General features: G+C 37.4%; 1 protein-coding gene across 1 annotated transcript; it reads left to right on the plus strand.

Moving 5' to 3' along the window:
* Positions 1 to 15,879: 15,879 nt before the first annotated feature.
* LOC149276599 (uncharacterized) lies at positions 15,880 to 51,787 on the plus strand. The gene is made up of 51 exons (XM_089503455.1): positions 15,880 to 15,964; positions 26,157 to 26,356; positions 26,628 to 26,696; positions 27,024 to 27,140; positions 27,685 to 27,762; positions 31,676 to 31,729; positions 31,849 to 31,902; positions 32,459 to 32,512; positions 32,897 to 32,950; positions 33,684 to 33,737; positions 34,269 to 34,322; positions 34,788 to 34,832; positions 35,762 to 35,815; positions 36,626 to 36,670; positions 37,061 to 37,114; positions 37,259 to 37,357; positions 37,449 to 37,493; positions 37,861 to 37,959; positions 38,749 to 38,802; positions 38,899 to 39,006; positions 39,759 to 39,812; positions 39,912 to 40,010; positions 40,196 to 40,249; positions 40,374 to 40,472; positions 40,587 to 40,640; positions 40,732 to 40,785; positions 40,994 to 41,047; positions 41,440 to 41,493; positions 41,968 to 42,012; positions 42,533 to 42,631; positions 42,792 to 42,899; positions 42,996 to 43,049; positions 43,643 to 43,696; positions 44,238 to 44,291; positions 44,687 to 44,740; positions 45,561 to 45,668; positions 45,758 to 45,811; positions 45,914 to 45,967; positions 46,242 to 46,403; positions 46,498 to 46,605; positions 47,004 to 47,111; positions 47,947 to 48,000; positions 48,081 to 48,188; positions 48,336 to 48,389; positions 48,503 to 48,610; positions 49,073 to 49,126; positions 49,402 to 49,509; positions 49,826 to 50,117; positions 50,411 to 50,598; positions 50,725 to 50,967; positions 51,641 to 51,787. The coding sequence occupies exons 1-51, from the start codon at positions 15,880 to 15,882 to the stop codon at positions 51,785 to 51,787; spliced, it is 4,416 nt and encodes a 1,471-aa protein (XP_089359581.1).
* Positions 51,788 to 67,539: the final 15,752 nt, after the last annotated feature.

A 67,539-nucleotide genomic window follows, 5' to 3' on the forward strand; every position in this document is an offset into this window, starting at 1 on the left:
CTTTTTCATGTAGCCGAGACATCTGGTACAGATCATTTTTAGATCGCTTATTTAGTCGTGACCAGGTTACACACCCTAAATAATACCTCCTGACTAAATTAGGTGGGTGATTTTCTAAGTAAAGAATTTAATATTTAATGTCCACTGCATTTTTCACTAAACTTGAATAATGCAGCAAAAAAAGATGTCTGAAATGAATTATAATTTTCATCGTAAACTTCCAGAACTGAGAACCAAAGCTAAAAGAAGATAAAGAAGCCTGGATTACAGCCGCAACTTAAATTTACTGTAATGGAATATTTCTCCTATTACTCCTCCGGTTTCTGTTGATAAGAAACATTCCTTTATATGTGATTGCTTTATACTGAATACTTTCATACCTTCAGCTGAAAGATTATACTGCGTACCTATACTACAAATACACCATTTCTTAGCCGACAGGCAGCACGTTTTTGAAACTACATTTTAACATGTTCCCCTGAAACAAATTGGTTGACATTTCATAGGGCAAGAAGTTTCAAGCACTTCTATCTATGTGACCGGAATTATAATAACTATACTTTTGGTTATTGACCCCATGAATGTGGGTTGCTCAAACTCATTTGTTTAAGAGTTACATGAAAACAGAAGCGTAAGTCTGCATCTGCTTGTGATGTTAAGCGTGTATGGATAATGTGAAAACACTCCCATCTCATAGTTTCCTAAATCAAATCTATATGACGTAAACGTTGAATTCATTACAGATTCCTGCACCATAAGGTGACACAGTAGTTTATGCACTATACCAAAACATCTAAACAAATTAGTGGGGTTCATTGATAGATTTGGAGGACCAATCATTTCTACATACAAACAAAACATGTTAGAACTGTATGCTCTGAGCCAATCTACATTAAAGCAGTGGGGTATTTACTATGGGTGCTGTCCTAGGCCTAACTCAGGGCTTCGCATGTCACCTACGCCGCTGTTCTTTCTTGATGTCATATCCCAGGTGCTCTACTTTTAAAGAAAGCGCAGCACAAAAGGAAACTATGGAGGACTGAGCCAACTCGGCACAGCCCTCCATAGCGCTAATGGGCTGGTTGGGGAGACCAGTGACTTTACTTTAGCAGGCCCATTCACTACTGGCATTCAAGAGAGCCTGACCGTCTTTCTACAATATCTGCTCATAATGCCCTTTTTTTCGATTACGAGAGCTGAATTTCGATCTGGGAGTTATAATATCAGCACAATCTGTACTGTTTGCCAATATCAACACAGTCTGTATTGTTTGCCAATGATGCTTGAGTTTCTTAATACAGGACATTAGTCTCATATTTTATTTAAACATAAAGATTTGTGTTCTTGCAAAGAAATAATAAAAAAAAAACAAGATAAAACCAATAATAAAAATACCAAAGACCGGTGTTCATATGAGGAGTCGAATGTGTGATGATTCATAATACATCCTCAAAGTTACAACCTGTGTAAACTACATTCTTTTAGAGAGCTCTACTTATTAATTACATTAATTTATGAGTCAAGGGATGACTGAAGAGGATGGGTTAAAGTCCCAGTGCCCCAGGCGACCATGCAGATCAAGTGTTGTGTTATTCACTTTTAATCCAGACAGAGCATTTTTTTTGTCTATGAAGCTCTAACCAAGTGTAGGATATTTACCCCAATCGCTTGGTTTCTTTTAAGATTGGGATGAAGTGGATATTAGCCCATTTTAATTTGCCCTATTATATTTGGCACTGGAAGAAACAGGGTTCAGAGCCAAACTTAGTTTCAGCCTCATGTAGTTAATATCCTTTCAGCGATAGCCCTAGGTCTCCAGCACACTCGCCTATACCCACTTATACTTGCTTGCTATCTTAGCAGAGACCCTGGAGGTGGCGTTGCCCACAGGCTAAGCACAAGGGGCTGCAGTTTTCCATACTGTAGGGCTGGCATTCTGTGTCTAATCCATTCAACAACAATCAACAATAACATAATCTGCATGATTACATAGGTTTATTTAATGTATAAAACCGTAAAATGTGGAATTGGGGAAAGTCCCAAGTGCTTTTGTTCAAAAGTCAAAGGTGAAAACCTAGTCCTTAAAATGTCAAAGGTCAATATGCAGTCCCTGTCTAATCTTATCTTCTGATGTGAGATCACATTTCCTACTGCACTCTATGCATACCTATACATTCCCATTAACTTCAAAGCACATTCTCTAGTTCCCCACTGTTTGCCTCCAGACCTTTTTTCTTTTTTTTCCATGGCGACCAATGACTTATCAAAAAATATGATAATAAGCTTTATAAAATGTGTAATGCCTCCTTCTACCATCCTCGTCACAGTTTCATGACATCTATCAATATATAATGAAAAGTAACAGTGTTGAGAGAACCAATGTTTTATGGAGTGCAGCCAGGGTGTCAAAATGTTCTTCTAATGTTCATGTCACTTAGCGAGCCATTTGTTTTTATTGTTCAATGTGGTAATGTTTCCAGTCCTTTGTCTGTGAGTCACATTACTTCACGGCATTACCTATCCGTATTCTTCAGTAATGCATTTCATTGTCAGACGTTATTGTAGATTTAAAGGGGCGCACCACTCAGCGTTCTTCTGCAAAGAAAGTACCGGTAGTTTATGCATTCATTAAAGCTGACAACAAAATAAAAATGAAAGTACTTACCTTTAGGAGAATCTGCAGCTGGAAAAAGCCAATTAGGGTCTGGAAAGCGCTCCCACTAAAATTAATGAGAGCAGTTTATACGAACAGAGTGTCTGATTAATGGTGGCAATCGAAAATGTATAAACTCATGCTGATTCAGCTTTTTTAAGATTTCACAAGAATTGCAATGCCAACCCAAGATCTACAGTATATCTATATCAGGGAATTTACCAGGTGTGCTGATGTAGAATATGAGAACCAAAGGGGAGATATGGGTCAGGCATTGTCAAGCACAGTCCTCCCACCTGGAGAAAAGTATTGCCCCCGGTAATCAGCTGTGACCTCCACAGCCTCAGGACAAATTTACACAGACTAGTCTGTAATCGTATCAAAGTACTCAAAGAATATGTTAACATGCATTATTCCTTGAAATAGCTCCCTACGACATAAATCAGTCCCTTTAAATTGACTTGACAGATTAAGCTTATAATATCATACTTCAAGCATATAAAATGAAGTAACTTTGTAATTAGGCTTTTTGCAAGCACATCATATTCTTACTGGTATTGTGAAGAACAAAAGTACCTGATTGTTAAGGTCCCCTTGCTATAATACCCAGAACAGCCACACAAACATTTTTTCCCAATAATATTAAACCACTTACTATTGACAATGGATTTATTTTCAACCATTTATAGCTATGTTACCTTGTGCTGACAGTAGTATAAGCAGTATAATAAGAATATTCAAAATATGCCAAATGATTTGAGATTTGTGCAAACCCCTGTTTTCATTCTGCAAGAACCTTCACAGCTGTAATGCAAATTTTGTTCATTTCTATGGAAAATTCTTGTGAAATCCCAGAAAATTCCCACCTGGTTAACAATTGTGGGTGCAGGAAGTCCTGCATGAAGGTGGAAGCTGCCTTTGTTGAACTATTAACTTATAACCATATACAAAATGTCATTTTCATATATATTTCATAAAAACCTGCAAAATGTAGATGTCATTTGGGGAAGCATGTGTGTGTGTGTGTGGGGGGGGGGGCATTCTCTTCAACACTTCCCTTACACACCCCTGCCTTTACACACACATATGCACATACACACACACACACCAGCTTACAAAGACACAAAAACCTACACTGCTCTTACACACACCTGCCCATACACACACAAGCTTACAAACACACACATATATGCACATACACTGCATATCTCCCCATCTTTCACTTTTCTCATTCTCCATCACTATGTGCCGGCTATTGATGCAGAGCGCGGGGGTACGGTGTTATATCCCAGCGCTCAGCATCATTTGCCAGCGCATACTGATTAGGGAGCACCAAAGCTGAGGTCTGAAGTGACAGACCTCCAGCTCCCTAATGTTGGCCCGGCTAGAGGGAGTTTGTGATCTCCCCAACCAGTCCTGCAGGCTGCAGCTGCTGACCGGGCGACTATGCTCATCGCACAGACGTTCATCGGCTGCCCCCACTAGACACCAGGGAGTCTGGAGCACGGGGGCAAGTCTGGGAATGCATAGGGAAGTCTAGGGGGGGGAGCAAAGTGGCATATCAGGGGGACAGAGTGGAATATAGAGGGATTTAAGGCATATCTGGGGGGGGCAGAGTGGAACATAGAGGGATTTAAGACATATCTGAGGGGGCAGAGTGGCAAGTCTGGGGGCAGGTTAGCAAATAAAAGTAAGTAAAAACAAGAAATGCATTTTTCTCAATCATTGTTTTTATTAAATATTAAATTTTTTTACATGTAAATGAATATTTAATAGTAAAACGTTTTATATTCAGTCTGATATTCAGGCTTTTTCTTTCTTACCTAAATTAATATTCACATTTTGGGTGATCGTCTTATAATCAAGAAACTACAGTAACAGAATTAGCCCTTTTTCAAAAACAATGTTACTGAGCTTTAAAAAAGTTTCTTCCAGGGATTTATCATCAGATGAAACAAGTTTTGCTATCTTTTATATTTTTTTCCCCATATGAGGAAATTAAATTAAATTACCTGTATGTTCATCTCATGTGTGCACAATTCCCAGGCTAGTTTTGTAATGAATAAATTGCTGAATCTACCAAGCATTTGGCCAGACTGGTGATCACGAGGCGTCCCTGGCACTTTAAGGCCAGCAGCCGCCGGATGATGTAGGTGTGGCCAACAGATGGGCATGCATGTCTGCCCACTTCTGTTGGAGCAGCAGCTCGGGTGAGTATGGGGCTGTCATGGCAACCAGGTGTGCCAGATGGCCAGTCCAGGCCTGGTCATATACTGCTGCCCCCTGGAAATAATTCCAGGGTTGTTAGATTCAAAATGTTGCTATTATCAGTCCAAATTTTCCCTTCTAACAGTAACAAGTATCTCATATACTTTTGGCTGGACAATTGGGATCTTATCTGTTTTAAATTTAAATGTTTTAAGAAGGAAAACTTTGTGCATGGTTTCTAGAAACTTTTATCATCAAAGAAATAAACCGACATGAAGCAAGTGGCTGGGATAAGAAGCACACTTGAAAAACTGTGGATTGGAGGCTTGACTTTGACAAGGGTTTTGAGCACCAAACCAAGGTCAGACATACCTGTAAGATAAGTAGCTGAACTTAGAGGTGTCCATTGCGAAGTATAATATCTACAGCCACGGAGGACAAACAGGAAACAGTAGGGTTGATGTGAAAAGTAATTGTGAACTTTTATATGGAGGTCAAATAGACCAAAGAGCTAACTAGGGAATGGAATTGACCAAACTTGTCATACGATTTACAAGCTGGAGTCTGTTCCCCCAGCTATGTTGGTACTCCTGTTCTTAGACCTCAACAGGTCTTCTGGTACAATAACATGCATTCTACTTTGGGGAACTCAGGAGCCAATCGCCAATGAACAAGCACATGTAGTTAGATGTACTCTTCTAGTATCACGAGTTTATTTTTCTCTGGTGCCTCATGTAGCATTGCACTGTAAAAACACATATTCTGGTAAACTGTATGAACTGTGATTTAACTGTTATCACTTATTATGTGATAAGACATGTCATATATACAGTTTCTCTACACATTAAAGTGGAACTCCCACCATCCTGCCCATTTTTGAAAATAAAGTATTAAATACGTAAGTGATACATACTTAATGCTGTATCTTAAACCCAGATAATTATTTAATATTACATACCTTAATGTTTCACATGAGTACACACCAGCCCATGATCCTCTGCCCCTCTGCAACCTCTGACGTCAGTGGAGGATAGTGCTGCCTCGTTTGGTCTGAAGTCTATGAAAGGAGACGCCGGAAAGATGTGAAGGAAGAAGATCCACTAGGCAATACACATGGAGGCAGCCAGGAACTAAAGACACCTATGCAAAAAATACATTGTTCAGCATTGTGCTTGACCTACCTCAAAGGAATGCATTACTATGAATCTCAATGACCATATAACTATACCATAATGAAAGAACGTGAGAATTCCTCTTGAGGTGTTTTAGATCCAGTGCAAAAAAAGACACTGTTTGTCTTTCATATACCAAGACCTGATTTGTGAAACTTAAAAAGGTAAAGCTACCTGGCATATGTTTCTTCATGTTCCCTCTGAGCTTGTTATATCTTATTCTTATTCTGCCCAGATCTTATTCAATGCTGTATCATTTATAAACATGACGATATTCTGCTTAAAGGGAAGTAGAAAACAAATTACATTTCTAGACTGTTTGCCAAAGGCATTTGTGTCTGAAAACTACACTCGGAATTGTAGAATATATTAGTAATCAGATATCCAGAAAACATCTAAATGTGCAGTCATATGATTCTACAGTATAATTCCACATATAGTAAATAATACAACATATATGCAACTTCTAATACATATGATATTTTATACAATGTACCATTGTCATGGCAAATTAAAGTATGACATGATTTCTAGTTTGGATATCTCACAATATAAATTGTATGGCATGCTGTCAACTGAACAGTTTAGCTGGTCAGCATGCAAGAAAAATGTCTGATCCCTGCTGAGCACATCAGTGTAAATATACTCATTCTGACTCATGGTAAAAGCATGTTTATTAATATTATTAGTTCATTTTTAAATTGCCAATACAATAAAACAATTGTAAGTATTCTTGAGAAGAATGACAAATATCATGCTGATAATAAAAAGACTCAAACGGTGAGTTCAAAATAAATACATGCATAAATACATACACAGCATCAGAGGCAAGTTTAATGTAGTCAACAAACTTTTCATGCAACTTTGAACCGCTTGCTGCAATATGTAAGAAAAGAGTAAAGCACACATATAGTGGGCGAAAGAGTCAGCAGTAGGCCGTCTGAGTGGAGGGAGGAATGAGATTTGTCTGAGCTTTGATAGATAGGAGGTTTAGATGAGACAGCGTGGGATTTGAGAGAGGTAGACTCAAGATTAAAAGGATGAATAAGCTTGTTACAATGGAACTACTATCTTAACTGAAGATATTTTGCATAATTGTACCCAAACCTGGACGTTTTTTGATATGGTAGTTGAACCATATTTTTTATTCGATAAAATTAGATAAGGCATCCTCATTATATATAAATCCATCGTTTAGTATTAATGATTTAAACATTTAAATATTCTACACTGTTTTATACCCAATTAGAGTAAGTGGTGAAAAATAGCTCTAAGTATATATTTACAGACATTCTTTGATTTGGACAACACCAAATTTGTATAGGATTTGAATCTTCTTTAGCTATTACAGCGCAAATTCAAAAAATGAGCATAACGTTTTGCAGATGTTAACTACCTAACAAACTAAACCACATGCCAAATAAGATAACGCCAAAACCTGCTAAAGAAAGATTACAAAAATATAAAACACAAAGGTGCTGACCATTCTTTGTCTTTATGTCAATATGTTGTGAGTGTTTATGTTTTTTATATACAAAACAAAATAAAGATTATTTAAAATAAAATGTATATATATATATATATATATATATATAAATAAAACACTATAGCAACCAAATGTAAATATTAATTGGAGCATTGCTTTTGTTTCAACAACTAGCTACTTCTCAAGCTTTGTACCATCACCTTTTCTAAGTTAACTCTGTTGTTTTTATTCTGATTGTGCTCCACAGGGGTTACTACTTGTTTAGTCTTTTGTTTCATGCTATTATAGTAAAAAAAAAATAATGAATGAAGATCATTCAATCAAAAAGATATTTTAAAAAATTATTTTAAAAATAAAGTTAATTCATCATATTAACAATGTGTAACATACAGTTGTTAATGTCTGCTAGAAAACTTTCAAGTGATTGTACAGACTGGACCTTTTTAAGGGATCGTCCCAATATGTTATGCATTCTTCCTATATTTTCATGAATCACGCAAACATTATCTGTACATTCGTTGACGTACAGTACACAGAGCAAACTGGGACTTTCTCCATATGATCTGAGGACTCATAAAACTCACATTACTCTAGTTATCTCTTTACCACAAGTTCCTAATCCAGCCAGATGCTATACACTTTGGCAGCTCTATATTCACACACAATTTATGGCCACAGTTCCTTCCCTTCACCTGCAATATTTCTTCCACAGCCTCTCCCTCCATTCCCCAAGGCTATTCTGGCACAGAAGTCTTTCTTTGGCTTTAAGCCAGTTTACAGATATCACTTTATTGAGTTTGGATTCCTCCAGCTGTGTCCTATTGCTGAATATAGCCAAGTAATCCTATCCTACAGTACTTTGATGCAATCAAAGTAGTTAAAATTAATTCACAATATATGTAACCGATGTATATCAGCAATGAAAGGGAGCAACAGAACATGTTAATTAGGATGTTGGGTTTTAAAACGAATGCATGTGATTAGTTAAACTAACCATAACTATTCTAATGATTGAACAAGACTGAAAAAATAAACTGCATATTTAATTTAAAACAGAATTTAAGTTTGAACGTTAAAGACATTGGGTATTTCACTTGGGATTTTTTAAAGCAATGTTTTATTTCTGTGACTGTGGGAAAAACCATTAAAAAGCCTCAGTATTTACCCCAACACTTAGTATTAAGGGCGTATGTAAATAGACTTTCCCTATCTTTTTATCATCTTCTATCCAGGACCAGCAAGACCATAAAGAAGAACTTCATGTTCCTCTAGGCCACCAAGCCACAGGAAGAAATGTTTTAAAGCACAACCATGGAAAATCCAAGGGATTTTACTGTAGGAAATTAGAATGAGGAAAAGAATGGGGACGGTGCCTTAGGGTACCAAAGGTCCTTGAGATGATTCTGCTTTTATGTGTGTTGATAGGACTTACAGGGGTAATTCGCACTGGCCCTGTTTAAAAAGTTGCCAGTTGCCCCCAGGCCAGCCTGCCCCCAGACCACAGATTTCTTTCCCTGGTTCAATCAAAACCCTCAAAATTTTATGGAAAATGACATGAGCAGACTAGGGATTAAAATCGGCCCTGGCTGCTTACATGTTTACAATATATTCGTTATATTGTTATAGGTGTGGATATATCAGCTATTGGTATACCAGCTAAGGTGCCTCTTTAGTCCAAGTATTACGTTTGCAAGGCATAGACTAGACAGACAGAGGAAATTGTCCATTAGAAAGCTTTATGTCTAGTCCTAGTACAGGCTTATAAAGTATATACATCTCAGATTGGGACTTCTGTGTATACTTCTGTATGTTTCACCAATATATAATGGAACACTAACTGATACATCAATGTATTATTTGTACTGTATGCTGCATGAACATCCATATGAATTACAAGGCCAAACTCCCCAAACCCCTTACAGTCAAGACTACTTAAGCCTATATGGTATGACAAAAATAATGGCTTAGTAGAGCAGATATAAAATCTAGCAATAGGTAGATTATGTAGAACGTGGCTTTTGATAGGCTCAACAGTGAACAGATAACAAACGTTAGACAGCAGAACTACAGGCTTTTTACCAAGACCTCTACAAGGTGACTAGTGTCCCTTACAGTGACATTTTGTTAAATTACTAATACTACCGTAGGGTTTCACCTAGACACCTCCGGAATGAAGTGATCAGTACCAGGTCACAGATTTACATCTTTATGTTTTGGGAAATGCTGGGCCAGTGGCTAAATGCTGCCAAACCTCTCCTGCGTACAAGTCTGCACCCCACAGAGACAGGGCTTGGCAGCCTTTGGATAAGAGAAAGAGGCTGATTGCTACAATTATCAGGACCCTGGGACATGGTGGAATCTTTTTTCTCCCTTGTCCTTTCTCCATTTTCATTTTCTCTTCTCTCTTTTGGTTCCTCTCTCTCTCCTTCACACACACTCTCCCTCTCTTTATTCTCTCATCTTCAATTTCCTTTTTTTCTTGTCTCTCTTCTTACTCACTCTTCCCTGTTCTCCCTTTTAACAGCATGCATGGCCATAGCCCCGACCATGCCACATCCATACACTCACATGTAACCTCTTAAAGGGTGTCCAAGAAATAGCTCTTTGAAGGATGTCAAACCTATGCTAAAGTCCCATGATCAGTATATTGACCTACTGTCCCATATGTCCTTTTTAATAAAATAATATCCTCGGTTTACATTAATTTAACATGCATGTTTCAGAAAGTATTTGCTAAAGTTGCCTTAGGTTAGTTAGTTAAATACTAGAAACACATCTCCTATCAATCATTCACGGCACACAGATATGCTTACATTATAATACACTTCTATTGTAAACAAAAGTGACTAAATGCAGTGTTATTAACAGATGTTCGCTTTGTTTAATTTCTTAATTGGATCACTGATTTCCAGATGCTTACAAGAAAAGGCACTCCCCAAAATATGTCATAATGGAAAAACTCATCTAATGTTATTTTATTTACGATTGTACATTTGCGAGCAGGGCCCTCTTTACCTAATGTATTAGTTTTTCATAGTATGTTCATTGGTTAGTCTTAGTTTTGTCAATCCCTTTGAATGCATGTACTGTAAGAAGTCATGTGTAAATTGTTGGTGCTATAGAAATAAAATAGTAATAATAGTTATTTCCAGAATCATATATGTGTTAGGAATGCTCTGTACCTTACATAGGATAGCATCCCACCTTATTTCATAGAGCAACATGATATTGGCATAGTGATTGGCTACCCAGAGCCCTGCCAGCAGGAGGGATGCATTTGTGCTGCGTAATCAATATTTACAAACTTTTTGCTTAGGTGATGCACGCAGGTTGGGACAAGTTAGCAAATTAAAACAGATATTTAAAGCCCCTACTAGTTGATCCTGTATATTACATTGCAATAATTTATGTTATGTATTTTGTACCGCCACATGGAAAAAATATATTACGTTAATATGTCTGAAATATGTTGTGTCGTTTTTAAGGCTAAAATTAAGACATGGCAAAAGTAGATACTTGCCTCCATAATGACTTTTTGAGAGCTGCCATCAGCATGCCCTCCAACATTTCTGGAGTCCAAATTGGGCATGTGGCATGAGGTGGGGTGAAGCCAGACGTGAGCATGGCCGAGGGTATAGCCACCAGTCTACCACATGGCACTCAGCTTCCTAGCTTTGCGAGGTGGCCACATGAGAGTTGCATTATGTTACATTTCTAGAATCACATAAAGCAGTAAAAGAGAAGGCACTTTGTCCAAAATCACTAAATTGTATGACCACATTTATGGCTATGTATCTGTGTAGAGAATCCAGTTTAGCTTGTCAAGGTTGGGTTTTCTCCTAGCATGTGGCAAGTCACACCACCAATGAGGTATTTACATTGGGGCTGCCCTAGGCCCGACCCAGGGCAGTGTCCAGCCTTCCTTTCTGCTCAGCGCGTGGATATGATGGCATACCCAAGAGCTCTATGACTTACAGGAGCAAAGTGTCTTGCAAACCATCTTATGGATGCTCTGCCGGTTCAGCAGACGCTCCAGCTCAAATATGACTTCTACTACTTCTACGCTGGATAATTCAGTGACCCAAAACCTATTTCCAGTTTTTTCAGGATTTCACTCAAATATTCCAGACCCAATTAGCATCCAAGGGTACAGGTATGAGTCTAGGAGGGTAATGCAGGTTATTATTCCTCATAAGCTTGAAGACTTTTTCAAAGTACAATCATGGTCTCCCATATCCCAGGCTACAGAGGGGTTCCCTTATTTGGACCATATCATGTAGGGATCATATGAACTTTAACATAATACAAAGTAACAAAAAAAAGGGTAGATCTTCTGCAAACTACAGAGTTCTTAAAATTGCTAATGAAAGTATTTGAGATTTAGTAGTGCTCTGCCACCTGGTCCGCTAAATGAAACACTGAAAATAAATGGAGCATTCTAAACATCACTCATCGTACTACTGAATGTCAAAACCCTTTTGAGAAATACATATTCAATTAAGTACAATTTTGTCTACAAAATCCTTTCCAGGAATACCTGTCACATGACACAAAAGCAGGCCGTGATGTGTCTTTGCCATAGCAACGGAAAAACTTACATTTTTTTTATGTGATTAAACCTTTAGGGGAAAGAACGAAATGACAGCTCTACTACAGTTTATATGTTCAACATACTAGACAGCACAACTAATCCTTTGTTTAATCTGCAACAACACCTAATTAAGAATTAAGAAAGAAAGTCTTGGCACAATGTAATGGCTGCACACGACTATTATCTAAGTGCTTTATACAGTAAAATATAGGGAAGCTGCTATTGTAACAACTGTCTGCACTGTATCAAAAACACATTGCTTGATGTAAAAGAGACTGGTCTTTTGATGTTGTGGACTTTTTAGTTGCGCTACGTGGTATTGATATAAGTTTCTGTTTGAAGTTGGGTGTCTGTCTGTATGCTAAGCTAGGAGATTCAAGGAATATAACTTCCAACGCAGCATCATGTTTAGCAGATTTAAGTGTGGTTGTAAAAAATGTATTGTAGCAACTATTCGGGGAGTGTTTGCAACTCTAATGTTCTCAATATGGTTGCTTTCAATGTATTTGTTTATGTAATTATACTGGGTGTTCGTTGCTTCATCTATCGACCTAATCTCTTTATCCTAAATCATTCAAAAATGTGTACAGAAAAACAAGATAATTATAAAGAAAATAACAGTAGCATTTGAGGTCCTACTGACCCATGCGTCCCATTTTTGGCAGAATAATCTCAATTTACAGGGTTTACCCCACCAAACACTCTGGACAATATGGTACAAAGGAGCTAATCACAGAGGTGTGTATTGAAAAGGCACATCATATTTACAGTATTATTTGGGGGAAGGCTCATTTGCTTACCTACCAACCGTGAATGAATGATACAGTCAGATATATATATATATATATATATATATATATATATATATATATATATATATATATATATATATATATAGCGTGTCCTATGTACTGTAGGTCCTTATACTGTAGTTTCTTAATCAACCTTAAACAAACTTACATTCACCATGAGAGAACATCTGGACTGCATTCCATTGTGCAGAAGCACTCTGGTACTGGGATGGATACAGGACCCACTTTGCTCTACTGAGTACTTCATCCCTAGGGACCCAATTATTGCACCTACAGCTCATATCAATTTATTCGCTGTGGCGTATTTTCCCACTACCCAGGGTACAAACGGTTGCAGTTAAAACAATCTTAAGTGCCTCACTAGGTTTAGGGCTGTAAAGGACACTTAACAGAGACACAATAAGGAACAAAAATAAATATTCAGATGTTATACCTGAACATCAGCTGTTTGCTTCCACACTTATTTATACAACCTTCCGCACAGCTTTCTCTCTACTTCTTTTGTGTCATATCATCCTCTTTCCTTCTATCTTTGACCCCTGACCTCAAAACTTTCTCCAACAAAACAGCAAACAGAATGTTGGCTTAGTGATCCGTCTCAAAGAGTGTGGCATACTACAAAACTACATTTTGAGATGTAGAAAATGCTAATTTGATAGTTTTGCATGGCTTTAGAATCCATAATTGTAAACACTATATCTGTCCATCATGACAGTAATATGATGGTGATTCCATGTGAAGGTGTGACAAAATACCGGTACTATGCCCTCCTCCAGATGTGTGCAATTTCCATTCTACAATAAATAGGCATTGTACTCATTCAACAGCAGAACCCTTGGCCTGGTAGGGCGATAGTTTGGACAGTTGACTAGCTAGACAGTTCGAACCATTCGAATTGCTAAAATTAGCGCAACTGAGAAAAACACAATTTACATGAAAATATGTAAATAGTACTTTACATTGAAAGTTTTGCACCTCCCAGCTCACCCAAGGCATCTCCCTCTTTTTGCAAAATAACCAAGACATTACAAAACATTAGGAGGCATGGGAAGAAGCATCCAGGGCATGGTCTTCATTTTAGAACTGTTTGATGATCTCCATTATTGATACAGGAGGTTTGGTGGCACTAACCAGCATCTTCACTATTTGAGTTGCTAGTATTGTCTCATTTGTTTTTTTCTCCAGTAAAAATATATAGATATATTCCTGGAGAATGTGTATTTTCAGTCTTGTATGGATCCTGTTAAATCAAATGCCATGAGGACTTGCTGTGAAAATCCACCCTAACACTTTAAGGCCAGTGGCCATGATATCATAGACATGTGGCCACCTGCTGAACACACACAGCTGCATGCTATACTTTTACCCCTTTGTACTTTTACAGCATGCAGCCATGTGTAGCTAGCAGGTGGCTGCAGGTCGTCTACAGAAGTACCTTGGCTACCCAAAAATACCAGTGAGTTGGGGGGTACCTTACTAAAACATCCATTGGCTGCTGAATTGTAAGCAAAATTTTTTTTTAATCACTATGTTCATTTGACAGCCTAGAGACACCATAGGAGAAAACTCCAAAGAGCAGGATTGGAATCCTCCTGCTGCAGCAGAGAACCTGCACATTGAGTGATGGAACCCATGTAGCTCTAGACACAATTCAATCCAAATAAAGCATGAGAAAAAAATACACTAGCTTATTTCATATTTTTATATACATTATTTAGGTGAAATAAACAAACCAAATAATAATTTAACTACCCCCACTCTCCTTCCACAGAATAGATTTTGTCATATGATACATGAATCATTCATGTTACTACCAATTTTCTGTATAATAACAAAACGTTGTTATTGATTTTTTAACTTTATAAGCATATCTGTGGACATCCCAGCCAATATATATAATGGATGTGATAGCCGAGCTTTCCCTTTGAATGTATCTGCTGCCCCCCTTAAAAAAGCATTGGGAGATTGTGCAGAAACCCCTTATGGCATTTGGACCCCAGCTATTTTCTGTGCAGGAGATATGTTCAGCCTTACATTTTGATATATATATATATATCCAGTGCTGGCTCGGTGAAACCTGCGGGTGGGGGGGGGTCTATCTGCATGCACAGAAAGTGCTCCCGCCAACTTCAGTGGGGGTGCTTTCCTGTTGCTGATTTGCTGCTTCATCGTCAAATCTGTGCGAAAGTCCTTGGACCACAAAGGGGATGGGAAGCTGCAGGCCTTGAACAATGCATATCAATATACTTCTAAAATACTTTCACATTTTTAGAGGGGCTCCCTGGGACTTTGGAGTGTCCCTGTAATGATACAAGAAGAAGCTACCTTTGATGTGACTACTGATCATTGCAAAAAAGATGTAGCGCTGCATAATGTGTTGGCTCTTAATAAACAGGAGGTAATAATAATACCCTGTAAAAAATATGCAAAATACAAAAAAGTTCTTTAATATATTTACAAAAACATGCATAATTTTTATGTGATTGTGAACTCGATAACATCTGTTGCAGCTATATATAGAAGATAGTTCCAATCTGCATTCTTACTCCTTTTCAGAAACATCCAACAAGCAGTGTTACTCCAGATGTGTTCTTTAAACTGTCTTCCTGTTCTTTGAGGTCAAACGCAGGTCCTTGTAAGCTAGCTGGCTTACAGTTTAACTCAGCATCAGAATGCTGTGCTAGCCATGTATGGGTTTCATCAGCACTGAAGGGGTTTAGTGGATGGTAACACCTCTCAAATTTCAGAAAGGGGCTGGAATTTAATGCATGCCAAAGTTTCTCCTATTTAAGAGCACCGCAAAGAAAATCTCAGTGGCTAAGTTCTCTAAAAGGGCCCATCGCTGAAGGGGATAGGGTCACAATTGATGGTGCTAATATAACAAGATCTTTTTTTTTTTTGGATTTTTTCATTCTCCCCCCAGTCTGCACTTAGAGTCTCATGTCTAACATTTAGACATGATGAGCTTTGTGCAAATTGCCCCTCTCCTCTGCATCCTAGCAGTGGGTTATCCTTCCATAGTTTTGGCACAACAACAGGAAGGTGAGTAGGTCTCACAAAATGTTACCAATTGCTTAAACTGGTTGTTAGCCCTGAGTGTCCATTAAGAAACAAAATATCTGTTTTAAGCGTATACACGTATTCATTTCTAATTAGATCAAAAGAAAAAATATTTATAATTTTCTTTATGATTTTAGTTTTTTTCTTTTCCTCTACTTTTTTTCTTCTACTTTTTTTTTCAATTTTCCATCTCCTTTTGTAATGCATTCTGAATACAGAAGGTTGTTCCTCATCACATGCACCAGCATATTAACCGTACAAGGCATTGCAATGCACTGTGCTGGCAGCTGTGAAGGTGCCTATTGTCACTTTAAATGAGTGATGAACTGGCTAGATGCATCCACTGTAGTAACAAGTTGCTTAATATATGAATCTTACTACAAAAAAAACATAAAATAAACCACAATATACAAATATTTGCAATATCCTTAATCTATTGTTATCTATATATATATATATATATATATATATATATATATATATATATATATATCTGTTTCATATTTTCGTATCACGTTTACAATTGTCAATAAAATGTCTCCAGGGAATGCAGTGTTTGTTAATGGCAAGTTTTTTTTAAATACTTATTGAATTTACAGTTTCAGCACTCCCAGGCAAATCAGATGTAATTTGATTTGTTGTTCCTTTATTTTTATTTCATATATTGTATTAACTACTTCATAGCCCTGCAATATATTGTTAGGATATGGTATAGTATTTGTTCAGCACCACATTTTATTCTACCATTTTACCTGCACATCACTCACCCTCTCTTCTGGAAGCCTGCCCTTCCTCACTTCTTCAGTCTGTCCCTTTTAGCCATCCTATTTTCACTTGTACAATTATTTTTCTACCTGCCCTATTTCTTTTCTATCCAGAACCTCTCTCTGACCGCCATACTATACCATTTAAGTGGTTGCGGCACATCTGCCATTAACCGTTCCTTTACCTGATTATGGTCTTGCCTCATTTTCCTTTCAGTGTCTTTTTGTCCATCATAACTAAATTGTGTGCTTCTCTTTCATCCAACTTCCCCATTAAATTTGCCTTTCTCTAACTCCCACTTTGTGTTTTCTCCCTCCTGGATACACTTTCATAGAAAGTAATGTGTGTATTATATTGGCTGTCTAGTGTCAGTGCAGTTTGACACGGAAAGAGTTAAATACCTATGATTTGAAATTTTTTTCAGAGCAATAGTTTTGTTACACTCTAGCTGGAAATTACATTTCTGCAGTGAACACATGACACTTTTAAGAAGAACTTTTTTGTTTCATATTTGAGTGTTCAATTTGACTTAAGAACTTGGAAAAATCTGGTTTTAGATGATTCTTTGAGAAAATAAACCACTGCATGGCTTTTTAATGGGTTTGTAGATGCAATGCCTATGTTATAGCACCTCTTACATGAGCTGTGCATATTCATGTGTGTTGCATTTCAGTACTTTTAGTGCCAGAGAAGGGTTGTGTATGCACCCCAGTGCACTGAACACAAAGTCTATTAGATTATCTTCTAGCATAGATAACGTAAGAAGGCTAATACATTATGACTGCGCGTCAAAAGTTTAGAGTAGAAGATAACGTGCCATTCTTCGGCACTGAAACAGTTAACAAATGCAAAATGTTATACAAGTACAGGGTAAAAAATTGATGTGTTCTTGCATATTCTTATCTGAAAACATAACATGTTCAGTTTAATAATCGTCCTTTATTTAAGCTATATGGTTACATAGAAACCTAGAATTTGACGGCAGATAAGAACCCATCTAGTCCACTTTCCCTGATGTAAAGACTCAGACCTTAGTATAAGAGATGATGATTGAAGAAGGTTGTTCCTAACATTCAATCTCCATTTTTATTCTTATGAAATAATATTCATAATTAATAATTCTACTGCCAATAATGTTCACCATTTACAAATCAGCTGTGACCTATTTATGAAGATCAATTATGTTCGTCTATTTTATCACTCGCTACAGCTGCAATCAATCTGACCCCAAGAGCATGGTCACAATTATAAGGTTTTGTGAAACTAAGATCAATGTGTCACGCCTATCTTTTAACAATTTCCAGCCATAGGCTATGAATTTTAATCTTATGTTGTAATATCTAGAAGAAACCGCCTTGTGAAAAAGTGTATAACATTCTCTCTGTAGTCTGTAGAAACTGGCAAAGTAGAACATATGATCTCATGACTGTTAATAAACTGTATCTTAGTATAGAGAACCTCTTGGCAATGTCATTAGGTTTCTTTTGGGGTTTCATGCTTTTGGACATCTAACAATAAATGAATAGGATATAATGTAAAACATATGTTCCCTAGAAGATATTTTATTATCTTTTTTGTGTTACAAGACAAAAAAAAACCTGGACAATGGTTGTGTAATTTGTTCCAAACATAAGTTTTCAGGACTTTTTTTTTTTAGTATTAGTTTTCTTTTTACAGAGGTAAGAAGTGACTGCCATCTAGTGGATGCTAAACGTATTACAATTATACAAAAAAGGCATTGTGTTGCCACACCCCAATTGCTTTGTGAGTTGTTTAATTGTATTAATGTATTGTTCTCTAATAATGAGCTTAATTGCATAATTATATATTAATCATCCATTTAAAATATATTAATGTGAGTATACTCTTATTATGGATTTCTAATATATTGCCGCGTATATAATATTCTTTATTAATTTACTTTTAAAGTACATCTTTTCAGAAGCCTTGAAGCTGATGCAAAATCTTTGATATATGTAACTGATATAGAACTTACCCACATTGATAGTGGAAGCATTTAATTACTACTTCTAGATTTCTTTTAAAAAAGTTTTCAACTTTAATCAGGTCAACATTAATGATTCAATTGTTTAGCTAATAAAAGGGTCTGCAACACTACAGTGATATCGCTAGCAGACTGTTGTATATTGTAGTTTGTCTTCTAACAAGACATCCTAAAATAATGTTTGCAGGTCCAATAAAACTGTCCCTGCAAAATGGGGTTCTTGACATATTAACACATTTCAACTGTCCATGAGTTTCTATGTGCTGTGCTTAGTTTTGGTACCCCTTTATTTAAGGGGTTTCTTTACAAAAAATTGCCTCATCTGTTCCAAGTCATTATTATGTTTAAGATATCAGGACAAACCTGTTATAGGTATGGCTCCAAAGATGGGCCAAGCCACAATTTCCAGATTAAAGCTAACCTTAACCTTTAGTAAACAATTATTACTCCAAAAGTGAGCTTACTTAGAAGTCAATAGAGACTCAACTTGGAAGAACATTGAAAAATATGGGGATATGTTAAACAATTAGCTCAACAGATTGGGCATCCATGTTTAGGTAAGTTCTATAGTACTTTCATGATTTGGGCACTCAAATAGGTTCATATGAAGTGAATTTAAAAACAGAGTCTGCCAGTGCTCAACCTAGGCAACTGTTCTTTCAAGTGTTTGGCCATCTTGACAAACACAGATTTGCACATTCTAGCCAGGACCAATGCACATATGTATGTTTATGTGCATATACTGCACCCCCTTGCTGGTAACGGTATGAAACAAAGGTTAAAACATCATTATAAATAGATTTATAACACACATTGCCAAGATCTTCACATTAAAAATCTAGAAAGTCTGTAAATATAATTATGTTCTTTGCAGATTAATTACATCTGTTTCTAGTTCCAGTCACATGTATGTTCTCTGAAGAGTGGCCAAGGTACGATGACTCACTGCTCTAGATACAGTGTGGGGGTATTCCTTCTTGACTTGCATATTATATGGGATGGAATAATTTTATATGGTACTAAAGTTCTGTGTACTGTAATTAATAACCAATCTGATAGTTTTAGCAGTAGTTTGATGAGTACAAAAATATTAAATTTTGTGTGTTGACTGTGGGAAAGAGTGTCTGTTTAATGTTACCGTGACAATGGAAAAACATGAGATAACTCAAGTCGGCAGACATTTGTTGGAGCATTGACTTTGGGCTTGAGTGTTTTGGCAGTTTACAGAAACTAGATTCCATGCAGATTAGCTAAGAAACCACTTCCATTTTCCATAATTTATTTCCTTGTGCTTTATTTGTGTTAAAAGTAAATCAGTTATCCACTGGTGCTGTCCTTTGTTTTAAAGGGTGGTCTGGTCAGTGGAAAATGAAATATACATGTGAATTAATGTCATGGGGAAAGTAAGGAGTGCACATACAAACACAATGGATACAAAGTTCCAGAATTAAATAATACCATATATGTTTAATTGGCTTTTTGAATTTTAAACCTCTTAAGGAATATTCTACATTTAAAAAACAGTAACAATAACCCTCCTTTTGTTTTTATACTCATCTGATTGGTATTAGCACCAGACAGAACCCAACGGGCAGACTAAGTACAGAGGCTTCTGAAACACAACGTGGTGGGGTGTGAGATGCTCACAGGAACGGCCTACACTGAATGGCACAACCAAGTAGCTTGTGTTGAGTACAGAAATATCTGCACAGAGTATGGGCTAAACCCTTCCAAGTCCAAATAAGTGATTCCACAGAAGGTTGTGATTAATAGCAGGGCTAAGATCCTGTGGGACTTCCAGATCCAGATGGACAAGCAGGAACTGGCCAATCAACCCAACATCCAGGAGGTAGACAAGGACCAGAAGACAGCGGTGGTTAGAGATAGATGTAAATGACAGCAACATTAGGAAGGAGTATGAGAAGCTGGAGAAGTACCAGGCCTAAAAGAATAGAAGATGTGGAGAATGAAGGCCAAAGTGTTTCCAGTGGTCATACAACATCAGAGCACTCCGTCCAGAAGAGTGCAGTATTATGAACAGCTAAGATATTGTCAAGTCAAAAGCAATACAAAGGGACTTGACAAAGGAGGTTTATTCTTTCGAAAGCTAATCCTTAAAATGGAATTTTAGTCCAGTAAAAAGGTATTATTTAATATTGCAATACACATTTGGCTATATATATATATATATATATATATATATATATATATATATATATATACATATATAATTTCACAACAGATATGAAAATGTCAGGAAGAGAAGGGACAATATAATTATATGAGAAATAATGTTATATTTGTGAATTTCCCCTCTAAACTAACTGCTTTTATGGATAAAATAATAAAACTTCTTTTAAAGAATGCCCTAAGGCTTAGAGGGTGTAACTGAACCCTTTCCACATAATAAATGAATACATGAAACATGTAATTAAACTATTTTTTTACTGTCTGCATGACAGATTCTGTCAGTCATTGTCAAAAGTGGCTGCAAGGTCCATTGAAACGTTACCAAAATATATTTGAAAGTTCTGCTGTAACCCAATTTAGCTTAACTAAGAGCCTGATTTGGATCCTGCACAGCTTACTGAGCCAGGCATGGTGTCTGGCTTAGCCCTGGTTTGGCTTGTCCTGTGCAAAAGCCAAATCACCCCCCACCCTCAACTCTTCCTGAGGTCATAAACTTGCTAAATAAACCTGGACAAGCAGGAAAAAAATCACATGTGTATATTCGGCTGCTACAAAAAAAATCTATTTATAGTAAACAATGAGAACAAACACTTTATATAAGACATTTTATATCTTTGTATAAGACCCTTAAGCCTAAAACCTTCTATGAGTAAGCCTTGTATCTACGAGACTTTTTAGTGGGCAGTGTGAATATGCTACATCTTAATGGGCCATACCATATTGTCATTGTCAGCTTAAATATTGTAAAAAGTTATTGATCTATTATTTCTGTGTCATCTTCCCATATATAGAATTTTCATTTAGTAAGACTGGATTTTAGTATCTAGAATCCATGTACACAGATTGTCAAAAGCTGGTAAAAACTTTTCCATGATCATGTACCAGTTTCACACAAATTCCTAGTTATGTTCCGACTGTATCTTTTAAAAGGATGGTCCTGTTCATTTTTCTCAGAGATCAGTCAAGTCCTTGGTCAGGCGACCAACATTTTGGTTTTTTATTTAGATGCACTTTGAAACAGATCTTTGAAGAAGTCCAAAACTTTGATCACAAATTGTTCCATAAATATTATTGGTTGACATCAAATAATCTGTCTAACCTGTTACCAATTGTTTACATCACGTCCTTTTCTTTTTGGTTTGTATCATATTCATATGGAATAATTAAGTTGAAATGCTTGGTCTAATTCTGGTGCACCAGAATTTCTGTGTCTAATTATAACCCATTGTTTAACTTTTAAAAAAACTTTATATATATAAATATATTGTACCCTGCCATATATTTCCAACATTAATTTATTAGGGATTTACTGAATTTCCATTCAATGGGAGAAAGAATCCTTATGCACTAAATAGTACCTAGACATAGTGGAAAGAAATGTTTCCATTAAAACTTGCACTGACTACTCATTCTTTTTATGGCACTGTGACATTAAGTAATTAAAAGCTGTGTTGTTGTTTTTTAGGCGAGGGAATCGATTTATTTTTATAGTCACCGGTCTCTTCTAGACCCTGGGAAAGTAACTGCTATAAAACAGCTGGAAGTGTAACATGAAACTGATTCCTTCAGTCTGGTGAAAAGTATAGACATTCTAATTGACATTGAAAAATTTAGACATTGCTCATATTGCCAAACAATAGAAACATTTGAATCTATTTTGAAAATAATTCAATGATTTTCGTTCTGCTACTGTAACTACCGCATTATTCCGTAAAACAGCAATTAGGAATTTGTAGCAATTTTGTATAATTCTCCCCTCCCCCCACCAATACACACAACATTTTATGAGCTCTTACAGAGTGTGACATTAATTAGGATTCTAATTAATCATGCATTCTGCAAGCGGGAAAAGTATTTTGTTTGTTAATTTTAATCGATTAAAACAATAAGCCCTAAAGGTGGGAATGCAAGCCTATGACCCCAGAGTTGCTTAGGAATATAAAAGCCAGTATCAGTAGAGAACATGGAAAGAAAAAGTGGCAACAACAAACTTTGTGCCATAGTTTCCATGGAGCATATCGTCAACTTACCACCACAAAGCCTTTTGTTGCTTGACTCATGGAGTCAGAAGAATGACGCCTGGAAATGATGGGGATCATGTCCAACAGACACTAAGAGTCCACATGTTGGATTACATTTTGGACCAGCTCTATATAATATCCCTTTACATGGTCTGTACTCAATGCTATGTGAACTAGAAAGGTTATATTTACTTAATTCTATTGGCAGGCCTACACTGTTCTTAAAAGTAAAAAAGAATAGCTGCCATTAAGCAGTTTTATATTGAGGTTTTTTCACATCTGCTATTACGGGGTCACTTATATGATAAAACAATATCAAATTCTCATAAAATGGTCCTAAATCAATCCATCATTTTAAGGATAGTTTTGGTCTCTATACTAGTGTGAAATTGAGCCAACCATATCAAAACATCAAGACAAGTAGAATGTTAATTTGTAAACTTGAGGTTGTTGATATTACGCCTTTTGTTTACATTAACAAATATTGTACTGACATGTTTTGTATGCAAAAACAAATTATGTATTATTTCATGTTTACTTGTCTTCTCCTGTCTAATGTTTAAGTTTCTATTTTTTTATTAAAAAGAATGTTAACTTAATAGATGAATAGCTCAATAGAAAGATGTTAAAAAGTGGAAATAATTGAACAAAATATTGTTTCACACTTTATTCAGATCTTTCTCCATTCCTACTAAGATGTTTCATTAAACCACTAGACTATGGAAACATCCGACATTTGCTAAGGAGGCTGCTTGCTTAATGCAAGTATATTTTTTTGATCTTTGACCTTTTGCCATAGGGCATCTTTAAAGATCCGTTCACCAGGTCAATTCTCATGTGAAACACTTAAATTCTGCTTACATCACCTAGACTAGTAACAAAAACACAGCCTGGGTGCCAGATGTTTCTAATTTCCCCATTATTCATTTGCAGGGCCTTAGACGCTTTAAATGCACTAATGTAAGTAATCCGATACTACATGAGGCCAGTGCTGGATGTATCATTATGACATAGCCAGCTTTTCCATGTACATTGCTAGGTACAAGCAAAGCCTACATTTATGTCACATGACCACAGGCTTAGATTGCGCGTTCCCTGTGTAAATATGATTTTTTTCGATGTTTATGTGTATGTTGGCATTTGCTTGTAACTTGAGCTGCACAATTCAAGTAGAAATGAGATCATCCGTACACATACGGAGATATAATTTGCCTGTTGACATTCATCTCAATTCATTTGTTCAACCATAACATCTAAATTAAACATGGAGAGTAAGGAAGGCCTTTACCAGTTTAAACTTAAATTCTTTAATAGGCATACAAAGACCTTTTCTCCCCCTACCCATCCAACTTTATAATTACATAATATTGTACCAATGTTTTTCCCATGGACTCCAAAAAACGTTTAAATCTCTTGTGACTGTACAATACACATTGCATTATGTCATAACATTCTAACAAATGCTTTCCATCTGTTCATAATTGGAATCCATGGAATAAAGTAAATCAGCACAGATGTGCAAATTGCCAGTTAAAAAAAATATACACCATGCAATTTGCCAAGAGCAGGAAAATTTGGAAATTATATATTTTTTTACCTACTTTTATATTCTGTTTTACTCAAGTTCAGATGAGGTATGTTGCATCCAGATGTGCATACAGGTCCAAAACTGCTATCAAACAGCGCCCCCTAAGGTCTTTTCTTCATACGCTACACGATACTGAAAAAGCAGCATGGATTTCTAATTTTTTGACATGGAATAATAAGTTGCTTATTGCTACAAGTGTTTTTATTCACTTCACCCCATCTGAAAAGGATACCTTATATCCTTTAGGAAATATCCCATAATATCACACATAAGCTTGAGCAACATGATCAGTTTGGCCTCCCTTCTCCAATTAATTACTTAAATAGTCCACTATTACCACTTCTTTCTTTTAAAATAAACATAAAATCAAAATAACAATCAGTACACTGAAGTGTAATCGATATGATAATTGGTAAAACGGATTTTTATTATCCAAATCCAGCTCCACCATTTTCATATTTTCAGTGTATAGATAGATCATTGTTCATTACCTCTAGTCACCTATAAATCACTGCTTAGAGAATAATAAGTGTGCCATTTTTTCCATTATGATAATTTTGCTTTACAAGTTACAAATTACCAGTATTTTGCAACTTACCAGTGACTGTGAAATGATCATTTTCATGCTTAACTTTTTGAAGTTGTTAAAATATAACAGTATTGTTTCCATTAGTGATAAATAATTTAATGGAAATTTAAGGTTACTTTCCATTCTCAAATTATCATAGATCTAGATTAACTAGATGTATCAGTTCATTATATAGATACATTATACAGGGAATTCATAATTGTGTACTAAAACAATGTTGATTAGCCATTTATTTTATTGATATACATATGTAGATCTATATACATACAGACATATGTACAGTATTTTTCGGTGGATTGTTAAATATTTCTTGGATGTATTCCATGAATATTCCTATTCATATGTATGTTTAACACAAATATTAAATGGAATATTTTCGGTGTTTCTAGAAATACAGTTATCTAAATATAATAATGAATAATATTATTCATTATACCTTATTCCTAAGGTAGATTCTTATGATCTGTTGTAGGGTAAGGGAGCCAATAAATGCTCCATAAACATCTGAGGATCGAGGCCTAATAGCAAACCCCAATTTATGTGTGCCCTGAAATACATCACAAACCCATTTAATGTCTATAATAGAAGTATACTAAATTACTTTATATCAGACGTACCAAACAGGTAATTATTTAGCAGCTTTAAAAGCCATATTCAGCTAACCAAACTGAATCACAATGAAAGGTTTCAAGATGATGGTCCATTAGTGAGTGTTTCTCCATAGAGAAATATTCCAGGGTAATAAAATTCTTAAACAATAAAACTGGTATATCTGGTGTTATTATGGGAACAAACCTTGATGGACTGATATATTATAGCATATTAAACACCAAGGCATGGCTTTGCTTTTAGTGTAACAACAGATCAGTTGTTGGCATGAGACTGTGTTACAAAGAAGGGCAACGGGTCACATTGTATGAATTAGCATAATCATTCACTGCTTATCAACTGCTGTATAATGTAATAGTTTTGTATAGTGATTTTTAAATGTACTGTGTGTGTTTCTTTTTTTATAGTTGTATCAGACTCATGTACACATCTTGGACAAGTTTATGCTGACAGAGATGTCTGGAAACCAGAACCATGCCAAATCTGTGTTTGCGACACTGGATCTGTGCTCTGTGATGAAATCCTTTGCGATGAAAATGAATTAGATTGTCCAAATCCTGAAATTCCATTTGGAGAATGTTGTCCCATCTGTCCTCAGGCACCAAGTGTAAGTTTCAAACAAATAAGAGATCAATTATACAAATCAAGTAACTTTGCATTGTATGTGCAGTGTAAAACACACAGACCAAAAGACACTTCAATTGGCTAGTTAAAATGGTAACAAATGCATAGTTTCCATGAAAACTAAAAACTGTTTAATTTTATTAATAAAAGCTAAGGCTTATTTTTCTTATGTAACTCCACTGAAGTAAATTAAAGTAAACAATAATCCTCAGAAATTCAAGCATAGAAATAATGCTTACATTATTGTTTTGCAGCCTACCCCAGGTGGAGGTGGTACAAGCAGTAAAGGACCAAAGGGGGACCGTGGCCCAAAAGGTGATCAAGTAAGTATGAAGATCAAGTAAATTCCTTACCTCTCTGTATTAGAGTAGAATGTATTCCGGGCTTTAGAACAATATTAATATTAAAATATGAGGTCCCTCCTACTATTCCACTGAGTACTTCAGTTACATTTTTCTAAAGTAACTTATTATATCTTTTATTTATTCACTTTGGGTATACTCATGGATTTTAGCTTACTTTCCACATGTTGCTTGTCACGTAGGGCACACTGCACCAGTTTCCTTTGTTGAAATCAAAGCATGAGACTTGTTACAAGGCCTTCTGTTATATTTCAAGACGTTTAATTCTCTCTATGCTGTTATTTTCAGGGTTCTCCTGGCATTCCTGGAAGAAACGGTAGCCCTGGAAGCCCTGGTTCTCCTGGTGCCACTGGCCCAGCTGGACCACCTGGTATTTGTGAAGGCTGTCCGACCATGAACGGTGGGGTAGGTTATAACTGTTGCTCTTAGAACTGAGAATAAAGAATAAAATGATTGTGCTATTTTTCTGCTATACTTTTCATTGTAGACAAATAACAATTATTTAAATAATTTCCTACAAATTAGTGATTTATAGAAGAAAACTCTTCACAAGTCTAACTATAATTTGTAAATGCATATTATGAAGTTCAGCTTTAATCAATTCCACTATATAACCAACAAATGTAAAGTATACTTCTAATTTAAGAGTGCTTTTCCATGAGTATGCTGACTAATTTGAGCAGATCTGATGATTTGGTCAAATAAAAGCAATTTCTAAAGCAGCAACCTATGTGTGATTTTTGTCTCACATAGCAAATGTTCCAAACATAAAGTAAATTACTTGATTAAAGAATTAGCAATCATGGTCCTAATGCTGTGTGATTCTATTATAGCCGTGTAACTTCACCAGTGCAGGTGGAACAGCACCTTTAACACGTAATAGATCAATAATTTGTTCATCTAATACATGTGTTTTATAAATCAATTTGCTTTCATGTCTTTGTTTCAGAACTACTCTCCTCAGTATGACACCAAAGCATACGATGGCAAGTCTGGAGGCATGGGATCTATGGGGGGAGGAATGCCTGTAAGACAGTAACACTTCTTCTTTCACCCATAACTTTTCTTTACTTTACAGCTTACAATGCAATAGAGGGCATACAGTGAATCGTGGCTGCAGGAGTAAATATACAACTAGGAGAAAAGTTTGCACGTGCTTAAAGTCTAGAATGTACAGCTTGGTATCTTCAAACTCTCTCTGAAGTTGAAGCCCACACTCTTTCTAGACACATATTTGGTATATAAAACGTCCTGGAAAAACGAGTATCATTTGTTAAGTGGTTCATGGAATAGTGGAGACAATTGGAAGATTTCTGAAAACATATCATAGCCATATAATTGTTGTTGAGGGGAGTCCCTCTTTTGGACCCATAACTCTCTGCCCACCTTTCCTTCCTGATGTCCCCATTTTTTTTAGGAGGTCAGAATGTTTCACAATGTTCTACGGCCCAGAGTAGCCATAATACCGTGTTTGGGAACATCAGACAGCGTGCTTATAAATTAAATTGTGTACATAAAATACTTAATTCTAAAAGCCTAAATTCAACTATATATATGTAGCTGTAGGTCACAGATTCACATAAAAAGTGAATCGTGATTTTACACATAAGAACTGTTTATTATTTTTAGATACACAATTTTGAGATATCTGAGCAATAAGCCAAAATTTATTAAACTCTTGTGATTAAGAAGACGGATACAAATGTTAGATACATTCTGTGGAATATAATGCTGTAAACCCTTTAGCATTGTCATGGCAACAGGAATGTGAAAGACACCATTTTAATATCAAAAGTAGTGTGCCTTATGGTTTAAATTCATAGTATGCCTAAAATAAAGGTGATGTAATTATGTAGGATTTTAACTTGGTTAACTTTAGTGTAATGTGTGGTGGGGGCATAACACAATTATTCCTATTCTACCTCATTTCTGTGTAATAACGAACTCATTTGTTTGTCACTTGATTTTACAGCTCGCTCAGTTCTGGCAGTGCAAATCATCTCTTAATGCTTTCTAACCAAATGTTATTTCCTTGTAGATATTAGAGCTACCCTAAACTAAAGCATGAAAACTGGGTTTGGGGCCGCACTAACACAATCCAAACAATATTCTATTTTTTTTTGTGTACTTATACAATATCATAACACTATTTGTAAACCTCTGTAGACAGATACAGTATTTTTGGATCTTAAAATCATCAGCCATTTCAGCCACTTCATTTGACTGACCACAGTTGGAAAATATCTTAAATTCATGCAAATATATTTTTAAGAGATCCGTTAAATGTTATTATTTCTTTAAAATTTGAATCTGCAGTGATCTCTAAATTTCATAATAAATCTACATTTTCCTGATACAAATAGGAGCATATTTCACCAATTACCAGTTAGGTTAGCGCTACTTTGTGACACTTACTCGGCTTTAAAGTGGAACGACCACCATACTTTCTGTAGTCCTATGGTGGAAGTAACAAGTATGTCATTTTTGTTGCAAAGCACCACATAAGTAGTAAAACTCTAATTTATTTGTCTTTCGGGTGGTAGTATTTACCTACCCATAACCCTCTGCTCTTTGAGAAGCTAGTTGAACCTGGAAGCTTCTTGGAGATCAGGACCTGGTTTAGTCACAGATAATGCAGCCTACTCATAAACACGTATTATTATTATTTTTGTTGAATTTATATAGCGCCAGTTTACACAGCGCTTACAATACATAAATTCAAAGGATCTTACAAAACTAGAACTGACAGGTTAAGACACATACATGTGGTAAAGAGGGCCCTGCTCACAAGCTTACAATCTAGAGAAGATGGGGTTTAGAAAGACACAAAGTATAGAAAAAAGGGACAGATAGTGCCATAGATGAATGTGGAAATTCCATTAGTGTCAGATATTATATGAACGTTTTAGCTGATAACATTATATGCCTTTTGGAGGGTGAACGTTGGTGGTTAGGTGGAAGTGATATCGGGCAGCCCAAAACGTGCAAAGGAAGAGAAGATGAGGGAGAATCATAGCCTTAGTCCATGTGAAGAATGTAGACATTGAGCAAGGATATTTTTTGTTATGAGTGTAGAAATATATGGGGGGTAGTACCATGCAGGGCTTTGTATGTTAGTGTGATAATTTAAATTTAATTCTTCATGAAAAAAACTAAATTACCCCTGTTTTTCTAGTTAACAAAAACCTATTGAGCACACGTTGATAATCAGATACCCTACTCACAATCCAAATACGCAACGTACAGAAAAAAAGAAAGGGTGAGAGTTCCCCTTTAACGCCACATAAACAAATCTAACGCCACAAATCAGAATTGTGTAAGAGCCTATGAAATGTATCTTGTGCAGTATAGGACTTCACGAGGCTGATACCCTGCTCTATTTCCTGCTTATTAATTTCCCAACTATATAATTGCAAAGCCAGCCTAGTCATTTTGGTTTTGTGTGTATAAGTGATCTCCGGAACAAAGCCCTAAGATAAGGACCTATATTATAATTCTCATTCTAATGACGTATGTTAAGGAAATGTTCCGTGTTGAGGATATGTCACAAATTGTAAAGCAATATGCAATCTTTAGGTACATAGTATTCCCATGGACCAAAAAACTAAAACCTTTGTTTTTACTTTACAGTATTTTCTGATTTCATAGATGTGATATTGCTTGTTTTTTTTTCTTAAACATAATAACTTTTGAACAATGCATGATATATGTGCTTTTAACAAATGCTATGTTTTGCTAAATCATATCATTTTCTTGATACTTACATTGATCCCAACTAAACCATTTTATCTGCAGTATGGAGAACAGACTTTTCTATCATTTCATCCCTAACAGGTTTTATTACATGCGGCTGGTTAAAATTATTATTATTAACATTTAATTACTAATGTCTATCTCATCCACATTATTATTGTAAATGTAAAAAGGCTTAGTGTTTGTATTAGAGGACATTCATGAGAATGCGTAGGTTTATTGCAACAAATGACTAAAATAGAAATGTTTGAAAAGAATTTTTTACAAGGACCAATGGTTCATTAAAGAGAAACAGCAGTCGAATGAGATTTCATTAAATTATATCTCCATATATTTTAAAGCCTGATAACAGAGTTATTATTCATATGTAATAATACAATTAGAATTACCAAGCTTTCCTTTTAATAAGAAAAATAACATTTCTTTTTTAAATACTTTTTTAGCCCTATGGCTTGTGCAATAATCTTTTTGGCTAACAGATTATGGAGAGGGACTAATATCTCTACACAATTATCATACCTATCCATTCAAACAGTTGTTTAACATAATATGCTATATCAACTATTCACATAAACGTGGATTAGATATTTGTTACGAATCCGTCATTTTAATCTCCACATTAAAAGTCTGCCGATTTAGTTAATGGAGCCATTATTTCTTGACAGAATTGATATTTGTTATTTTTTAATCATGAGACTTAGTAAACACCGCCTAGTAAAAATACAGTAATCTCAAAACATGTACAAATATTTTAACCTAATCTTAGCCTCTTATTATAATATGTATTCTTTTGTCGATACCGGATGGCTTCCTTTTACTCATCAAAAAGTGAAAACTATTTTAATCTAAGGGACGTTTAACAAAAAAACTAAGTTATAACATTTTATGATCCAGAAATAAGGTTATCAAATTGTCATTCCTATGATGTCCCCTAATTTAACTGATTCTCTAAGAATAACAAATATTTGAGATAAGGTCAAACCTATGTTACCAAGAAATGCAAAAAACTAGGGTTTGCCTAGGGTACACTAGATTGTCTTCCACACTGATCTAGATATGACTAGATGATGGCTTCTTCTACTTTCGACCATTGTTTGCCCACTTATAGCAGTTCAATGTTCAGTTTAGAAGTAGATAGAGCCACAACTTTATTTAACCTGACATGTCTGTGTTCTTGCATTATTTAGGGTTTACCTGGACCTCCTGGCCCCCAAGGGTCACCTGGACATGCTGGCCAACCTGTAAGTTAAGCTTTCAAAATATATATCATGCTACTATTTTACTGAACAATCTGTTTCATAGCAAAAAAGATGGTAAAATGACAAGTGTATAACCAAAAGTGTTTTTTTTATTGAAACAGGGACCTCATGGTTATCAAGGCCCCCCTGGTGAATCTGGACAGCCTGGTCCTCCTGTAAGTATCTAATGTGATTTGCAAAATAGCATGATATTCTAAGGAGTTGCGCCTCAGGACCATATTAGTATCTCCTGGAGTCTCTGAGCAAAGCACTGCTTCTCCAGGGCTTCAAGTTAGTATCTTCAATATAAGAGAAGTGGTGTTTGGTCACGCCCACTCCCACCTACTCCCCAGCCAATGGGTAACCTCGGGATTTTCCCAGTATGCAAATAGGTGTAATTTCCCCAATAGGTTCCACATTTGAGTTAACACGTAAGTGCATGTAGGAGACGTAATTTACCCAAGACTTCTGGAAACCTTGGGGCTGTCTCTAAGCAATCTTAATAGCCAAAAATAGTATAACTAGTATTCATTCCCCTTACATCTCCAGCATGTTGATATAGTCTTATGAAGATAAGTATTTTAGCTAAAAATAAATAAATAAAACATATCCTCTGCCTGAGTGAAGTATTTATATGCTCACTTCCAAGTTCTAACATTATTCGTATTAAATTGTTGCTAAAAATAGCTTTATAATCACCTAATAGATATCTGCTTATCTTTGTTTTGTTAGGGTCCTCCAGGTCCATCTGGACTCCTTGGCCCCGCTGGTCCACCAGGAAAAGATGTAAGTACATTAACATTAATGTAACTCTTAGAAGAAATTCTGATTAAAGTGAATACATATATTTTAATCTTCACAGTTTGACTAAAAGATCATAATACAATGAAAGTATAAATGTATTAGGGAACTATAGTTATTTGTTATCAAATTTGGTAGATGTTATAAAATCTTTATACATATTATAGATGTTAAAACACATTCACACATTTGTAGGGTAACGGCTGAATCCAAAACTTTTAAAGTGCTTATTGGTATTTGACCAGTAGGTGGTGCTGGTTCATCCCATGTATTATGAGGATATGCTTATATGCTTTATGATAGTTGATGAAGTATATAATATATTATTATTTATAACGGTAAATAATGTAACTTCTTGTTTTTCAACAGGGAGAACCTGGAAGACCTGGTAGGCCTGGAGAGCGCGGAGTAGCTGGCGCCCCTGTAAGTTAACCACTTGAAACTACCAAAATGATGGTCTAACTATAATTAATTACATCTACGATATACTTGGTAGCATCTTTGTTCTCTTTAGTAGCATTATACTGTAATGCCACTTAAGGGAAAGTGTACCCCTTATTGTATTTTGATATGACCAGTGGTTCGTTAATAGCCAGCTAAATTTCAGTATTCTGCCTGTTAGGGCTAATTATCAAAAAAAATGTTGTTGGGTACTTTGTACAAACGGCACTTAAGGAGGAAGGAGAATTACTGCTTTATGCCAGTACTGCGTTTGGTAGACACGTTTTGATAGTAAGCTGCGTGACCTGTTAAACACCATCTATCCAGAGTATGTCACTAACTAATTACTTATTAGAAGATTGTTTTTGTAAAAAAAGGAACAAATTACTGCTGTGCAAACATAGATAATAAAGAAACCTCTTATCATTGTCTAGTGTGATAAGTTAATAAAATAACACACAGGTTAACTAAAACAGCCTGTGTTTCCTGTGATTATTCCAAAAAGATAGCTGGCTGGCACATAACTGCCCAAGAATGCGGGGATGTTTAAACTGGTTTATATCTAGAATATGCTATACAAATGTATTTCCGTGTAGGTTTGTAAACTATAGACTATACATTTAAAAATGCCTGTAAACAGAAGCACTTGCATAGATACGTCCATATAGTACATTTTCTAAAATCATATTTCAACATGTATTTGTATTTCTTTTAGGGAGGCAGAGGACCACCTGGTATGTCTGGTTTCCCTGGAATGAAAGGACACAGAGTAAGTACAATTCTGTATTTATATACAATTTAATATACCAGGGCCCTAACTGTCACTGGCACATAGGGGCAACTGCCTATAGCGCTGCAAGGTGGAGGGGCGAGCTAAATCTTCCGCTTCAGTAATGCCCCTGTGCCTCATTCCAGTTCAAGATGTCAACGTGGAGTGGGACCTCTGATCCTGCCCCAGGCACCAAGACCCCTAGTTATTGCTCTTGAATATACTGCTGCAGTAAATCGTACAACCAAAGCATATATATGTATATATAGGTATAATGTAATTGTATGTGGTCAAGTACAAGTAATATTGAACCAGAAGGACTACACTAACAGAATCTATGATCTATGATCTTTTTGTATTTTTATTGTTTTTATGCATTTTACAAACTCTTGAGTTCCAAAAACATAAATGAATTTACCACATAAAATAGTATACAATTTTTTTAAAAGATGAATATTAAACCCCAATTAAAGAGTGACATACTTGTTCATGATAGTAATAAATAAGTAAACCTGTTCTTTCTCTCCAAAGGGAATTGATGGAAGAGATGGTGCAAAGGGAGATTCTGGCGCTCCTGGACAGAGGGTAAAATTCATTTGTATTTCTAGATCCAGAACCAAAATACAAGGCAGATGTGCTTTATTTCCCACACATCTAAACACATATCTGCCTTGTATCTCAAGACTTTTAGTAAATGGTTAAGTGTGAAGAATTGACTCCATTGTGTTTCTGTGGAGTTCTACCATTTTTCAGTTTAATTTACTGGTAGATGACTTATTTTTTGCCTTTAAGATCTGTGAGCATAAGACTAAAACTTTACCACTATAGGGGAGCATAATTAAAATGGATTTATCTGGCATTTAAGGATTAAAGTAGATTATAAAGAGTAGGTGGTTCAATTTATCCAAACATGGCTGATTAAAGAGTGTGGCTCTCTATGTTTATCAAATGTAATTATGTGTTGAATATGGGGGATATAGCTACATATGGATATTCATTACTACTGTTTGTTGTAATGTGCTTTACTGACATGAGTTTTTTCTTCATTAGGGAGAGCCTGGTAGCCCTGGAGACAATGGATTGCCTGGCTCAGCGGTAATTAATTTTCTCTATTAATTATTGCACCTATAAAAAAGAAAACAGAGTTACACTTCTTTGGGTAATTCAAGTTGCAATGGCATGAGAAAAACAGAATAATTAACCTTTCTTTTAAATCACAGACACATGTTGTAGGGTCCACAATCATCAAGTTCCTAATAAAATTTGATTTCCTTAAAAATAAAACATTGGATTCTCAAGTTGAAGGTTACCTGCCTTACGAACTCAGTATTTAAATTATTGATAGAGTATTTGTATTGTAACATATGAGATGGCAAAGATTGGGAGAATCATTTAAGATCATTAGATAGGAGAAAATGGAAAGATAGATTTGGGAGGTATATTTAAACTGATAAATACTTAGAGGATAAATACGAGCCCATTATAGGTATCTGAGTAAGGTCAAGATTAAAAACCTTCTAATGAGAGGACCACATAACTTGTCTACTTAGTGGGAGGAATTAATAACTGTACTGAAAATAACTGTTTACTGAAGTAAAAATAATAAAAGGAACTAAACAATCAAAAAACACATAGAGAGAGGGGTAATGCAAAATGTTGTGATAGCTCTGAGAACACTTTAGATTTATTATTGCTTTCTTTGCCGTATTTGATCAAATTTACCATATTGCATCATATTGGTCATTCTTAAGAAGTATTTGAATTTAAATGTAGCCTGTTCTGAAAAGAGATTTTTTATGCAGAGTAATAATGATAAGTATATAGTAATGACAATAATAATACATATGAAGAAGAGGATTGGACCATTCAACTGGTTACTATCATATCAACCACTCTTAAAACCTTCCACCAGAACCGCCATCATGGTTCTAGAGAACGTTGGCCTGTGTATGAGAATATGTTTGAGGGTGACATGGGACATGATAATGAATGATAATGGTGCTGTGTATTTTGTTAAATATTAGGGACCAAGAGGACAACCTGGTGAGAGAGGTCGGCCTGGGGGTCCTGGACCTGCTGTAAGTATCCTGAACACTTTAGTACCATCTAAAATCCATGTGATTGCCTGTCATAAGACCTTTATTAATTCAGTAAAACTAATGTTTCACATGAACTTAAAATGATCCTAACAAAGCCATTGTGTCTTCATAAAACATTATTTACTTTTATATGATTACTTGAAAACAACCATTTCAGTACTATTGTTGTGTCCTACCAGCTGCCTTCCATCTATGGTTTCACTTTATATGGGAGCAAATTTCTCAGTAATAGTGCATACATTTCTTTAGTCAAAGTGTGTCAATGGCTTCTAGCATGTGTCACTAACGTAAGATGATATTCTGAAACCTGTCCTTGGATATGGTTTACTTTTAACATCATACCAGGTAGCATCATATCTCCTTTATTCGCGGTGGTTCATTTAAATCCATGCTTATACAAAAAACTAATACCGGTTTAAGAATTTCTGTTCACTTTATTATTTGCTTTTTTATTTTTACATGGTTTATATTTGCGTTACCCATCTATGTCATCCAGTGAAATAATACAGTAATCATACAGCATGGTGGTCGTTGCCAAAACTGACCATAGTACCGGTAATTTTGTTTAAACGAACACAAAAAAATGGGAGGGAGTATATATGTAACTGGCACAGTGGAAAGACTACATGTAACCATATAATCACAGTGCTTAGTGTCTCCACTAACCTAATAAAATACAGCAGAATGCATATGATACCTCTATCTACACCATCTATATTATACATAAATAATCCTTTTGGGGTTTTTTCTTTTCTTATGTGATCTTCTCAAACTTTTTTTTCAATTTAGGGTGCCCGTGGTAACGATGGTGCTCCTGGCTCTTCTGGTCAGCCCGTAAGTTGGGTTTTTTTGCACTTTATGTTTACATTTGCAATATTGGAATACAATCTACTGGCATATATTAACAGGTTAATACATCACTAGCATCAAAGACACGTTTAGCTTCTTGTCTCTTATTACCCTTTTGCATCATTTCTCGCGTCTGCAGTTCCTAGACTTGAAAATACAAACATACATGTGATCTCATTGCATTGAAATTGCATGGTTACTCTGTTGTACTTCAAAGAACATGAAAACACAAGGTTTATGAGAAAGCTCACTCTATTCTAGAATGTTCTAATAATCTAATTCATATACATTTTTATGGTGTGGGTTGTTATGAATACAGTTAAACAGTTGCATGCTTTAAATTGCAAACTGTTTTATCTCATTTCTTTTCTGCAGGGTCCTCCTGGTCCCCCTGGCAATGCAGGATTCCCTGGAGGTCCAGGCCCCAAGGTACCACAGTTTTTTCTTCTAACTATCCATATAAAATATATTGGACCCTACCCTCCAAAAAAATCAGAAAGTCACTGTATTTTTTAAGATCATAAAATATTGAACAAATATTGAAACAAATGTCAAATCATTGTCTCTCTTTAGGGTGAAGCTGGAGCTCCTGGTTCTCGTGGTTCAGATGGCTCACCTGGTTCTAGAGGTGAAACCGGACCCCAAGGTCCCGTTGGTTTAACTGGTCCTGCTGTAAGCAAAACTCTCATTGAAATGTTATTTGTGTTACTTTCCAAAAGCATATAAAAAGTACAATAATAACCAATCTGGCATTTCCTCCTAGGGTCCTCCTGGTAATCCTGGAAATCCCGGCGGCAAGGGTGAAACGGTATGTATCTCTGGCCTTATTAAGACATTGATATTAAGACATTTTGTTTTATGTATCTTCCAGTTGAAGAAGAACAAAACTCATACAAGAAAGAGAGAGAGGAACACAAACACAGAAGGACACATAAATATAACATACAACTTTCACCATTATATTTATGATTAGATTTATGTGCATCAAAATTAAAGTGGTCAGAGGCAGCATTAATCATGAAAAATCTTATAGAAAAAATGCATTTTTAAGCAGGGCACATGTCTTGCCTTTAAACATTTATTTTTAATGGTTACTATGGCTATAATATATTTGCTTACAGCATTTCTTGTATAGTCCTTATATTTATGAAATATGCTTATTTTCTTGTGAATAGGGTCCTGCTGGCATCCCTGGTGCTCCTGGTCTGGCTGGTGGTCGTGGTCCTCCTGGCCCTCCTGGTACTAATGGAGTTCCTGGCTTAAGAGGCACAGCGGTAGGTAAACTATGTAGATTTTATGCCACAAGTATATTGTATACTGTAAGCATAAACTAAAAAATAAAATTGTAACTAGATCTTAGAAGTTAAGATGTAATACAGGCCCTGGCAGCAGCCCATAAGTTAAAGGCAAGCACCTGCCTACTGCCATGCATTAACAAATGTAGAATCCACACACTACATTTTTAGATTGTTCAAGCAGCCTTGACAGTGGATCTTCAGCCATCTGGCCATTCAGTATTTGCCCAATGTTCTCAAAGGCCAGTCAGGTTCTGTTTACTGGGGTATTAGTAGATAAAGTATAATTTGTTTGAGTTAATACCGTAGTTTGTTCTATATGTGGCACACACCTTGATGCCCAATAGCTGACTGCAAAGGTTATGGTTTTCCTTGACTCCTTGACTGGTGGGCTTCACGTGTGGTCAATATAGTAGTTTAGTGCTCAGACGCTTGCGGAATACAGATAGCGGCATGCTGTGAATGTGTGGGAAAGAGCGTAGTGTTGAGCTGTACATATGAAGCATATGGCTGCATGCATGTCACTAATCAGCTGGTGGCCTAAACATTCCAGGGCTGATTTTCATCCCCAATTTGTTCCTGTTAGTAACTATTTTTTTTTAGAGTTTTGAATCCATCAGTTCCGCAGACAAAATGTAATGTTTAGACTCAAAAGAAGCAGCCATTTTTGTGACATTAAAGTAGCATTTATTTTGTTCATATATGTGTGTCTATATATACATATATAATTTATATTTATGAATTTAATACATATCTGCATATTTCTAGGGTGAACCTGGCAAAGATGGTGGAAAAGGAGAACCTGGTCAAAGAGGAGAGCGCGTAAGTTGATCACAGCCATTAGAGAGCATAGCATTGCCAAATAATAAATTTAAATTTAATTTAAATTACATTTAAATCATTCTTATTAATTGTTAGGGAGAATCTGGACCCCCAGGTACCCCTGGACCTGCCGGTGAGGAAGGCAAGAAGGGAACCAATGGTGAACCAGGCACTAACGGATTACCAGGAACACCAGGAGAAAGAGTAAGTAAAATCAAGACTTACCTTAAGTAGATAATATGAACATGGACATTTCACTGAAATATATGCTTATTTTTAAGCATTTTGTTTTTCAAATTCCACCATAATGTACGAAACAGCTCATTGAGCCATTCGTTTAGTTGGTATAGTAATAAAAACACTTTACAGATTGTACCAAGATCACTTTTTTTATATTAACTATAGCATCCATTGACTGAGATAGTCTGCCCCTCAACATTTTGTTGCATTGCAAAATGTATGTCTGAATGCATCAAGTACTAATTTAATAAAACTACACTTAGTTTGTTAATATGTTGTCTCAAATATTAGAGACAATTGCAGCTGTCTATGTCAAAATAGCCCAACTCATTTTACTCATAATTTCTTGCTAATTTAACTTAAAGGAAAGAAAAATATTTCCTTTCTCTTGTACAACACATCTGCTTGTTCATTAGAGTGGAGGATGCATTCATTAGAATGGAGGAGATGACACTCTTCCATTGGGTAGAACAGGAGTATCATCGTGTGCTTGCATATATCCACTGAAACATATTTATGTCTATCTGTACACTTTATATGATCTTGCAGAGCAATTTATGACCAACAGTGCTTGATAAGAAAAAATAACAAAACTCAATAAAATTTTATTTGGAAAAAAAAGAAAAGGGGTATCATAGACTGTTCACATTCACCTGAACACTTTTTATCATATTCCTACTTGTATTTCCCTAAAACCTGCCTTGTTTATTTTTTAGGGTACCCCAGGTTTCCGTGGACCACCAGGTAGCAATGGGATCCCCGGTGAAAAGGTATGTTTTTTTAATTTTATATATAATTCTTAAAGCAACATTATTATTTTATTATTATTTGTGATCTTTGTGTAAATTTACATATTAAAATTTATGTAGGGACCTCCTGGAGAACGTGGGTTACCAGGTCAAGCTGGTCAAAGAGGAAATCCTGGTGAACCCGGAAGAGATGGTGGACCTGGTTTGCCTGGCATGAGAGTAAGGAACTTTGCTTTATATCTTAGATTCCTCATTATTTGAGCAGGTGATATGTTGGAGTGACTTAACCAGATGCGTTGCCATAATTAAGTAGCTTTCAAGTGACGAAATGCTGATCATTCCCTATGGTATACATCTTGAATAAAGATCAAATAGGGTAACATTTTTCCTTCTTTAAATTTTAGGGTTCTACAGGTAGCCCTGGTGCCCCAGGATCTGATGGCAAACCAGGACCACAAGTAAGTAAGACAAGATTAAAGGATAGAGCTTACAGTGCATGGCATTTATTGTACGTTGTAGTCTATGCAACGGACCAATACATTAGATCATATTTTAATTAATTACATTTTGTAATTATTTAAGGGTCCCTCTGGAGAATCTGGCCGTCCTGGTTCTCAAGGACCACCTGGTCCAAGAGGACAACCCGGTGTCATGGGATTCCCAGGACCTAAGGGTAATGAGGTAGGTGATTTATAACATATAGTTTGTAAATTAACATTGTTCATACACAGTAACAGACTTTTAAGTTGAATTAAACTCTTTATCACAATAGCACTGTTTTTCTTTTTTACATAGGGCCAACCTGGTAAGAATGGAGAAAAAGGAAATCCTGGATCACCTGGAACACAGGTAATATGTTTCATGATTTTAAACATGTAATTTATTTCCTTCATGTTTTTGTACAATAATTAATACAAGATGTTATTGTTTTTTTTACTAGGGACTTCCTGGAAAGAGTGGTGAGCCAGGTGCACAGGGTCCTCCTGGAGTAGCAGTAAGTTATTATACTAAAAATATTTTCTTTCAATATATTATTCTATAAATCAGAATTTAAGTGATTGTATGAATTATGTATGTATATGGAAGCACAACAATTCTCCCCATATATATAAGTCTTCTGAGGACATTATGAGAATTAAATGATGCAAAAAATAGATAGATGTATACTGTGTGTTGTAAAAAACGTTGTTCAATATTCATAGGGTCCTGCAGGCGAAAGAGGAGAACCAGGAGCAACCGGACCTCCAGGATTCCAGGTACTATCTCAATACGTATGTTTGATCTATAAAGTCATCCAGGACAGACGAAGTAGACTATGAAGTATCACAGTATCACTAATTATCAAGGTTCATGATACTGCTGAGGATTTTGTTGCATAGCATATATGATCATATACAATTTAATTCATTTAAAGTTTTAGTTTTAGTTATGGACAATACATAAGTCACATTTGGTGATAGGCAAGGCCCATGTATGTCCTGTGTATCTTTGCACACATAATGTAGCTACATTAAGTATTAAAGTTTTCAAAAATAGTTTTAGACCATGTACAATATTTTAATAGGGAAGGGAGGAGTGTGCCTTTACACGTTTCAGAGAAAATGTTCAGTTTTTTTAATATAAAAGCATTACTTTTTTTTCCACATAGGGTCTTCCTGGAACTGCTGGACCCCCTGGTGAAAATGGAAAACCTGGTGAAGCTGTGAGTTCATAATTAGACAGAATTGATTAACTTGCATCATGGTGTTATGGAAGGCCATATCCACTATGGATAGTGTAGCATGTTAAGGAAATGCATATCAAGATTTCTAATTTGGAGTGTCTTATGAATGCCATCAAAATGTTTAAGTTTAGTAAATGTCAAGGCTCCAGCAACAACTTTTTTAACACCAATCTAAAATACTACCGGTATGTTAGCAAATTGAGAGGTATGGTGGCTGTACAGACAAGATTAACAGACCCTCATGAAAATACAGGAAAGGTCCATGAACCTATACATTTAGAACAGTAACATCAAAACATTGTATAACTAACAATTTTAGTTTGCCATGATGAGTACAGCATAACAAGTGAAAGATTTTTCATGGGTTTTTGCTTTTTTATATCCATGTCAATTTTATGTGGCATTTTCGTTTACAATATAATGCTTAAGTAAAACATATATTTTTCCCTTAAGGGTCCAAAAGGTGAGGGTGGTGTCCCAGGAACCCCAGGAGGAAAAGTGAGTATTAAAAGGCTAAAACCTTCTTGCTGGAAAAATTAAGTTCCACCCATTGACAGTATGGACAGTGCAATTTGGTAATGAACATACGCTCATCCTTAGTAGTCTAGCGTTGAAAGCTTAGGTCAACATGCATATATATCTCTCTAGTAACAGCTCCCACAGTCTTTTTTTATAACTCTAGACCATTATTCATGCACAGCCTATGGGGAAACCTTTGCTTGTATAGAAATCTTGCACCCTCCTGCCCATATAAAAGTAGATCGTTTCAGGAGATTTTCTATACTCCCTGAAAGGCCCATATCTGTGTGTTCCATGCCATATTCCAGGGCAATATTTTTAAAGGAATCATGCCTTCTTTGGAGTGCTCACAAGCAAGCTAGGTTGTCACACAAGAGACTTTAGAATAAATCCTAATTTTCTGCCTATTTGTAGTCCTAAACATTCATATTTATGTTTGCTTATAACAAGTTAATAAACATCATCCTATGTTCTATGATAACCAATTCCTTTTTAAAAGGGTGAAAATGGTGCCCCTGGTGAAAGAGGAGCACAAGGTACACCAGGATCTCCGGGTCTTAGAGGTTCTGCTGGTCCCCCCGGTCCAGATGGTGCTAAGGTAAACATATTATTTAATATTTTATTTAAATGTAATTGTACTTCTTCTCATTCAATGTTATGGTATGATAAAATGAACCAAGCCCAAATATAGTTGGCAGTATACATTTGTCAAATATTTTTATGATGTTTGAAGGTAATCTATAGATTAACCATTTTAGGGTCCTGCTGGTCCTCCTGGTCCTGCTGGTTCCATGGGTCCACCTGGTCTTCAAGGAATGCCTGGAGAGAGAGGAGGCTTTGGAAATCCTGGTCCCAAGGGTGAAAAGGTCAGTGTTTATTTTCAGACCTGAATCATTGGCGCTAAAAACACTTGATTAGCTTTATATTTCTTAACAATACATTTGTAATGCTTTATTTCCTAGGGAGAGGCTGGCGGTAAAGGAGATGATGGATCCCCTGGTAAAGATGGAAGTAGAGTAAGTATTTTCCATAACTGTGTATGGTGCAGACAATATCCTTTTTTATAAAAAAAAGTGCAAATACAACAATATTGCAAAAAGCAACATATTGTTAATTCTTCTGCCAGGGGGTCGAACTCTTGTCTTTTTTTATAAAGTCCTGATTTGTCATTCATTTTATGAAAGCAAACCAAAATCATGACCTCAATTGTCCATATGGAGTTCAACATTTCCAAGATAACTGCATCAATTTAAATAAAGGGGAAAAAAACTTTTTTAAGCAAACTCTAATTTTCAATTTTCCATAGGCAGTCAGAATACACACTGGAACAACATATTTTAAATTACAATGTGAACTGATAAGTCCATTTTCTTACTTAAAAGCTGTTGATTTTATTCTTATAAGTCTTCCCAGAACTTGTAGTGACCTCCTGCATGGTTAATTCACTACAGAGCCATACGGCCCTTACTGTGAAGAATATTCAGTAATCTTTTAATAAATGGCCTTTTTGGCTTGATATATTAAATGGACATAATGCTTCTCTAAATTGTATTTTCATTTTTACTGTCTACAATAACAATTTGACTCATGGTTTGCTCTGTATTTTCAGGGTCCTGCAGGTCCCATTGGGCCACCTGGTCCTGCCGGTCCAGCTGGTGACAAGGTATGATATATTTATTAATGCGTGTGCTTTATACATTATACATTACTTATGCAATGGGCCACTGAGGTGGTAAATAACCACCAATATCTTGGAAAGGACTGTGGTGGCTCCAGATAATGGTTTTTACACAGAGACTCATATTCAAGTTTAATGTGGCCTTATAGTAAAAATTACTTTTGACATAGATTTGATAACAAATTACAACATCTTAACACTCTCGTAATATGAGTTGCTGAAGTAACCAAAAGAAGTAGCCATGTGAAGTAAAATGTATTTCTCCAATATACTGTAGTACGGATTACGACCTAAACTTACTATTGGAGTCATGCTATTGCTTTTTTAAATAGTGTCTTGTAATGTATGTATTTATAACATTCATAGCTTTTAGGAAATGTTAGCCCTTAATAAATACAAATGATTAACTATACATTATACACAGTAGGTTAATGGCCAAAAATAGCATGAGTTCTTATGATATAATACCTTAAGAGGATGGTAATGCTGATAATTATCATTATTAACATATTCTTGTATTTTGCAGGGTGATAGTGGTCCAGCTGGTCCTCCAGGCCCCGTTGGTGCACGTGGTGGCCCTGTAAGTATCATATTAATGTCTCATTATATTGAAGAAATATCACTCACACTTTAGAGCTGGGTATAATACCAGAATCCTATTTAACTATTTACGATAAATGACAATCACTCTTAAATCTGAGTGACAATTTAGCAATCAATCAAGACAATAATAATACATCAGCATGCATTGGCACATATATATCCACTAAGTTCAACTTTATCTGCATCCATTCTTTTCTAGAAAGCAACCAAAAATATCAACCAAAAAGCACTGCTAGTTTTCTATTAAAACAACAATATTTTTCTGGCACGCCTTTGTGTTTTCAAATAAATTACATTAATTCAAAGTAAAATTCCTATACTTTTCTTGTTTGCAAATATGTGTGAATCATAAATTCCGATTTCCGATTTTAGGGTGAGCGTGGAGAAGGTGGTCCCCCTGGTCCTGCTGGCTTCCCTGGAGCCCCTGTAAGTACTGTACTGAAAAGTTAGAATCTAAAGTAATATCCCCTTTGTACAGAATGAACAAAATAGATTAAATCAATTTCAATTTGTTTGCTTTACTTTGCACTCCATTTTTTGTTTTGACCTGTGACGTTTTACCTTCGGTATCTCTTTTAATCTTTGGTACATATAACCTGGTTGTTTTAGTCATGCTGTATCTTGGCCATGACTATTGGGTCAAAATATTTCCTGCAAGTAGTTAATGTTAGAAATGAAGATGCAGTATTTTAGAGTTTTGTGTTCTTTTTTATTAGTTGTAGTCCTTCTGCTGCTTTGTACCCTTGTCCTTAAACACATAGCTGGGTGCATACCACAACCTTTTATGTCAGTAAGATGTCTTAATTCATTTTTGTAGATGATGCCATCTTGGACTTGTATCATTTCTAAAAGTATGAGGCATATGTAATATTAAGATTGCCTTTGATATAGGCCATTACCCAACTAAAGCACACATTTCAATCAGACATAGCTTCACGAGGTTTCATAAGGATCCAATAGAGTTGAAATGTAAATTGTCCATGTGGTGGAAAAAGGCCAATTATTTCTTAGTAGAGTTGTGGCGGGCTTTGTATCTGTCTTTGCAATAGGTTGCTCAAAGTCCTAACTATCCAAATCAGACACTGACAGCATGACAACTAATATGAATACTAAATAACCATTGCATTTTAATACATGTATGTTTTAACTGCCTGGACTGCAATAAGCATTCAAACCTAAGGGGTAATACATTGAGTTGTATTCAACCTGGATACCTCTATATATACTTATATATGGTTTCATACAGGGTCAAAATGGAGAACCTGGATCCAAAGGAGAGAAAGGTGGTCCTGGTGAAAGAGGAGAGGCTGGTCCTCCAGGTGTTGCTGGTCCACAAGGTGGATCTGGGCCTGCTGTAAGTATTACATTGCCCTTATTGTATCACCTGAAGTAAATGTGAGTTACTCACCATGATAAACCTAATGCTTTGTATTTCTTTTCCAGGGTAACCCTGGCCCTCAAGGAGGAAAAGGCGATCGTGGTGCCCCTGGCTCACCTGTGAGTTTTCCTTCTAGAACCTCTGTTTGTTTACTACAAATGCTCATATAATCAACAATATCTAGACTATCTTAAAATTACGATTTCGTTTTACACATATAGGGTGCAGCTGGCTTTCCTGGTGCTCGTGGTTTGCCTGGCCCTCCAGGAAGCAACGTAAGTACATCTTAGTTATTAAAATACACAATTCAAACTCAGACTATGTGAGTAAGCAGTTACAGTGAATGTTAAATTACTTACAATTAAAATATATACATATGAATGTAAAGATATGTTCAAAAGTGTGTCTTGCTAAACTCAATAAGCTATTCATATTTGCAGTTATTGTTTAGGTTTCTGTGACAATCATTAGTTGGCAAATAAGGTTTTAAAGGTTTTTTGTCTTATGTCAACCTTCTTATGATGTCTTCACAATCTTTTATTTTTATAGGGCAATGCAGGTCCTCCAGGTTCTCCAGGCGGACCAGGAAAAGATGGCCCCCCAGGCCCAGCTGGTAGTGTTGGTGCCCCAGGCAGCCCTGGAGGAGCAGGTCCAAAAGGTGAACCGGGTCAACCAGGAGAAAGAGGATCTCCCGGTAATCGCGGAGAACCAGTGAGTGCACTTTAAAATACATCACCCAAGCAACATACCTGTGTTATTTTCAGACCTCTTGTGTTAAATATAAATAACCTTTTGTTGCTTACAGGGTGCCCCAGGTCCTTCAGGTATTTCTGGCCCAGCTGGTACTCGTGGTATTGTAGGATTACCTGGAATGCAAGGAAGACCAGGTACTCCTGGCATTCCTGGCCCTAAGGTATTGTATTCTGACACTTTTACTGTATTTGTCAGTTAATTAGTATCCACTACCCTTTTACTGCTTTATATTTTGTTTGCTCATTTTCATTTTTTCTGATATGTCTAATGATGATAGAAATGCATTTAGCATGTAGGTGTAAACATATAGATATCGATCCATATATTTTATGATCTATTAGATTTTTGTTATTGTATAAATTATAATATTATAGAAATAAATAGGACCTACAAAACCAAGCAGATGATAATCCAAGCATAATGTTGGTGTATTGAAGTCTGCACCACAGAATGAAACAAAATATAAATTTGTTATTGATTTACCTTAGATATATTTAAAATGTTGCATGATGTAGAGATTTGTATACTATAGTAATATAGTACATATCTGATGTATAGGGTGAAGATGGAAAGTCTGGTTCAAATGGATCTCCTGGTGACCGTGGTTCTCCTGGTCCAGCTGGTCCAGCTGGTCTCAACGGTGCACCTGGTGAAGCTGGAAGAGATGTAAGTGAATCCACTACATTCTATCAAGAAGCATTTTGTTTAGGTCACATTTGTATTGAGATGTTATTACATGCTGAACATGAATGCTGTGATTAGGAACAGGATTGTGCCAATGTGCCACTCACATATCTCATACTTGGTGGCAAGTGCACCGCCTGTCCAAGATGACTAAAAATCCTGTGTACAGAGGGTTCAACGTCTTGGAAGTTTGAATGTACATGAGCCACTTCTATAATAAATTGAAGCATTTTCATTTCAGTGTGAAACAGAGAATGCTGTTAATCAGTCAATGACAAATTGATAGGGTCTCTCACAGTGTAAAGAGTATGTGATAATGCCTTTGGGTAGAGATCGATACATAGAGCAAGCATTCTAATAAGCTGCTTTGCTAACCATGTGTACAGTAGTGAAACAAAGTAACAGTCCCTGCATGCTGCATGTTGTCAGATCAGCTTGCCAAACAAAACGTGTACAAAACGTGTGCTAGATCTCAAACTTGCACCCAGCCCTGTTTCAAAGCAGTGCTTCATTATGTTATAATTACATGTATCCCCACCTCCCGTCAAAGCTCCCAAAAACACAGACACATATATTTTTAGAATCCAAAAAGGTGTTGTATTTTTGTAAATGGGAATTTTGTCCGTTGATTGTATTTTCTAACACTCAAAAGGTAAATCAGTTGTTCTCTAATAATAATTGTCACAGGTGCTATAGTTTTGAGATAACATTTGAATAGGCCTAGAACGTGTTAACTAGCTAAAACAAAGGTGCAAAATTATTAGTTTCAGGATTGTGCAAATTATTTAAAAGTTATTAAATTATATCATTATCTTAGGGCAATCCTGGCAGTGATGGTTCACCTGGGCGTGATGGATCTCCTGGTCCTAAAGTAAGTATTCAGTTTTATTTTCTCTTTTAATCAATTGGTGCTTGTGCATTGCTTTATTTTTCTTCTGGTTTTTTTAATAGGGTGATCGAGGTGAAGGTGGTTCTCCTGGTGCTCCTGGATCTCCAGGTCACCCAGGCGCTCCAGGTCCTGCTGGCCCAGCTGGCAAGTCAGGAGATAGAGGAGAGAGTGTAAGTGAATGATTTTGTGGTCTTAAATGTCGATCCGCCTAGCATTTTATTTATTAGAATATAACTTTACATCCCCTGAAAATGTTGCTGACATTTCTGATGAATATTTTTGTGTTCATTTTGTAATTTTACATTTCTTTTATTTAGGGTCCAGCTGGCTCACCTGGTGCCCCTGGTCCTGCTGGTGCTCGTGGTCCATCTGTAAGTTTTCAAAGAGTATACTTGAAAAGTAGTAATTCCTAATATGATAGACAATACTATTATATTTTTTTGATATCCTGGTTAAGCATGCATTTTTTGGTTGCTAATCTTAGGGTCCTCAAGGTCCACGTGGTGACAAGGGAGAAGCTGGTGAACGTGGTACCAATGGAATTAAAGGCCACAGAGGTTTCCCAGGAAATCCTGGTCTTCCAGGTCCTCCTGTAAGTACTTACGTTTTTTGAGGCACTTTAAGGGCAACAGCCAATAGATCATATGTTCCCCAGTTTGAGCCTAATAATTTCTGTTTATAAAGGTGTAGGGGCAACATGCAAACTGTCAAGTGCTATGCTGAATGAAACCTATAAACCAGTTATTTCAGCCCTTATGGTAACACTTGGATTCATCTTTTGCCTAGGAAGAATAAGAGTAACTCTTCCTGTAATGCATAAACATAAAAGCCATCGCCACAATAATTTAAATACATGTTAAACCGTACACAAAGGATACCATATCCAACATTATTCTGAGCTACATTTTGTTAAAAATATTTTAAATTATTAAATCTAAAAGGTTGCCACTTCTAAAGCTAGCAACCATATTGTAATTGAGAGAGAAGAAGTACATATCTCTTACCATGAATATATAATTTACTTGTAGTTTGATATGATTTTGTTTCATACTAGGGTGCTTCTGGAGAACAAGGTACTGCTGGAAGTCCAGGTCCTCTTGGTCCCAGGGTAGGTATAATATTATATTGCTTGTCATGATGGCGCTTTTATTATGTCAAAAAGAGATATGTATTACTATAACATAGGACATATCTGCAAATTATTGTGCAAAGAATAAGAGATGTGGAATAGAAATTAAAAAATACCTTGCATTAAAATTTGGACAATTCGTTAATCGGTCAATAATGTGAACAATATATAGCATTTATCTGGATTTAGCTAGATTGCAAAGGTGTTTGATGAATAGGAATGGATGTACAAGTAATACATGTCTTCTGTTTTAGGGTCCACCAGGCCCAAGCGGTCCTCAAGGAAAGGATGGTACTAGTGGATATCCAGGACCCATGGGCCCACCAGGTCCTCGTGGTAGCAGAGGAGAAACTGGTCCAGAGGTAAATATATGCAGTTACAATTATGCCTAAAATCTGTTCCATTAGATAGTTTACTTATCCTAGGACGTCCACGATATATATATATATATATATATATATATATATATATATATATATATATATATTAAGATTAATGAATGGTTTATCAAAGCTGTTTCGTCCTGGAGGGTCTTAGTAACATCAATAAGGAGGGTGAATATTTTTTCAAAGAGACAGATTTGTAAACTCTAGATTTGCTTACGAGTTTACCAACATGAAATGTTTCACACCTTTACAAAATGTACGAATTTTGATGATTTCTCCATTCAATGTTTAGGGAGCATCTGGTCAACCTGGTCCTCCTGGACAACCTGGTCAACCTGGACCACCTGGCCCTTGTTGTGATGGTGGTGCTGCTGGACTAGGTTCCTCATTTGAAAAGGGACCTGCTGGAGCTCCATACTATGGTGATCAACCACTCGATGGGGCTTTAAGTGCTTCTGAGGTAATGTCTTCATTGAAATCAATCAACAGTCAAATCGAAAACATCATCAGCCCTGATGGCTCTAGAAAGAATCCAGCACGTAACTGCCGTGATCTCAAGTTCTGTCATCCAGAGTTTAAGAGTGGTAAGTACATTCACAAATACATAAAGACATTTTGGTAACACCATGAATAAAAATACTTTTGGTATTCTATTTTACTACCAAACAATATAATAAAATAACCTTTATTGTGTGACACTGGCATTGGTCAGGTAATCTTTAACGTAGAACAACGCACTATTTGTCGTAAAATGTCTTGCTAAGTATATTATTTTATTGAAGAACTGTTATCTACATACACAACAACAGACGTACAAATGAAACACAATTGGGTTTAAATGTGGCATTCATGGCTGCTATCCTGTGTTTTTCTGTAGGAGAATATTGGATTGATCCCAACCAAGGATGCAAAATGGATGCCATTAAAGTCTTCTGCAATATGGAAACTGGTGAAACCTGTGTAAATGCAAATCCAAGCAGTGTTCCACGTAAGAACTGGTTCACTAGCTCTGGAAATGAGAGGAAACATGTCTGGTTTGGAGAGTCTATGAATGGTGGCTTCCAGGTAGGTAAAACATACTTAGAACTATGCTACTCATAATAATAGTAATGTAGATTTTGTTTTACTATAGATCATACATTATCCCTGCTTCGAATTTGAGTAATAATAATAATGTAATCCACTTTTTAGTTTGGCTATGGAGATTCAGAGCTCCCAGAAGATGTTTCCGAAGTCCAGATAGCATTCCTCAGAATTCTGTCTAGCAGAGCCTCTCAGAACATCACTTACCACTGCAAGAACAGCATCGCCTATATGGATGGCCAGAATGGAAACGTAAAGAAGGCTTTGAAATTCATGAGCTCCACCGAAAGCGAACTGAAGGCTGAAGGAAACAGTAAATTCACGTACACAGTTTTAGAGGATGGTTGCACTGTAAGTATATTGCATATTGAAAGATTAATTATGCAACTCGAACCCATCTTTTGTATTTTATTACAATCAAGAGACAAATAGTGTACTCTCCCAGTTATAGTAAATGTCCTAAAAGCACACTCTGAGTTTTACTAAATACATAGAATTATCAAAAAGCTACAATTCTAAAAAAAAAAAAGAATAAGCAAACTGTTTTTCTGACAGGGTCAGTCACACCATGTAGGCAATGTAGGCCCTTGGGGGCTGAGATGGTGGGAAGCACTACTCCAGGAGAGACATAACTTGCTAGGGAGGCTAGGAACTGTATGGCTAGCCCTAACTTATTTTTTTCTTGTCTTAATGTAATTTGTTTTATTGCATCTGTTTAGTAGGCCTCTTTTTCAATGTATGCTCTCAAGCACAAGCTTTCTAAACAACATTGGAGACAAAATTACTTCACAGACACGATATTCAGCAGCACAACTTGTTACCCAACATAAAAGGAGAACAGTTTAGGCATGTTATGTAAAAATTAAAATTAATTTCATTAAAAAAATAACCACATTATAGATAATTAAAGATATGAACTGAAACAGACTTTTTAAAGCTAATAATTGCTTGTGAACTCTTAAGATATGCTTGAATGCAGTAAAGGTTTCTGGCTTATAACAATTTTGCTTTCATTTCTTTGCAGAGACACACAGGTGAATGGAGCAAAACAGTCTTTGAATACAGAACACGCAAGACAATGAGGTTACCAATCTTAGATATTGCACCCATGGATGTCGGTGGACCAGATCAAGAATTCGGTGTTGACGTTGGCCCTGTATGCTTCTTGTAATTTCGGAATATTATTCTTTCTAAAACCACAGCAAATGATGTGCACTCCATTCGTGCCCCTATTTTTCTAATTTTGTCACCTTCTAGAGGCAGAAAAACTGTACTCTAGTTATTTATTTCCAACCAACGAGGGAAAAAAACCGATAACTAGATGGAAAAGGGCTAAATGATTTTGTAATAACACAAACTAAATGCTTTTGCTTTATTTTTTCTACAAATTTCATATTTTGATGACATCTGGTGCTATAATATCCGTTAATGAAAACACTGTGTGATGTTTTTAAATGAGTTTTGGCCATTTCACAGAGCACTGATTATTCCAAAATATCAAACTCAACCATCTTTCTAACCAAGATGAAGTTCACATTAAAGAGAAAGAACTTCCCTGTTTCAACTACCTCATCATGGACAGAAATTTGGATGAGTTTGATAGGTCAGAAAACTGACTGCATGCAAGACATTGCAGTAAGCTAAGACAGTAAAACGGGTCAGGTTTCTGTGTAACGGTGTGATTATATTGGATGTAACATCTCCAATTGATTCATCAAAGAAATTCAAATTATGCTTGGTGCTTATATAATTTCCTATCGTTGCTGGCCAAGACCACTAAAAAGTAGGGAAGTCAAAAGATCAGACATCATGGTGCTAAATGCTAACATGTTTCCATTGTAAAACTACAAACCAAAGATGTATTGATTGTACAAAAAAATAAAAATTAAAAAAAATCACAAAAAATGTCTCCTGTCCATCATTATTGTTGGGGGGTTTCTCTTCTGACTGTAAATCTAAAAACAAAATTACCACGATCAAAAATATGGAAACAATATTCTTCAGCCTTGTCTTTTTTTACTGTTTCTTTATAATAAAAGAAGTATGACATTCATCTACCATATTGATATTATTGTTATTTTTTCATAGGACTATATTGATCTTAATGGAAAGCTATGCTCCTGGTCTATGACCCTTTAACAAAATTTAGCTTAAGTGCAAAGGACAAGTCTGGTATAAAGTGATAGTAGTGGAGAATTAGCATGAATTACAGTATCTCACAAAAGTGAGTACACCACTCACATTTTTGTAAATATTTTATTATATCTTTTCATGTGACAACACTAAAGAAATTACACTCTGCTACAATGTAAAGTAGTGAGTGTACAGCCTGTATGAGGCTAGGTTTCCACTTGTTTTTTTTTTGCTAAAAACGCCCATAAAAACGCCAATAGCGCCACCTGGCGTTTTTTTAGTGAAAAAACGTTGCAGCCAGATGTTAGCTGTTCTTCAATAGGAAATCGCAGAATGCCATATCCACTTGGCGTTTTTTTGTTTGGCGTTTTTTCAGTCCTCTTTGGCGTTTTTCTGCTTTTTTGGGCTCTGTGGCAGTTTTTCAAAATCGCAGCATGTTGACACTCTGGCGTTTTTTGCAAGGAAATCTTGGCGTTTTTCTCCAATAGAAGTCAATGGGAGAGAAAAAACGCCATGAAAAAGCCATGTGGGTTTTTTGCCTTGGCGTTTTTTATGGCGTTTTTTTCCACAGTTACAATGCAGAGGATGGACCCAGTATCTGTGTGTCCTATGAGAAATAGGCTGGAAACAAACAGTTTCACACAAAAGAAAGTTCATATTGAATTTTACACCATTTGGAACAAACATGCCATTACAAACAAACCAACTGGATCCTGCCTGCCAAAAGCAACCGCAAACAATTTGCACCATCATTTGGGGCCAATCTTCCTAGAGGAGCAGACATTCGGAATAAAGCATGCCTTACAAACCACAGAAAAGAGACAAAACGGTCCGCCGGGGTGTTTAAGTAGAACTCTACCAAGTAAATGGCATCAGGAGGGGGCAGATACTTGCCATTTATCCTAATCCCTTTTAGCTGGGTGAAACTTCTAACTTGTAAAGGCTGGAAAAACTGCCTAAGGTCAAAAAAAGCAATTTCCACAGAAAGGCTAAAACGCCAGAAAAAACTCCAGAAAAAAACGCCAAAACGCAGGAAAATGCAGTGGCAGTTTTCTTGGCGTTTTTCATCAAGAAAAAAAACGCAGGACAAAAACCCAAGTGGAAACCTAGCCTGACAGTGTAAATTTGGTTTACCCATCAAAATAACTCAACACAAAGCCATTAATGTCTAAACCTTGGCAACAAAAGTGAGTACACCCCTAAGTCTCTAGATTGTAAGCAGGGCTCTCTCCACCAAATGTATCGGTTTGTCTTAGTCTGTCAATTCTTGTCTTGTCATATCCCTTGAATCTATGTATTGTATTAAACGCTGCGTAAACTGTTGGCGCTATATAAATAAAAGATAATAATAATAATAGGTGGAAATGTCCAAATTGGGCCCAGTTAGCCATTTCCCCTCCCCGGTGTCATGTGACTCGTTAGTGTTACAAGGTCTCAGGTGTGAATGTGGAGCAGGTGTGTTAAATTTGGTGTTATCGCTCTCACACTCTGTCATACTGGTCACATACAGGCCTCGCCATGGTCGACCAAAGAAGTTAAGTGCACGTGCTCAGCGTCATATCCAGTGGTTGTCTTTGGGAAATAGATGTATGACTGCTGCCAGCATTGCTGCAGAGGTTGAATGGGGGGTCAGCCTGTCAGTGCTCAGACCATACGCCGCACACTGCATCAAATTGGTCTGCATGGCTGTCGTCTCAGAAGGAAGCCTCTTCTAAAGATGATGCACCAGAAAGCCCGCAAACAGTTTACTGAAGACAAGCAGACTAAGGACATGAATTACTGGAACCATGTCCTGTGGTCCAATAAGACCAATATAAACTTATTTGGCTCAGATGGTGTCAGGCGTGTGTGGCGGCAACCAGATGAGGAGTACAAAGACAAGTGTGTCTTGCCTACAGTCAAGCATGGTGGTGGGAGTGTCATGGTCTGGGCCTGCATGAGTGCTGCCGGCACTGGGGAGCTACAGTTCATTGAGGGAACCAGGAATGCCAACATATACTGTGACATACTGAAGCACAGCATGATCCCCTCCCTTCAGAGTCTGGGCTGAAGGGCAGTATTTCAACATGATAACGACCCCAAACACACCTCCAAGATGACCACTGCCTTGCTAAAGAAGCTGAGGGTAAAGGTGATGGACTGGCCAAGAATGTCTCCAGACCTAAATCCTATTGAGAATCTGTGGGGAATCCTCAAACAGAAGGTGGGGGAGCGCAAGGTCTCTAACATCCACCAGCTCCGTGATGTCGTCATGGAGGAGTGGAAGAGGACTCCGTTGGCAACCTGTGAAACTCCATGTAAACCAAGAGGGTTCATGTAGTGCTGGAAAACAATGGTGGCCACACATTTCCACTTAGGGGTGTACTCACTTTTGTTGCCAAGGTGTTGGACATTAATGGCTGTGTGTTGAGCTATTTTGATGGGAAAACCAACTTTACACTTTTATACAGGCTGTACACTAACTACTTTACATTGTAGCAGTGTCATTTCTTCAGTGTTGTCACATGAAACGATATAATAAAATATTTACAAAAATGTGAGGAGTGTACTCATTTTGTGAGATGCTGTATTATTATTTATTGTTTTATTTAGCGCCATCATATTCCGCAGCCCTGTACAATGGGTAAAACAGGACATAACGAGTAGTATATTACATAACAATGCGAATGAGTATACAATCTCGTAATATCCCTTTGCTGCTGTAATTTTGCACCAGATTTACCTAATCAGATTTTTTTATAGATAACCCTCACTGTATTTTCCAAAGTAATCCAATACAAGGTTTGATAATAATTTAAATGCTAATAAGCTCATACAAACTACAAATGAACTCTACGTAAAACAGAATAAGACAAGTAGCTGCAGTACGTGGTTCCCCATCCAAAATTCCAATCCCAAGCATATAACATTTCTCTCCTACTCAGCCAAACTTAGCCATAACATTGTGAGTATCTGTAATGAAGAATAAGGTATATTGTCTGGGTTTTTATCCCACTTACTGACTTTTTCCTGCAGGTAGACCTTTAACAAGGGCAATTTTTGTTCCAACACATTATCTCCATTGCGTGCCTGGCCAATTGACAATTTAGCTTGTTCTTGTTGCATATTTTATGGTATGTATCATCGTATATGATTCATTGTAAATGGGCATTTTTTCCTAGCTGTAGACCCCCAAATATTACTTAGACACAGTGTATACACCAAATGATGTCTGGGGGTGGCCCCGCTCCTACTCAGAGCAAGTCCCATCCCTACGTGTAACTAGTCTTGCCCCACCAGGAAGCCTATCTTGCAGAAGAGCTCCAAGTACCCTTCCCTGGGAAGTTCCCAGCTATGATCATAGCCTACAATATTGATATTGAATGTAGGGTATCGAAGGATAATTTCTCAGAGAAATAGAAACTGGAAGCTTTCAATTGCATTGAAATAATGCTCTCCAATGATATTTAATTAGCCAATGAAGGTGTCTCCTGGACCAAATTTCCACACTTATTGGTGCAGGTAACACCCTTGTGTAACTCATACATTGTTGCCATAGAAACAAAAAATACTTATTTTCTGTATTTTTTTTACATGATTACCCTCCAATAGAATGACAGATTTGCTGTTTATTTGCTTAATATGCCAACAAGGAAAATAGATGTAACTGTACTGATCTATGAGAAGACATAGTCTTTAGTTGAAGGCAATGCCATTTACTAGCTCAGCACAGAAGATGAAGTTACATACATCCAGACATTAGAGGTTTGCAATTTGAAGACGAGACCTCTGAGGTGCCCAAAGCTTTTGTTGCTAGAGGTGCATGAGCAGTCTGCTAAAACAATCCAGATGGTATCCAGGAAGAGGATCTGAACTTCCTGCTTGGGCTGACTGTAGGGTTGCAATGGAATCTTTGCTGGTTGTGGGAAATTTATATCCCCTGGGTAGGCCTTTGGGAGACGCAGAATATTTTGCAGCTCTGATATCACATAAAAATACATTTAAAGAAGAATACAAGTGATATATGTTTCACATTCGGGTTCCTGTAATGTTTTTCTTACAGATGTCACCTGGGATGTAAACATTTCCCCAAAACATCATGCATTAACTTGAATATCCACCTCAGTCACATGCTACATGCTGTCACTTACACAAGTCCAGGTGATGGACAAGCTCCTTTATAATGCCAAGCAAAGCACCTTCCTAGGGCTAAAAACTGCAGGGGTCACCAAGAGACACAGGGCTAGAGATGAACACTAGTAGTATTTAATTCAGTTTGCAAGCTATGTGACCGGGTTCTGTAAATTTACCATAGGAAGCAGATCTCAGATCCATTGTTTAAAAAATGTTTTATTGAAGCCCTTACGTTTTGGTGACTCGGTAGTGAAAAAAGATACCCGTTCCAAAACATGTCAGAAGGCCACGGTTGGGACCAGGTCCCCTTCTTGTTTTCTTCGATGGGCTTTTTATTGGACTAACATTTCATTTTAAGTACAGTACAAGCTTTTGAGAGTATAAGCAGTTTAAGATGGTCTTAACTTACTTTAGCCGGTGGGAGAAGAATTTGGAGTGAGGGTGATAATGGAGTTTTTGAAACAAAAATGTGTACACATTTTTAGACAAATAAAGTGAGGACTGTTAAATGAGGAAAATGCACAAATTAGAATAAAATCACACAAATATCAAAAGGAGTTCTGGTGATGTGACAGGATCGTATCAATACTAAATATTTCAAATACATAAAAACATGTGTAGAGTGCTAAAAAAAACAACAACAGTGGAAACATGAAAAGGTCATAAGAAGCCCCAGCTCTTTAGGCTGGTGTGATAACATCCATGTGTAGGCGTGGCTACGCACGAGCAGCAGATGGTTGTGTGTTGAAGGAGCTCCTCACACACTATACCGCAAACTTCAGCATTTGAACCCTGAGAGAGATAATGGGCAATAAAAAGAAGGACCCGGAAGGCAAGGGCACCCCAAAGATGCCGCTGGGACTTAAATCGGCCGCTTTGGCGACTTATTTTCGAGATAATGCGCCCGTACGGGCCGAGGATTCAGGATCCAATATGGCGCCGGCAGCGTGCTCAGTTTCATCCCGTGCGAGCAGCCCGCTTTCGGACTGTTCACAAGTTCCTCCGGAGCAAGACATCCGTGCAATGCTGAAACTCTTACCTTCCAAAGCCGACATGGAGTCTATGATGTCCAAGCTTGAACACACCTTTCACTCCAAACTGTCAGAACTTACAGCGGACATCACACAGCTGGACGAACGTGTCGTGGACTTGGAATCGGATAAAGACCAGGTGTATGTCCAGATGCAGGCCGTGTCTCATCGTATGGATCGTCTTATTGAACAGGTACATGCTCACTCTATACATTTAGAGGATCTCGACAACCGCAACAGGCGCAACAACTTGCGCATACGGGGCTACCCGGAAGCGGAGACTGAAGATCTATCTACACTCATTGCTGATTATTTTAATACCATACTGGGCCGTGAACTTTCCACACCGCTGCTGTTTGACAGAATTCATAGGGCTTTGCGCCCCAGACCTAGTGATCAATCACCACCCAGGGACGTAATATGTCGGCTGCATTATTTTACGGATAAGGAAGCGATCCTTAGAGCCTCTCGCAATGTTGATATCCAAGCGCTCACGGGATTTGATGCACGTATCTACCAGGATTTGTCTTGGATTACGCTTCAAACGCGTAGACACCTCAGACCCTTAACAGAGGTGCTGCGTGAACGCAACATTAAATATCGTTGGGGTTTCCCTTTTTCGCTCACGGTGCTCCATCACCAACGCACGTATGTTGTTACCAAGGCTCAAGATGTCCCGGCTTTTACTGAAGCACTTAACCTACCTGATATACCTATCGCGGATTGGACAGATCTTCCGCTTCGTCCCTCGCTTCAGCCGCAGCCCCAGAGACACCGATGGCAGACGACGCACCGCAAGAGAAAATCACCTCAGCACCTGGCGCGACCTGCTTCACCAGCTCGTGCCTCGCGGACCAAGACCACTTGAGAATGGCGAGTCTCCGCACCTGTGAGGACTGTGAGCACCTTCTGCCTTGCACCGACTGGGCGCCGGCTCCACCATCTGGGTGCAAGTATACTATATCATGACTTTTTGCACTTTTTCTGTTTTTATTATGCGGACTTTTTGTTTCTTATCGTGAAATCGGCACGTTTCTTTATGTTTAAAGTGATTGCTCTCTCTCTCTTGGTACTCTGCTTATGGAGAGGAGTTCGTCTACTTCACATTTATTGTTATTTTTACGTCCTACTTTCGGCGGTAGATTGACTCCTATGGCCTTGAGCACTACGGGGTTCTATACTTCAGCTCTTATCACTCTCCGGTTCCTTACTGTACATGTGGTTGTATGAGGCAGAGATGTTTACTGATTTCTCTGTTGGTTACCCCCTCAGCAGTGTATGCTCTCCACTACCTGCTGCTGCTCGGGATTATACGTTGATTCCGGCAGCCGCCGCTGCGATTTCTTTATATATTGTTTGTTTTCTTATATGTTTTTGGTTTCGGTTCCTGAGTTTATTTCCTGTGACACTCGTGGTATGGCTCTCATTGGGCGGCTTTGCTTACTGCCACTGTATAACTTTTTTCCATAAATGGCCGACTTTAAATTAATGTCTCTTAATGTGAGGGGACTTAACATCCCTGAAAGGCGGACCTTGGCATTACAGGAAGCACACCGTCACAAAGCGGACATTATATTTTTTCAAGAAACCCACTTCAAGGAAGGGAGTGCCCCTTCACTTCGCAATCGACACTACCCAGTAGGTTACTTTGCTAACTTTGCTGTGAGTAAATCCCGAGGGGTGGCTATTTTATTGCGGGCGGCTCTTCCGTTTACGTATCTTGCTCATAAATCCGATGAGGGTGGTCGCTATGTCTTTTTGAAAGGGAAGCTTGGGGACACTTTATTCACATTTATTAATGTATACTTACCCAATCGCTCACAATGTCATGCACTGACTAAAATACTTAGGCTTTGTGATACTTTTGCAGAAGGACACATCATATTTGGCGGTGATTGCAACTTTACCTTGGACACACCTTGTGCTTCCGTTAGGGCCGCGCCAGTCCAACCATCTTCCCTTTCTACCCGAGCAACGGAACTTTTACATAAAGCTCAATTAACCGATTGTTGGCGCGTATTGCACCCGACAGACACTGACTACACCTTTTTTTCAGTTCCCCAACATACCTATTCACGCATAGATATGCTTTTTCTCTCACATTATGCTTTACCTATGTTGACTTCGGCTGAGATTGGCAGTATCACATGGTCAGATCACGCTCCTATCTCCATCACTATAAATTGGTTAGCAATGCCTAGGCCTCAGAGGCACTGGAGACTTGACGACAACTTATTGAATGATGTTACTGTCGTTTCTAACATATCTGAGGACCTGGGCCATTACTTCCCTGCTAATAACACTGATGACGTTACTCCCATGACCTGCTGGGAAGCCCATAAGGCTGTTGTGCGTGGACGCTTCATCCAACTAGCCTCGCAACTCATGAAACGTAGGTCTAAGCAACTTAAAATATTGGCTGAACGGGTAGCTACATTAGAACGCGACCACAAACATTCTCATTCTATTGATCACTACAAATTGTTGACGGCCGCTCGCACTGACCTAAACATTCTGCTCTCGGAACGTGCTAAGCGCAGCATGCTGATTACTAAACACACTTATTATTTACATGGCAACAAAAGTGGTAAGCTGCGGGCCAAGGCCCTTAAGGCGCAACGGCAATCCTCATACATAGCGAAGATTAGGGCCCATGATGGTTCTCTTCAGCATTCTACACCTGACATTGCTCGGGTCTTCCATAGGTACTATCGGAAACTCTATAACATATGGCCCTCCCAGACTTCATCGCAACACACACACAATATTAAATTATATTTAGAGAAACATCTGCGCACCACCATCCCGCCCAATGTGAGCCAACATCTTGATTCCCCTATCTCCCTCGCCGAGTTTCACGCTGCGCTCAAAGCTACCCCTCTGGGGAAAAGCCCGGGACCCGACGGCTTTACGGCTAAATATTATAGACAATTTGCTCATGATTTAGGCCCTCACTTTCTGTTGGCTTATAACTCCCTTCGCCTCCTCGGCGCTACGCCACAATCTCTCACTGAAGCTGCAATCACGGTAATTCCCAAACCTGGCAGGGATCCTCTACTATGCGAAAATTATCGGCCCATATCGCTGATTAATGTAGATCTTAAAATATTTGCCAAGATCCTGGCCTTGCGCCTTCGGCCTTTTCTGGGGGGACTGGTTCACCCTGACCAATCAGGCTTTGTCCCTGGTAGGGAAGCCAAAGATAATACCACCAAAATCATTAACCTTATCCATGCCTCCCGCTCTTTCAAGGATCCGTCTCTGTTGATGGCGGTTGATGCTGAGAAGGCGTTCGACAGGGTGAGCTGGTCCTTCCTTTTCAGTGTTATGGAGGCCATGGGCTTTGGGTCTTGTTGGCAGACGTGGATACGGGCGTTGTACGCGACCCCCACCGCTAGGGTAGTGATTAATGGTGACCGCTCTCAGTCCTTCCCCATACGGAACGGCACACGGCAAGGGTGTCCACTTTCCCCCTTGCTTTTTGTCCTGACACTTGAACCTTTGCTACACGCTATACGTACCAATGCTTCTATTGTGGGATTTCAATTGCGACACTCCGACTATAAGACGTCGGCTTTTGCCGACGATCTTTTATTCTCGATATCTAGACCATCTCACTCTTTACCTCATCTTGTGCAGGAACTCCAAACTTATGGTGGTCTCTCTGGTTTTAAGGTTAACCTGGAGAAGACTGAGCTTCTTAATTTGTCGGTATCAAAGGGCGAAGTGTCCCGAATTCAGTGAAATATTTGGGTGTCAAACTGTCCGCTACTACACAATCCCTCTTTGTTCTTAACTTCCCTCCTCTTCTCTCCTTGATCAAGGCTGATCTCTCGAAATGGAACATGCCCCAATTTAATTTGATCGGTAGAATACAGATCATTAAAATGAACCTACTTCCGCGCCTGCTTTACCTCCTGCAGACGCTGCCTATACACATCCCGACTGCCTTTTTTCATGAAGTACGTTCGGCCTTTACGGGATTTATATGGGCTCATAAACGTCCACGGGTCCGTTATGATTTGTTAGCCCGACCTCTGAGAATGGGGGGCTTAAACTTACCCGACTTGCGATGTTACCATAGGGCCAATATGCTTTCTAGAGTGTATCTTTGGTCTAGGTCCGATGTTCATAAACAATGGTTAGATATAGAGGATTCTCTCTCCACAGTTCCCAGACAGTCCCTTCCTTGGCAATCTGCAACACTGGCTGCTCTAGGGCTGGCCGATCATCCCACTATTGCACCGACACTGGTGTTATGGAGGAAACACAAACTGGACATGAATTGGTCCACAGACACATCCCCGCTCACCCCGATATCTCACAACCCCCTTTTTCCTCCCGGTATTAAGGGTTTGGGCCCGTTTAGAGATCCTCAGGTTCCCTATGTTTCTTTGTCTGGAGTGGTGGCTGATGGGAGCTTAAAGTCGCTGTCCACCCTGCTGGGTGACAGGGAGTGCTCAGGCAATGTACTCTTTCTATACCACCAGATTCACCACTTTGTCGCGCCTTTGCTCCAAAGTGTACCCAATGGTATCCATTATACCTCTTTTGAACGGCTTTGCATGAACCACAAAAGGGTAAATAGACCCTTTTCCACTTTTCATGCCTTGATACGAAAAGCCCTATTTCGCTCTCCCCCCTTTTATATGAGGGCCTGGGAGAGGGATCTGGGTTGCGACATTTCTACTCAGCAGTGGTATAGGGCGGCATCTATGATGACGTCCTCCTCTCCTGACTCTTATACTCGCCTTTTGAATTTTAAAATTCTATGCAGATGGCATCTGACGCCTGATACACTGCATAAAATGTTTCCGGAACAGACAGCTGGGTGTTGGCGCTGTGGTGTCTCACCCGCTACCCCTGCCCACATATGGTGGTCCTGTCGGAAACTTGAGACCTTTTGGTCTAATATTAGGCAGCTGGTTACAGTGATCACCTCTGTTGATGTGCCTTCCACACCTGCAACCTTTTTGTTTCACCATACGCCACTTTCATTCCGCAAATATAAATTTTCCTTACTCCCTCGCCTTCTCAATGCGGCCAAGGTACTTATCCCTAGACATTGGAGACGTTCTGAGCCACCTACGGTCAAGGAGTGGATTGAGGAGGTGGAGCGTATCAGAGGAATGGAGGAACTTACCTTTAGTTTGAGTAGGCAGTACCGTTCTTATTGCGAAATCTGGACCCCTTGGATACGCTACACTTCTGGAGTGGGTTGTGCTTCTACTTCTTCTGCTTTTATGTAGCAGGTCCTCACCTTTCTCCATTGCGCATGTTACCCTCACTGAGACAGGTCCACTTCTATGTGTTTGTTATGACTAGTAATATATTTTGGATACCGTTTTATTTTGCATGCCGCCGTCAACTTTTGTGACAGCCATACCGGCGGAGTAATATGTCTTCATCATTATGCACCGAGCTCTATTACATGTGCCATCACAGGAATGTTGATTCCCTTCTTTGTTCTGTTCCGGTTTGGGACTCGTTTTAGGTTTCCCTTTTGTTCCCATTCCCACCCCCCCCTTTTCCCTTCTCGCCTCTCCTACACATTTTTTTTTTTTTATTTCATGGCGATACCGTGGGTAACGTGATGTGGATTGATTTTCCCACCTGCGTGTGGTGTACTGAACTGTATTACTTTCCCCATTTCCCCTCTTTTATTCTGTATCCCTATTTGAAAAATTTTAAATAAATATTTACAAACAAAAAAAAAACAAAAAAACAAACAAAAAAAAAACATCCATATGTAATGCTATGATAACAGCATAGAAATTGAACTTGATGGCAAATAAGAATCATTTGGCCAATCGAGTCTGCCCATTTTCCCTGATTTAAGACTTTTAATCAGTCATTGATCTTGTCTTAGATTCAGTACAGCTACACACACTGTTTTTTCCAACACTTTCCAACATTATCATTATCTAAGTGTTTTAGCTTTTTTTTATTTGTTTGTTTTACTGAATGAGCCACAATGTAATGTTTAAAGTTAAACCAACATATTTGTATCAACTCTTAGCTGCTGTTTATATTGCTTCCTGAGTCATCTGACATCATATCATGTAATCTGACCCTTATTCATATGCATTACAGAATCAGTTCAGCACATGTACTTTTCAATAGACAGTTATTTTCATGCTTGTTTGTTATTAGATTAGAGTTCTCAGAGATTGCAAGATCACTTTTATTCGAGTTACTTACTTTCAGTTGTAAATTACCTTTTTGTTTGTAAAAGGTGCTTCATTAGAGACTCACTCTTGGAGATGATAGATGTCAGGTTATTCATTTCCTGTGGGATCAGCATCCATATTCTGTGTCCAGGTGATAGGCTGGTTTAAAAATGACACCCTCATGCGGTCCCAGCAGTGCTCCCCACTGGTGCAATTTGTATGCTAGCTACGTTAACGTTGCAGAACCATATTTAACCATCCTTTAGGGTTACATATCAGCTATTTTTTCCAGGACGCATCTCATTTTTAAACATCACTGACTAAATATATATATATATATATATAGACTTAATTAATTGATTCCATTCTGTGAGTATATAGACTCTGCATACTAAAGGGAAGCATAGTAGGTGGTGGTCATAAACATGTAAAAATTAGATATGTCCTGGAAAAAAATGGGCAATATGGCAGCCCTATACTCAGCAAACAGTTGTCGTTTTGGCTCTGTGTTGATTTTTTCTGTGTCTTGCTTGCATATTTACTGTATGTTGCTCTGGTTTGTTTATTGGATTTGCTATTGTTTGCCTTTTGCCTACTGTCACTGGGACTGTTTTGTTCGACACTCAACACCTTTGGTTGTCCTAACACTGAGACAGGTCAGTGTACACAACACATCGTTTACCATTTATAGAAATAGCAATTCTTTTGCATTTTTCATTTTTAATTAAATTTAACATTATGACCACTTGCCTAATACGGTGTAGATCCCCCTTTTGCTGCCAAAAGAGCCCTGACCCATCAAGTCATGGACTCCACTAGACCTCTGAAGGTGTGCTGTGGTATCCGGCACCAAGACGTTAGCAGCAGATCCTTTAAGTCCTGTAAGTTGTGAGGTGGGGCCCCCATATATGCATCCTGGTGCCATGTGAGCAACATACACACACACACAGCCACGTGATGTTAAAGAAAACATGATTCATCAGACCAGGCCACCTACTTCCTTTGCTCCATGGTCCAGTTCTTATGCTCACATGCCCATTGTACGCACTTTCACCATAGGACAGGGGTCAGCATGGGCACCCTGACTGGTCTGCGGCTATGCTGACCCCTGTCCTATGCAATAAACTGCAAAGCACTGCTTGTTCTGACACCTTTGTATCAGAACCAGCAATTTGAGTTACAGTAGCTTGTTTGTTGGATTTGACCACATGGGTCAGCATTCTCCCCACACGTGCATCAATGAGCCTTGGCCGCCAATGACCCTGTCGCTGATACACCGCTTTTCCTTCCTTGGACCACTGGAGACACTGTGGGAACAGCCCACAAGAGATGCAGTTTTGGAGATGTTCTGACCCAGTCGTCTAGCCATCAAAATTTGGCCCTTGTCAAAGTGGCTCAGATATCAATTTTGCCCTTGTCAAAGTCGCCTAATATATTCCAACAACTGACAGGTGCCATAATAACAAGATTATCAGTGTTACTTACTTCACCTGTCAGTGGTCATAATGTTATGATGTATTGATATAGGAATATAGTCCTCTATTTATTGGATATTGGATGATGTTAGTAGAAGGTAGATAAACTGATGAGCTTCATTGTATTTGTGTCATTGGAGGGGATTATGTTCTGTTGCTGTTCTTGTATCATCATCTTCTTCGTTCGCTTAAATCTGGTTTCTACATATTTTAGATTTTTGTATATTACATTTAATCTTTTCCATCACTGCTGGGGGATCATTTCTCAGTTCGTTATAGGCGATGAATCCCTCACTACTGCAGGAAGAGCTTGGCTCTGAAGGAGGACAAACAATAAAGAAACCAGGATATCTCCAAAAAAGGCCAAGCAGTGCACACCCTCTGCAACAAACCAACAGAATACATCAATGAACTCTGGCAAAGCAATATTGGTGTGTTGTCATGGTTCATCAATCTACTCTGTTAGCCTGTATAATGCAAATTTAAATCAGTAAGACTTTCTCAGTCTCCTTAACCATTGAAATGTACGTTATAGGGCCAGCTGAGCAGTTCTTGCTGGAGAAGCTTGCCTTTATTGGCCCTTCATTATAAATCTAAATTATTGAATAAATGTTATTTAGTATTAGTGAAGTGTGGGAGAGGGTTGAAGGACCAAAATTACCCCTAACAAACATTAAATAAATGTGTTTATAGAACAAATTAAAGATATTCCTGGTAGAGTTAATGAGCAATAACAATAGTATATCAGCATAAAGTCCAACGCTGGTCTCCTAATATAGTTTTCCCATCATAAGGGAAATTAAATTAGTTTTACATTTTATCTTAAGGAATTCCATAGCCATTGCCAAACAAGAAGCATGTATTTAATTAAAAGCTTTGCATATACATGAGTAAAGCTATGTGTATGATTTCTATAGTGTTTTAATTTCCCCATTTTTAACCAAAAATGCAGCATTCTAGTTATTTGTTAGAGTGCAATGGGTCACGTTAGTAAGTTAACTGGTCGCAAGAAGATATCTTCCAACAAACTGACGCATGACAGCAAATCCTAGATATATTACACCCACTTAATGAAAAATAATTTCCTAGGCCCAATTAGCAAGATGCAATGTATATTTCCTCATATGTTCCACCATGGTTAAACTGAACTTTAAACAATAATTTCATTTAGGGGCAGCTGTATTTTTTATTTATTCAGGATATCACAAAAGGAATTTTTAGCACCATTAAACATGCACACTGCCTCAACCCTTATTCTCTGATTAACAACAAAAGTGTAGCACCTTTTTAAAATCTAACAGGAAATAAAACATTTGTATGCATCCCAGCATCAAGAGATGAGGTAGCTTATGCTAAGAAATGTTGGATCCTTTTGCACCTGATGACTAAACTTTGTAAATATTGTTGTTTTTTTTAATACTGTACATAATGGTTTGTAACTAAATCAAATCCCTTTAACATATACAAACTACATGTGTAAAACGGTTTAAAATTAAATATTGTAAATTGAGGAAAATAAATATTTTCTTCTGTTTTACTCTCAAGAAATTAGAACGATGTTATTTTCAAGATGGATAGAGGGAACAAATGATGAGCACGTTTAAAAAAAAACTGAATACAGATTGAAATGAAACAAGATTTAAATAGCGTCTTTAAGATACTTGTGATTCAATGTTGCTGGTCTTGTAGTCTATTTAATACCAATGCAATGGGACAGCTTGGTAAGTCCCTGAAATGGGTCAATAATATAATGCATTTTAAAAAAATGTGAATTCATAAACATCTCTCAAATTATTTCCAATTAATAATTTCAGTTAATTTCAAAGCTTTATGAACTGCCACCAACAAGTTATGTAGCATTGGTTCATCCAGTGACACTAGATGACATGCTATGCTACATATAAAATACAAATTTTATTCACCAATGGTTTTGGCTTTTACTCTTGAACATCGAAAAAAATATTAGTTGGATATAGTTGGTTTACTATACAATTCCGAGCA

This window comes from Sceloporus occidentalis, unplaced genomic scaffold, assembly GCF_023333645.1.
Source record: "Sceloporus occidentalis isolate IW3139 unplaced genomic scaffold, rSceOcc1.0.p SCAF_233, whole genome shotgun sequence".
NCBI classification, from domain to species: domain Eukaryota; kingdom Metazoa; phylum Chordata; class Lepidosauria; order Squamata; family Phrynosomatidae; genus Sceloporus; species Sceloporus occidentalis.

What these genes read in the sequence shown, in the direction of transcription:
- LOC149276599 (XM_089503455.1), top strand. Translation starts at nt 15,880, where the DNA reads ATGATGAGCTTTGTGCAAATTGCCCCTCTCCTCTGCATCCTAGCAGTG. An exon ending in TCTGTCCTCAGGCACCAAGT is followed by an intron (nt 26,357 to 26,627) that starts GTAAGTTTCAAA and finishes ATTGTTTTGCAG; the next exon opens with CCTACCCCAGGTGGAGGTGG. An exon ending in CCGGTCCAGCTGGTGACAAG is followed by an intron (nt 43,697 to 44,237) that starts GTATGATATATT and finishes TGTATTTTGCAG; the next exon opens with GGTGATAGTGGTCCAGCTGG.